Source organism: Theropithecus gelada, chromosome 14 (assembly GCF_003255815.1).
Source record: "Theropithecus gelada isolate Dixy chromosome 14, Tgel_1.0, whole genome shotgun sequence".
Classification (NCBI taxonomy): domain Eukaryota; kingdom Metazoa; phylum Chordata; class Mammalia; order Primates; family Cercopithecidae; genus Theropithecus; species Theropithecus gelada.
Window position 1 is genome coordinate 66630008 of NC_037682.1, and position 70444 is coordinate 66700451.

At 48.9% G+C, this 70444-nt stretch overlaps 2 protein-coding genes and 1 non-coding gene across 9 annotated transcripts in view; 1 reads left to right on the plus strand and 2 right to left on the minus strand.

The window, feature by feature from the left end:
* Positions 1-11883: 11883 nt before the first annotated feature.
* On the minus strand, positions 11884-46830 carry CHRDL2 (chordin like 2). 6 transcript variants are annotated; one of them, XM_025357232.1, is made up of 12 exons: positions 46245-46830; positions 33857-33969; positions 28497-28590; positions 25935-26077; positions 23721-23814; positions 21904-21959; positions 19904-20072; positions 18730-18924; positions 18265-18438; positions 17051-17105; positions 12652-12744; positions 11884-12042 (listed from the first exon to the last, which is right to left on the minus strand). In XM_025357232.1, exons 1-12 carry the CDS (start codon positions 46324-46326, stop codon positions 11952-11954), a joined length of 1359 nt encoding a protein of 452 aa, XP_025213017.1. In that variant the 5' UTR covers positions 46327-46830; the 3' UTR covers positions 11884-11951. The 6 variants fall into 6 exon arrangements, with proteins under 6 accessions (XP_025213017.1, XP_025213018.1, XP_025213020.1 ...); XM_025357233.1 differs by lacking the exon at positions 17051-17105; XM_025357235.1 differs by lacking the exons at positions 18730-18924; positions 46245-46830 and having other exon boundaries at positions 33857-34437.
* On the minus strand, positions 31827-31889 carry LOC112607476. Its single transcript, XR_003115817.1, has one exon. It is a non-coding gene; the product is annotated as a small nucleolar RNA SNORD43 (small nucleolar RNA).
* A 16492-nt stretch (positions 46831-63322) lies between the features above and the next one.
* RNF169 (ring finger protein 169) overlaps positions 63323-70444 on the plus strand; it is a 90808-nt gene continuing 83686 nt past the window's right edge. Inside the window, exon 1 of one of the 2 annotated variants that reach the window (XM_025357371.1) lies at positions 63323-63831. In XM_025357371.1, coding sequence (XP_025213156.1) covers positions 63330-63831 — 502 coding nt within the window. In that variant the 5' untranslated portion in view covers positions 63323-63329. The remainder of the gene's footprint in view (positions 63832-70444) is intronic. The other variant, XM_025357372.1, reaches the window with a different exon arrangement.

Here is a 70444-nt window from a genome sequence, read left to right on the forward strand (position 1 = left end):
GGGGTCACTGGAGTGTGGCTCCCCACTGTCTTCAGAATAAAACTCTGACCCCTCAGCCTGGTGTTCCAAACTGCGACCTGGCTACATTTCCAGTGTTTTTTCTCAGTGCCCCCAAAACTACCCCCTACCCCTGTTCAGTCCGAAACACCTGTGCTTTCCTGCTGCTTTGCCTTTGCCTGACCTGTCCCCTCCTTGGAAATATACTTTCTCCTTTCCCTCTGCCCCATTTTCAAATAGCCATATGTTGTTATTTCTTAATGCTGTGCCCCACCCTGCCCCAGAAGGGGTGCTCTTTGTCTCCTGTGAACTCCTTCTGTACTCACTATTCCTCTGTTAAAGCACTGACTGCCTTCTACACTGGTTAAGATCTTGAGTTTTTGATGTGAGGGCAATCTGGCTGTGACATCTGTCACCTCAATGATCGCAGGGTTGATTTGGCTGGTCTGGCTGACTAGGCAGGTGTCCCCTTCCTCCCTTACCACTCCAGTGCATCCCTCCTGAAGCTGCATGCTTGGTCAAAGAGGATGACCTTCCTGATAGAGGAGGACCATCCCTCTGTCAGGGGTATATGAGGAGCTATGCTCCCCTACTAAACTTCCGAACAAGCTCTAAAGATCTTGGGTTTGGAAGATTTATAAACCTAGTTTGTGGCCCTGACTCCAGTACTGTGTGACCTTGGAAAAGTTCCTCAACCTCTTTGAGCTTCCATTTCCTCCTTGTATTTTCAAGGAAATTTGGGGACATAAGGAAGGAAAAGCATTTGGAGCAGTGTCTGGGCAGTGCAGAGTAACAGACAAGAGTGCAGGCTCTTTCTTGAAAGGAGAAATGGGTGGGAAAAAAAAGGAGATTAGGCTCTGAACTGCAGTGCATGGGTTTAAAACCACACCCCACCCTCACTCACTGGCAGTATGAGCTTGGATAGAATTACTAAACTCTTCTTTGCCTCAGTTTCCTCAACTGTACAATTTGGATAATAGTGTGGTAGACAGACCCTAGTGTGGCACCCATAATGTTCACACCCTGTATCATCCTCAGTTTTTGAGTGTGAGCAAGACCTGTGATTTGCTTCTGACCACTGGAACATGGCATAGGCGAAGGGATTTTGCAGATGTAATTAAGGTTCCAAATTATTAGATTCTGAGTTACTCCAAAGGGAGATTATGCTGAGTGGGCCTGAGTTAGTCAGGTAAAATTCCTTAAAAGAGGAACTGTACCCTCCCTGGAGTCAGAGACTGTGAGTTCTGATTTGGAAGAAGTAAGCTGTTGTGCTGCAAGAAGGCCTATGAGAAAGGCCACGTGGCAAGACTGTGGGTCACCTCTAAGAACTGAAAGTGGACCCTGGCTGACAGCCAGCAAGAATACCAGGGTTTCAATCCTGCAACTGCAAGGAGGTGAATTTTTCCAACTTAAGGGAGCATGGGAGTGGATCTTTTGCCAGTCAAGCTTCTGATGAGACCACAGCCCCAACTGATGCCTGGATTGTAGGCTGGTGAGACCCTAAAGCAGAGAACTGTCTGTTTCCAGGCTTCTGACCTACAGAAGCTATGAGACAATAAATATGCTAAATTTGCGGTAATTTGTTACTCAGCATACAAAATTAATACAAACAGTATCCACATTATAGGGGTCTAATGAAGATTAAATGAGGTCACAGAGGTAAATAAAGCCTTGGTCTGGTGCCTGGCTCACGGGAGATGCTCAGTAATTGGTAGTAACTAGCTGCCAATGCTATTATGTTTAGGATTAGCACTTTACAAAGGTATGTTTTTAATCATCAGCTTATTAGCACGTTTAAAAAAATGATAGGTTTTGCAGGCAGGAAACCTACATCTGAAACATAGCAAAGTTGCTGTTAGACCTTTACTTTGCTGGGCCTGTATCTGTTAGAATGCATTGGGCTGCAAGTATAGAAAACCTGACTAACAGTGGCTGTCTTAGGTTGGGATTCTTAGAAACAGAAGTTGAGATGAGGAGTCATGTGAAAGTGATGTATCGGGCAGTGTTCCCAAGACAAACCAGTAGTAGGGGAGTGGAGAAGTGGGAAGGGAAGAAGGCAAGGCAAGGGCGTGATTCAGGCCAAGTCCCACAAAGGGGAGCTTGACTCAGACTTGCAGAGGAGCGCCAGAGATCGTGCAGTCACTCCTGAGTCATCCACATCAGCATAAGGGAGCTGGAGGATTGGCACCTCAATACTCATCTGTCTGGGCTAAGGGCCACCTGGGGTGGAGTGGGGGTGGACATTCTCAGGCTCTTCTGGTTTTCCATGCTCACTGGCAAAGTGGGCTCTGGCAGCCTGAGGGCAGTCCTCTGACAAAGAGAAGCAGGTGCTGGCTGTTGGGAATGAAAGCTCACTGGTGCGAGCTGGTATGTATGACAATGGTAAAGGTATAAGAGGCATTGTGTTTGGGTCAATGGCAGTGCCGCTACAGTGGCGTAAACTGCAAGGACATCTGTTGTTTTCTTAACAAGAAATGTGGAGGTAGGTGGTCCCCAGACTGGTTCAGTGTGGGCCATCAAGGTCATTGAGGACTCAGCTCAGGACAGCCTTCCTCAGCATCCTGGCTTTTATCATTCTCAGCCTCATGGCCACAAGATGGCTGCTGCAGCACCAGGGCTCATGTCCTTAACTGACAGCATCTGAGGCCGGAAGAAAAGGGAGGGCTGCAGCAAAAAACCTTTCTCCTCACATGACCCTCCCCTACAGAAGGAAAATCTTCCCTGCTCACTCCACCAGCCCTGGGTCATGTCACCAGTGCGTGTGAAAGGGCTTTATAACCTGCGAAGCACAACAATGCTGATTTTAATTGCTATTGAAATCCATGCTTTTCCTTCCCCTTTGTACTGTGAGGGGCTGTTTGCGACTCACTCACCGTGGCTTCTGTTGATTCTACCCTCTAAATGGCTGGCAATCCCACCCACTTCTCTCCCTCTCTGTTGCCATGCCCTAGTCCAGACTGCCACCATCTCTGTCACTGGTAGCTGCAATAACTTATTAATACTAACCGATTGCCCTGCTTCCATTCTTGACTCCTTCCAAGTCTTTCTCCCACAGAAGCCTCAGGGATCTTTGTAAAACACAAATCTGTTTGAGTCACTCCCCTGCTGGAAATCGTTCCAGGCTCAAAAATAGGGGAGATATTCAAAGTAACTACTGGTTTGGAAAGGCCCTGGGCAATCAGGATAGGCCCCAGTGTTGACAGCCCTGCCAGCCCATCTTTCCTGAATATCAGCCCTGTTCTCGTGGCCCTGGGGAAACTGACCTCTGCTGCCTCTCCAGGCTTCCCTCTAGAGCCCGTTCCCCTCACCCCCACTTCCTGCACCACCCACCTCCACTGCCCGATACTACTCTCTTGCCAGGCCGAACTTTTTGCTGCTTCCCAGATGTCTGACATACAGTAGGTGCTCAATCAGTGGTTGTTGAGCTCTGGAATGATCACTGCTACCATTGTTACTTCCATTACCACTGCCACCACCACCATTACTGCCTCCACCACCACCAGTACCACCGCTCCTATTTGTAGCACCCGGGCAAGAATGCAAATGGAGAGTATGTATCATAATATGTAATAGATCATATGTGATATGACATGGAATCTCTATTTGTATCCTTGCCCGTCACCACTTTTGCCTGTTTCCAGGCCTCTGACCTCACTGTTTCCTAGGACTGAAAACACAACTTCTGCACTTCCCTGCATAATTCCTTAAGGTCTCTATTTGGATGTCCCTCATCCAGGAAGCTTCCTCTGACACCCCTTTCCCTGCCCCTGGCCATGGGTTCTCACAGCCCCCCTGTGCCTTCTTCTGTGTTTGTCACTCTGTTGTCATTGTTTGCGTCTCTCTTTCCCTCTCTAGACTGGAGACTTTTGAGGATGCAGTTGGACACAGAGGACAATTACATCCCCTTTGCTGGTAGTAGCAGGTAGCAATGGTGGTGAAGGAGGGCAGGACCACCTTTAAGCCCAGGAAAGAGGGACCCCCAGCCCAGACCATGCCCTCTGGAGGGCCCCAGTCTGACCTATTTTCAGCTGCACTCCTACCCACAGCCCAAGGGGTCCATAGGATCGAGGGCATGTGTACCCCACTTCCCTTCTAGACCCCAGTGGGGACCTAGGATCCTGGAATTCTCTGCCCAAGCAGCCCTGAGTCTGCTTCTTGGACTGCACCTCTTCCCTAGGTCTGTTCTCTAAACCTGAGGGATAGTTTGCTGGGGCTCTGGATGAAATTTGAAAAAGTTCCATTTGCTTTTGCTGCATAACGAAGTACCCCAGAATTTGGTGGCTCAAACAACTTTTCTTTTTTCTTTTCTTTTTTTTTTTTTTGAGACAGGGTCTTGCTCTGTTGTCCAGGTTGGAGTACAGTGGCATGATCATAGCTCACTGCAGCCTTGACCTCCTGGGTTCAAGCAATCCTCCTACCTCAGCTTCCTGAATAGATGGGACTACAGACGTGTGCTACCATGCCCAGGTAATTTGTTATTTGTTATTTATTTATTTATTTTTGAGGCAGAGTCTTGCTCTGTCGCCCAGGCTGGAGTGCAGGGGTGCAATCTCAGTTCACTGCAACCTCCACCTTCTGGGTTCACACCATTCTCTTGCCTTAGCTTCCTGAGTCGCTGGGACTACAGGTGCCTGCCACCATGCCTGGCTAATTTGTGTGTGTGTGTGTGTGTGTGTGTTTTTAGTAGAGATGGGGTTTCACCGTGTTAGCCAGGATGGTCTCGATCTCCTGACCTCGTGATCTGCCCACCTTTGCCTCCCAAAGTGCTGGGATTACAGGCGTGAGCCACCGCACCCAGCTGTTATTTTTTATAGAGACAGGGTCTCGCTATGTTGCCCAGGCTAGCCTTAAACTCCTGGGCTCAAATGATCCTCCCAACTCAGCCTCCCGAAGTGCTGGGTTTATAGGTGTGAGTCACCATGCCCAGTAACAACTGTTTTTCAATCCTCATGAATTCTGTGGGGCAGCAACTTGGGCATGGCACAGTGGGAATGGTTTGTCTCTGTTCCACAATGCCTGGGGTCTCAGCTGGGGAAACTCTAAGCTGGGGGCTGGATCCCCCTGGAGGAGTCTTTATGTTCATATCTGCTTGGTGTTTCCGATAGTTGGTCCAGAGCTCGGCTGGGTCTGTTGAGTGGAGCATATGTGTGTGTCACCTATGTCGTTTTGGCTTCCTCACAGCATGGTGGCCTCATAGCAGCTGGACTTTGTGCAAATGGCTCAGGGCTCCAAAAGCAGTTATCTCTGTAAGCAAAGCAGTAGCTGCATTGCCTTTTCTGACCTAGCCTTGGAAATCACCCCTTATAATTTCTGTTTCATTCTGTTGGTACAAATGAGTCACAGCCTACTCAGATTTAAGGGGTGGGGACATGGGCCACACATGGGCTACCTCTCAATGGGAGGAGTATAAAAGCATTTGTGGACATGTTTTAAAACCACCATAGACATGCAGATTGGGGTGTCCATACGTGTGTGTATGGGACCCCTCACAGTAGAGGATGGAGATGAAATGAGGAGAGAGGTGGGCCAACAGCTGGAAGCCAGGGGTTAAGGGTTGGCTCTCCCTGGGTTTACATATTCTGGCCAAGAATTCAGAGAAGTCAGAAAATTTTAAATTTGAATTTGGCCTTCCAGGCCGTGAAGAAGTTATAATTGTCAAGGTAGGAACACAAAACATATTCATGTAATAGTTTTGTTTGATTTATAACTTTTAAATATTCAAGATGTGATATGTAGTCTTCACATGCATTCTTGCTTGGGCCCTGCAAGTGTAAGGGGTGGTCCTAGTGGTGGAAGTGGCAGTAACGGTGGTGGTAATGGCAGTGACAATGGTAGTGGTGATCATTCAAGGATTGAACAACCATTTATTGAGTACTTACTATATGTCAGCAGTCAATCACATCTTACCACTGTTGCCTTTACCATCATTGTAATTCTTCCTTCCTTCAATTAGCATATATTGAATGCCTCTTGTGGGCTAGGAACCATGCTAGGGGCTGGAAGTGCAGAGATGAATAACATGTGGTCTCTGATTCCAGACACTAACTGTCCTGTGGGAGGACCAGATCACTGCAGTACAAAAGGATGAGTTCCACTACTGAGGAGCAGACAATGCTGGGGCAGCCAAGGACTAGAGAGGGATTTTCTAGGAGATCTTGAAAGATAAAATGAAATAGTACAGGCATAAAATAGGGAAAGGCATTCCAGAAAGAGGAAACAGCTTGTAAAAGGCATGGAAGAGAGGACACAGGTTCAAGAAAGTTGTAGCAGTGGCAGCCTGGGAACAGGGATCCCTTTGGTAACCACTCTCTGTGTTTGCCACCTACTCCCTTATTTTGGGGCACTGCTCTTCCCCTACTCCAATCATGTGATGCTAATACCTCATCCCTGACCACCCAAGACTGGCTGTATGTCACCCAATATGGACCAGTCAGAGTTCCTCCCCAAAGTATTTCTATTGGAATGGGAAGGGAAGTTCCTTTGTACCCGATCTGGTTGGGAGCTCTTAGGATGTTCAACAGTGTGTAGTGTGTTGTCTTCTTCTTGAAAGAGTTGGTTGGAAAGAAGGTATGGCTATTCAGGATCTACAGAGTTGAGAATGGAGAAGGAATGTTCTGATGGTGTCAGAGTCCATGATTCAGGTCTTGCTGGAGCCCAGATCCATCCCAACTCGGTCAGATGGTGCAGCAGGACACTTGGGTATTTCTGGGGGATAAACCCAAGGGTTGGACTGAAAAGGCAGCAGGAGTCAAATCATGAAGGGGTTGGGGGGGAGCTTTGGTGTCATCCTGAGGACAAAGGAAAGTCATTTAGGGAGCAGCTTAATAAGGGAGAGGCATGGTCAGATTTGTGTTTTTGAAAGACCATTCTGATAGGTAAGACTTACTGGGAAGGGGCAGCGGTGGGAGAGGAAAGGCTGGTGGCAGGGGAGCTGGTGAGAAGGCTGATCTCATCCTTGGCCCAGTTGTAACCCGGCAGGAGAGGCTCGAACTTTGGAGTGAGACCCTGTGAGTTCCAATCACAGCCCCACGTCCCAGTTGCTGTTTGACTTTGGGCAAGTATGTGAGCTCTGATGTGTGCTAGAGGAAGAAAAAGGTGGGATTGGTGAGAGAAATCAAATTTCATGTGGTCATTAAATCAGTCTTGAGCTGGGTACCAGAGATCCAGGTTCTAATTCTAGAAAGTCTGAGAAAACACCGTATACATAGAAACCCATGCCAACCCACCCCCTTTCCAACCTCAGCCAGCTTCCTACAGCGGTTCCTGCTCATCTTCCATGAACTGACTCTGATGGAGGATGTGGCAGGCAGGGGGTGTCTTCCAGGGACCAGGGTGAGGGGAAGCAGGGTGGCTGAGCCAGCCCTAGAGAGAGATGCCATTGTGCCCAGCGGGGCCCCAGGCCATCCCTCACCCCCAGGCTAGCCCTAAACCACAGGCCACGTCCTGTTTCTCAGAAATACTGCCATTTCCCAGAGCCCAGCATTTGTGGGGGGACAAAGGGAGGTGACATGACAGCTGCCAGAGGAGGAGGAAACATCCCCAGGAAACCTGGAGGCCAGGCCTGGCATTGTGAAGGATGATCACATTTCAGGGCCAGAAAGCTACCTGGGAAGGTTGAGTGGAATGAGGGCTCTGAGCCCAGGTCTGTGGTGCCTGCCCCTGCCCAGGACCCGGCCCCCTCCTGTGCTCTGGGACCCATGAGGATACAGAATCCTATCACATAAAGGTAGAGAGTGGAAAGGTAGATGACAGAGACTGGGAAGGGTGCAGGGAGCGGGAGGATGAAGAATACTGGGCTGAAGGTACAGACATGCAGTAAGACAGAAGGATTCCATTCAGTGATTGATAGCACGGTAAGGTGACTGTACTTAACAATAATATATTCAGGTGATGGACACCCTAAATACCTTGACTTGATCACTGCACGTTATATACACATTATATACATGCAGCAAAATTTCTCATGTACCCCGTAAAGTTGCCCCCAAAAAATTAAAAAAAATAAAATTAAGACTTTAGGATATAGAATCGTAGACCTCAGTTGGAATCCAATTGTCCATTTGTTATTGTGACCTTGGTGAGTGACCTTCTCTCCCTGGAGGCTTAGTTCCCTTGTCTGATATGGTTAACAAGCCCCACCTCACTGGGCTGTGCTAGGGATCAGATGGGACAGTGGATTTGAATGTGCTTTGTTAACCAATGGCCAGGAGGGATATCACTACCTCAGCGGGAGCTCTGGCTATGCCCAGCCGGGCCACCGATGGGACAGTGGATCCCATGGGACTCCCTGCTGGAGCCTTGGGGAGCCCCATGGTGGGGCATGGCTGGTCAGATCTGGGAGCCCTCCACTCCCCTTTCATCACACTCACAAGGAGATGAGTAGGGTTATACAGCAGGTTAGAGGCCAATGAAGAATGGATTTTAACCCATCCCTAAATCTTGCCTTCATCCATCCTCACTCCTATTTCTCCTAATCTTCCCTCTCCTGGGGCATCTCCTCATCACAGACTTGCTCCCAGCCAGAAAGCTGTCTTCTTCAAGCCCATGTGCACAGTCAGCCATGGGCCTGCCTCTCTTCTTTATTGCCAGCTTTCTTAAAATGCTTGTTTCCTCACTTCCCGGAAACCGTCTCAGCACCTAAAACCCAGCTCCCACCTCTCAGCTCTCCTGACTTTGCTCCCTGCTGTGGCCATTGGAGTCTCCTTGTCTCCATGAAGGTCTCTTTGCCGGCCTTACTCCTGGTCCTCTCAGCACCCTGCTCCCCCACCTGTTCCGTCTGCCATGCTGACCCTTTGCTGATGCTCTGGGGTCTGTCATGCTCCCACTCTGTTTACTCCATCATCTCTCCCAGACCAGTGTCACCCCCTCTCCCAGCTTTAGTTACCACCTACAGGCCAATAGCTCCCAACTCCCCACCTCTAGCCCGGTTTTCTCTCCAGACCTATTAAACCCAGAGGGCTGTGGATACCTCCTGAGACTCAGCGTGTACTCAGCTGAAACTTCTGGCTTCTCCTCCCAGAAGGTATCACCAAGTGAGACACCAGGTACACACTTGCTCCTCGCTCTCCCTCAATCCCGAATCTCGCCAGTCATCCACTGTGCCTTGCCCATGACTTCTCTCCTACCCAGGCCAGAGTCATCCTCACATGGATCCCACAGCAGCCACCTCCTACCTGGCCTCAGCCTCACTCTGCCAGGCCCTTCTTTACCTGGCCAGTAGAACCAGTGTTCTCAACCACAAATCTGACCAAAGTATTGAAACTCTCCTGGGCCTACCTGCTAGCCTTCAGGATGCAGTCAGAGCTCTTCAGCTAGCTGTGCAGCCTCACCTCCCTTTGCACGTTGCCTCAAATTATCTCCAGTGACAGTGAGCTATTTGTGGTTCTGCTGTAACTTGCTATTTTTCACCTTCTACCAAGTTTTCTCTTCCTGTGCCATCACCCACCCTCCTCTCTCTCTCTCCTTTTTTTCTATCTCCTGCTCACCTTCCGAGCCTGCTTGAGTGTCCTCAGTCTGGGTTGGGGCTGTGCCCCTTTGGTCCCTGCCCTTAGCACTCGCAACACTCAGGGGCTCGGATGCCACTCCCTCCTCTATCTCCTCCTCCATCTCCTCCCCCAGACTTGAGGCTCCAAAACACAGGAAGGGCAATTAGCTCCCTACACTGTGTTGGTGCTCTAGCATAAAGCCCACCCAAGAGCAGCGCAGAAGATGTTTTATGAATGAATCCATGAAAGAGAAGACAACATGGCAGAGCTGCCCAAAGACTCACATGGCGAGCCCGTGTTTACACACTCAGAAAGGTCTGGACCAAAGTCAGGAGAGGGCAATGTGCTGAATGTGTTCCCCCGGTGGAAAGGCGAACCTCATAGGCATCCCATAAGCCCGTCAGAGAAACCAGGAAGGCAGTTTGGTCTGTAGCATCAGGAAAAGTGTACAGCGAAGTCCACTCCTGTCTAGAGACCCTAGAACTGCCTTTGATGACAGAGCCCTGCCTCCAAACCCCATTTTCCAGGAAAGGAGGAGCGGGTTCAGGGCACAGATGTGTCAGGGAAGGTATCACTGAAGACATCTGAGCTAGGCTGAAGGATGACCAGAGTTTATCCTGTGAATGGTTAAGCTTTCAGATTCCTGTACTTTAAATGAGGCAAGCTCAGAACCCATCTCCAAAGCTCCAAGTGAACCCTCTGTGTGAGCAAGCCAGGCCAAAATTGTGAGTCGTCGAGGAGGGACAGGTAGAGGCTGTGAGGGGAGAAGGTGAATGTCTTCTGACTCAGGGGATGTTGGGAGGTTCCAGCCTGAAACCCCAAACTTTCAAACCCAGACCCTGGGAGCTGGCAGAGGAGTTAGGGGAGGGAGACACTCATTCCTGCTCAATAAGACTTCCCAAACCTTAGCCGACTTCCCAAACCTTAGTAAACCTAGATTCAAGATTAGGGCTATGGAGGCCAGCTTAGTGGCTCGTGCCTGTAATCTCAGTACTGTAATCTCGGGAGGCTGAGGCAGAAGGATTGCTTGAGCCCATTAGTTCTAAACCAGCCTGGGCAACATAGCAAGACCCCATCTCTTAAAAAAAAAAAAAAAGACCAAGGCTATGGAGACAATGACACCAAGCCCTCTCAGTGGCTGCACAAGTCCAGTCAACAGACTACTCTCCACCATTGCTCTGGAGCTTTGATCAGGCTTGGGTGGGGAGGGGATGGAGAAGCCATGGTTGTGAGAGGGTTGAGACCAGCTATCCTGAGGAGAGAACCCTGCCTGGGGCCGGAAGACCTGAGTTCTAGCCCTGGCTTCAGTACAGCACTGTGAGGCTTTGGGGAAGACATGCGGTGGTCCCAAGCCCGTCTCCTCCTCTCTAAAATGTGGGTAGTGCCTACACCATTCACCTTTAGTGAAATCATGGGCATTAAAACATCTTTGAAATTATAAGGATTTGTACATGTCGGCAGGATAAATAATTGATGGTGTCTTTATTTTATTATTAATATTTTTAGAGATGGAGTCTTGCTCTGTTGCCCAGGCTGGAATACAGTGGCATGATCTCAGCTCACTGCAACCTCTGCCTCCTGGGTTCAAGCAATCCTCGTGCCTCAACTTCCCAAGTAGCAGGGATTACAGGCGTGCACCACCACGCCTGGCTAATTTTTGTATTTTTAGTAGAAATGGGGTTTCACCATGTTGGCCAGGCTGTTCTCGAACTCCTGGCCTCAGATGATCCACCTGCCTCGGCCTCCCAAAGTGCTGGGATTGTAGGCATGAGCCACCGCGCCTGGCCCTAATGGTGTCTTTAATTGTAACTGTTGGGCCTTCTCAGAGCATGGTGCCAGTTGGCAATCTGACCGCTCAGTCTTGGAAATCCTCTGAGGTGAGGCTATCTGGGCTTGTGACACTGGCCACACTGTGGAACTGGGGAAGGAGTGCTAGCCTGGAGCGAGAGATCTGGCTTCCAACTCCAGATCTGCTACTAAGCAGCTCTGCGGCTTCGGGCAAATGACTGCCCGCTGCTCCTCCCTAAATGGGTTTCCTCGTTGTAGGGTGTGAAGAGAGTAGTGAGGATCCCAGGAATATTTGCTGGGAAAGTGCTTTAAGGCTCAATTAGCGCCCTCCCCTGGCTAATTAGAGTCATTCCTCTTTCTGAGGCTCAGTGTCAAAGAGCTGTGGGAGGGGGGCTGCCCAGAAAAGCAGGAGGCGCTGCAGGTGGGGGGCCTGGGTGAGGAGGCTGGGGAAGCTAGCCCTGGCTCCGGTGACAACTCACTGTGAGGACCGGGACCATTCTCTGTCCCTTCTGGATCTCGGTTTCCATCCCTGTAAAATGGGGATAACCAGGCCTGCCTTGCGGAGTTGCTGGGAGAGCATGCAGGAGACTGGATATGAACCCAGAAGGCAGGGTTGAGGGTAATGCAACTTCTTATTTATTAATATATAATAACAATTATAAAACTCATATCTGCAACTGTTTAGGTCTTTGTTATAATGTCTTGGTCACTTTGTCTGGACTGGCCGTGACCTTCAGCTCCGGGGTCTGGGCTAGGAAGACGTTCCAGTGACCTGCATGGAGGAGGGCAGAAAAGAGAAGGGCGCGTATGCTGCACATGCACAACAGAGGCAGGGGCTGGGGGCTGGAAAAGCCTTGGGCCAGGAGGAACTGCAAGGGCCAGGGTTTGGAGCCCACAGGGAGCCTGGAGGTAAGTGTCCCATCACACGGCTGGGGCACATGACTCAGCTTTCAAACAACCTTGGGGGACAGAGCTGGTTTCCTGACACCTGTTGGTAATACTCCCTTCTGTGACCTCCCCTCCCCGACCCGAAGCCCCACCTGGGTCCATCTTCCTAAGAGTAAAGTATAGAAGGAAAGTGGGAAATGTTCCAGTAGAGAGGGAGTGGGCAGCACACAGGTTTGGGGGCTCAGACCTCCCCACCCCACAGCCCTGTCTCTCTCCACTCCCAAGATCAAATCCAGCCAGCTCTGCTTCACCTTCCCGCTCTGGAGTTGGGAAATCTCTGGCGCAGACACCCACTGGATTCCTGTGCTGGGAATTGACGTCTGTGGCTGACAGCCCCTCCTCCCAGCACCAGCAGCCTGGGAACTCCCCGAGAGGCTCTGGCCTGTGTCCTTGCCTTCTTCTCCAGGCCCCATTCCTCAGCCCAAGCTCCTACCTTCGTGGGGGCCAGCGAGCAGCCGGAAGTGCTGTGCCTCTTTCTGGAAGTCTTGCTTCCTGACTTTCTTGATCTGAGTCAAGTGGAAGATCCCTGAGGGCAGAGACAAGGACGTGAGCAGGAAAGGCAAAAACTTACAGTCAGTGAAAAGTGAAACAGGGTGACTTAGCACAGAACGGACTCAGTCACTCCCTCCCCCACCCCTATTCTGATCAGACACAAAATCCTGCTGATGACATTTCCTCAATATTTTGAATCCATTCTCCTACCTCGCTGCCACTATCCTCACTCAGGCCCCTGTTGTCTTGTCTGGTTCACTACACTAGAGTCCTAACCCCTTTCACTCCCCCTCTAATCTGCAGTCCTAGCTGTGGTCATTAGAACATGTATACATCACCCTGTCATTCCCATTCCCTGACGTCCTGTCGCCTCCACGGCGAAGCCTGTGTTCTTCCATCTGTTCTCTCTGCCGACCCTGCTCCTGTCACCTGCACCATCCTGCTCTCACAACACCCACCTGTCCCCAGTGCAGGGAGGGAGGGAGGCAGAAGGCAGGAAGGAGAGAAGGAAGAAAGGAAAGAGAAGGAAGGAAAAAGGAAAGGAGGGCAGGAAGGGAGGAAGGAAGGTTGGCTGGCTCATGTGGACTGGTCACACTTTTCTCAGGGCATAGAACATATGATAAAAATCAATAGGTGTGGTTATTCAGATACCAAAGAATGAGCAAGTGGCAGAGTAATAGTGGCTTGCCTGTGCCCTAGCCCTAACCAAATACTTGACGTCCCCTGAGGAGGCAAGCCTTTCCAAATGCCATTCCCTCTCCTGGAATACCTTCTACTATTGCCTTGTATTTCTACTTCTTTTTTTTTTTTTTTTTTTAGATGGAGTTTTGGTCTTGTTGCCCAGGCTGGAGTACAATGGCGTGATCTCGGCTCACTGCAACCTCTGCCTCCTGGGTTCAAGTGATCCTCCTGCCTCAGCCTCCTGAGTAGCTTGGATTACAGGTGCCCGCCACCACGCCTGGCTAACTCTGTGTGTGTGTGTGTGTGTGTGTGTGTGTGTGTGTGTGTGTGTGTGTCTGTATTTTTAGTAGAGACTGGGTTTTCACATGTTAGCCAGGCTGGTCTCGAACTCTGACCTCAAATGATCCACCCGCCTTGGCCTCCCAAAGCACAAGCTGGGATTACAGGCGTGAGCCACTGTACCTGGCCACTACTTCTACTATTGGCACCAAATGAACTCCTACCTGTGCTACAAGCCTTACCTGGGAAGGCTTCCCTAATCCACCCGAGATAATTCCTCCTTGGGGCACCCACAGCACCTGGCTTCCATCTGTGATTGTGCCTGTTTCTAATGTGCTCTCACTGTGCCTACTCCTGCTTCCTTTACCAGACTGGGGACTCCCAGAGGGCTCTCCTCTCTGGGTCTCTTGAGCCTGGCCCACATTAGGCATGTAGAATGAATGAATCCCTGGATGGATGGATGGATGGATGGATGGATGGATGGATGGATGGATGGTTGGACAGATGAACAAGTACACACACATACACACACACACACCCCCCACACCCAGTCTAGGCCAGGCCTCAAGGGGGAATGAGGTATTAGCTGGATCCCCTGATGTTTGCATCTCATGGGGAGCTGGCCACTGGCACCACACATGGCTCTGAGGCCCTGAGCACATGGGCTGTGAGGCTGCACCAGCTGTTACCCACCAAGGTCTCTGGCCAGAAAGAACAGATGCAACCAGCAAGGCCTCTGCTAGGCCAACACCGCCTTTAAGAAGACCAAGAACTGGCCCTGCTTTATGGGAATCAGCGTGGGATTCCTGCCACGGGGAACAGAAAACCCTGATCCTGGGACTGAGTTCCAGGAATCAGGAAATGTCCAGCACTGTCCATGGACCCCCCAGCCCAGATGCCAAGGACCAGGATATGGAAGAAACTCCAAAGGCCCAGGGACTATATCATAGTGGCAGGCAACAAGCATGAGATGAGATGGGGAGAGATGAGATAGGGCTGGGTCCTTTGGCACAAGCCTGCCACTGCATGCTCCCAAGTTACAGAAAAATTGGAGAGAAGGTGGCAGGGATGAGGGCGGGTTCCCACACTGTGGTCTGTAAAACATAATTGAAAGGACTGGGTCTCTGGCCTGGAATCAAGAGCTAGCCTGAGGGTCATGGTTGTGCCTCTTGCCCTTTGAAGGGCTGTGGCAGGTCTGAGGGCAGGTGGGCTCTGTGGATCCTCAATGCAGAGCAGGGACCAATGGGCGGGTCCAGGGACACAGGATAGGCTCAGCTCAGGGTGAAGTCAGATGCCCTTTGGGCTGAGCAATTCACAGTGTTGGAAGTGAGTCACATATCTGGTGTGGGAGTGGGGGTATGTACAGTCAGGCACCAGACACCATCAGGCCATCAGGAGGCTGCAGGGGGGGCTTCCTCCCTAGGCAGGGCTTGGAATTGAGACCCCTGACATCCTTTCTACTGTGAAACTTTAAAAGGCCCTTAACCCTAAGCCAACTATCTGGTTAGATTCTGGTGTCTGGGGCTGGCCCCTCGTGGTGTGGCCTCACCTAGCATCTGCCTGCTCACTTTGTTTCCGTTCCTTGGATTGGGGAGACAGTGAGTGGTTCCCACTGACAATCAACCCTGGGGAGTGTTTGTTTTAACTCCCACGGTCTGGGACGGGGAGGGAACAGGGAGGTTGATGGGGCATTTAGGCAACCCACAGGGTGAGGAGATGGGGTGTGGTTTGCTAGTGACAGGATGGCAGGGCCTGGCATTGTGAAGTTGTTTTTCCTTTTCTGCTGGGCCGGTGGCAATGAGATTGGCCATGAGCTATGTCCCCACTGTGCCATCCTGGCACACCTTGGCCATCCTCCCTAAAAGCACAAAGTCACCTCTATGGAGGTGGCACCGGGGACAGTCAGATCTGGATTTGAATCTTTGCTTTACTGCTTAAACTGCGTGACTTTGTGTAAGTCATTTGACTTCTCAGACTCAGTTTTCTTACCTGCAAAATGGGGGCATTAATACATGTCCCTTAGGTTTCTTAAGAGGATTAAATGAGATACATTATATATAGTGCCTGCTACACACCAATCACAGAGCACAGGGCATACGGGTGTGAGCTCTGGAACCAGCGTTTGAGACTTTCGCTGTCATCCTGGATGCAGTGTACCCTTCTTGCCTCTTTATTTACTTATTTATTTTAATTTTTAGGTACACTATCTATTCATTGGCTCTTTACATCATTGAGGCCCATTCTCCACGAAGCCTTCCGTGACCAGCTCAGCTCCCAATAAGCTCCGCTGCACCCAGGTCACTAAGCCATGACCTCCTAAAGACAGAGGCTGGGGCCTATTATGCTCCATGTCCCGGCACTTAGTTGCAGGCAGCAGAGGGAGAGAGGCCCAGAGTAAATATGTGGCCAAAACCTGCCCAGGGACTGATGGACTCTTTTTATTGTATATATTTTTTGAGACGGAGTCTCACTCTGTTACCCAGGCTGGAGTGCAGTGGCACGATCTTAGCTCACTGCAACCTCCTCCTGGGCTCAAGTGATTCTCCTGCCTCAGCCTCCCCAGTAGCTGGGATTACAGGCGCCCACCACGCCTGGCTAATTTTTGTATTTTTAGTAGAGATGGGGTTTCACCATGTTGGCCAAACTCCTGGGCTCAAGCGATCCGCCCACCTTGGCCTCCCAAAGTGCTGAGATTACAGGTGTGAGCCACCAGGCCCAGCCGGGACTGATGGAATCTTAAGGCTCAAAAAATGTTAAGGGTTACTGAATCTAACTCCCCAGCTGCAGACAGAATCCCCACCAGCCCCTGCTTGCACGCTTCTCATAACTGGAGCTTGCTCCCTCCCTTCCACCGGCAGAAGCCTCTAAGCGTGAGAAAGTTCTCCTCTCTTGGAGCTGAAAGCTGCCTCTCTGCATTTCTCACCATCCCAATGTGGTGGAATGAGAAGACCGACATTTTTAGTGCCTGCTGTATGTCAGGGGCTGCACTGATGTCATGTCATTTAATCCTCCAAAAACCCTCTTCCCTACTTTACAGAAGAGAAACCTGAGGCCCAGAGAGATCACATGACTGCCCAAGGCCACACAGCTAAGGTATAGCACAGTCTGGATTCAAACTGGCAGAGTTGGGATTCGAACCCAAAGCCCCTGCTTGTTGTTTGACCCTTGTGGTCACTCAGAACACGGCTGCTCCCTCTGCCTGGGACAGCCCTTCAGAGCCACGAAGCCAGCAGTCCTGTCCCCCTGAGTCTTCTCTTCTCCAGGCTGAACAGCTCCACTTTCTTCGTCCATTCCTCCTACGCCAGGGGGCAGAGTAGAGCAGGGAAAGAGCCGCATCTGACGCCACAAGACATGGGCTCTAGCTCCCGTCCTCCACTTACTGGCTGTGTGGCCTTGGGCCAGGTACTTCACCTCTCTGAGCCTCAGTTTCCTCATCTGTAAAATGGGGATAATAATACCTAACTCTCAGGATCGTTGAGGATCAAATGAGATAGTGAATGTGAAAGCACTTTGTAAACTCCAAAGTGCTACACACATTGGTTATTATTATCATTGTCATTTTTCTTATCATTCCCTCTTCCACCCCCACCCCGCCAGCCAAAACCATCAGTAGAGGAAAGGAACTTTAGAGATAATTCACAGTTAAAAGAGTTTAGTTTGGATCATGGCTTAACAGTTCACTCTACCCAGAGGACTTATGTTTTACAAGAAAGGGCACAAAACTGAACTTTCAGCAATTTCTTCATCAATGAAAACCTGCTGGGTGTGGTGGCTCACGCCTGTAATCCCAGCACTTTGGGAGGCTGATGCTGGAGGATCACTTGAGTCCAGGAGTTCGAGACTAGCCTGGGCAACATGGCAAAACCCCATCTCTACAAAAAAGAAAAAAAATACAAAAATTAGCTGGGAGTGGTGGCCCCAGCTACTCAGGAGGCTGAGATGGGAGGAGCGCTTGAGCCCAGGAGGATGAGGTTGCAGTAAGCCAAGATCATGCCACTGCACTCCAGCCTGGGTGACTGAGACCCTGTCTCAAAAAAAAAAAAAAAAGTAGAAAAAACTCCTCTTGACCTTAAGTTGGTGATAGCAACAGACTGTTGAAGAGGCTGGGTTTCTCACCGAATGAGAACTATAGTTCTGATGTCCACTTACCTGGGAGTGATAAGATCCACCACTTTAAAAAGACTGAACACAGCCAGCCTCCAGGCCCTCCTACTTTGAGGATGCTGTGAGGGCCCTCCTGCCTGAGAAGACCGCCCCCACACCCCCACCCCCAGTGCTAAAATCCTGCCTTAGACATCTATTTCTCCAGGGCAGGCATCACCCTGCCTGGCTCCTCACAAGGTGTAACAGCGCCTTCCTCCCAGGAGAGGGAGCACTATCGAGCCTTGGCATCAGCAGGAGGAGCTTATCAGAACTGTAGAGAACCAGTCAGGCTCACTGTCTCCCTGCATCTTGGAATCAGGGGCTCTTAAACCTGGTGGGGCAGCCAGAGGCACTTGATCAGCAAAGTGTCCCTAAGGCTCCTGTGGGGTCTGGGGCACGGGAAGGGGGACTGGCCAGAGGTACATCCCACTGGGAGTGGGCAAACACTCACCTTTTACCAGCTTCCAGAGGTAGATCTCCACCAGGTCTGAGGCCTCGTGTTCCAGGGCAAAGCGACGCAGGTTGTCTGGGCTTGGGGATACCGACGTGTGAACGAGAACCCGGCCCGGTGCCTTGGGACACCTGGTAGAACTGATCTCACTGTGGCCAGGGTCCGCCTTGTCCTCTGGAGAGACAAGAAGCTCATGAAGTTGTTCAATAAACAGTGGCTGTACCTCTTCAAAGCTCTAACATTCTAAAATGTTGTGACTTCATGGAATCTGGAACATTATTTGATTTCTAACTTCTGAATCTATTATCCTGACACCACATGGTTCTATCCATTTGATATTTTCATCTGACGTTTTCCACTCCTGTGGCACTGATGCATGCCCTTCCATGTGTGAGATGTTCCAAGTGTCTGTGTCCCTGGGGAGAGAGACCCAGGGCTCACTCTGGCCAGCACCCGCCTGTGTACCTGGGCAAATCTTGCAGCATTTCCCAGCCACTTTCTCGGGGTGACGACAGGGGTACTCGGTGGGACAGGTCACACGCTGGCAGTCCTGGCGGCCATCCTCACAGGTGCATAGGATGCAGGGCAGGGGGCCGAAGGCACGAAAGGCCGGGTGCCACACCTCCCCGTGGGAGTACGTCTTCCCGCCATGCACGCAGGCTGAATGAGGGTGAGAAAGGAGGAGGATCAGGGCCTCAGACGTGGCCAGGGCCTCTGGTCCAGCAGCGGGTGGGTTGGGCCCTTGGAGAGCCCTCATTGTACCAGTCCAGCCTAGCCACACTGCCTGCAAAGCATAGGCCAGGGTATAAAACCTGTCCCCTCTCCCGGACACCGCCCACTGTAGCACTCAGAACTGAGATGGGCCCTGAAGGAACTTGCTGAAGATGGAGAGTCCTCCCTCGCCCTTCAGGGCACTTCTGTGGGAGCAAGGAGAGTGCTGATCTTGTGGTAGAACTGAGATCAACTTTTGTCACCACCTGGTCATGTGAGCTCTGGCAGGTCCCTTCCCCCCTCTGCCTTGGTGTCCCATCTGAACGAGGCAGGGCAAGGACTCAGTAGTGCCACAGCTCTTCCTTCTCCAGCAGTCGGGGCACTCTGCGGGGAGGACTCTTCTCCTCTTCTGTGGCCATGGCTGCCCATCTGGCCACCTTCCCTACTTCATCCCCACTGTCCTCCTGCAACCTCGCTCTGCTCCCTCCTTCTGTTGTCAAAAACTGTCCCTCAGCACACTTCCTTATATTAAAGTCATTTATTTACTTGTCTGTCTCCCCAACTAGTCTATGAGCCCCTCAAGGGCAGAGACCATTTTCCATTTCCCATCTGTCTGTTCTGTCTGCCCCTCTTCCCAGCAAAGATGCGGTAGATGCTAAAAAAAAAATCTTATACTGTTCCAGGACTAGTTGTCTCTAACTCAGTACTCTGAACCTCAGTGTCCTCATCTGTCAAATGGGGGCTTGAACCTGATGATCTTTAAGAGCACCTTCATTCAGTTTTGGCATTCTCCGAGTCTACAAGCTCATGGCCAAGTTGGAATTGGGGAACTGCTGAGTGGGGAGTACAGGGGGTTGGGGGTGGGAGGTGGGAGCAGTCAGGGCCCTCCTTCCCTGCCTCACAGATTGGAGGAGGGTTCAGTCCCCACCTTTCTTATGTTTCTCCTTCAGGACAATCTGGACGGTGGTGCTGCCTGCCCCCTTGGGTCGGAAGTGGCGAGGGATGAAGCTCAGAGGGGCGCTGAGGCCAGTGGGGGCTGGGGTGCCCGGGCCTCTCTTTCTCCCAGCATCACTGGAACACGGATCCTGAGGATGTCTCTGCAAATAGCAGGAAGGATGAAGGTCACTGACTGAGCGTAGCAGGCCCCAGCTGGGGCAGGAACAGCAAGATAAGCTACAGCAAGAGGCTGCGGGGAGACCCCAGCATGACTTCCCAGAGAAGAGAGGGCAGAGGCCAGAGATAGAAAGATCTGGATGAGGTCTAAGATGTCTTCAGACAGTTCGATCTTTGAAAACTCTCAGAGGATAGTGATTTGGAAATCTGGCCTCCAGGAAGCCTTTCTTGGGCCTTGTCAGACAGAGCCAAGGCCTTGGGGCTGGGGTGGGCAGAGGGTGTTGAGGTCTTGATCTGGCAGACATAATTGATCAGGGAGAACTTCATATTTGAGAAACAGAAGGTGAGCATGCGGTGAGGATGCACGGCAGGCAGTTCTCCTTTGCGGAGATTTAGTTGGTGGCTAGACAAGAGGATGGCCCTCTGAAGACTGCATCAGGCCCCAGAATCCCATGGGGCGTGAAGACCAAGAGCAGGCCCCATCCAGACCCAGACAAAGGGTCTCTGAAGCTTAGGCCCCCTTTCCTGAACCCCTGGGATCCAAAACCCCCAGACCCTGTCCCTCCAGACCAGGTCTTGAGAGGGCTGTCAGTGACAGCAACAGGGGTGTGACGAGGACAGCTCAGTTTAGGGAGTGGGCAGCTCCCGGCCACAGGAGAGAAGCAAGTGGGCTTGGGACAGGGACCAGAGCCTATTATCTCCCTAGCTGGAGCCACACACATTCCTTCCAGAGCCCATTCCTGCCTGGTACAGTCCCTGCATCAGTTCTCTGATGGCCCAGAGCCTGAGCTCACAAGAGCTCGCAGAGTGGAAACTGTCCCAGGCCCCAGCACGGGCTCAGGCACATAGGATACTCCCAGGAGATGTGTGTTGAGTGGAATAAAGGCAAGAAGGAATCAAACAGCTCGGTCTCCTAATGCTTGCTCCAGTCACCCAACCCATCAGTAAGTAGCTGATCGGAGCCTGGAACTCAACCTGGGTGGGTTTCACTTACACACGGCCTCCTAGGAAGAGGACAGGAAGGAAAGTGGAGGGAATGGTGGCTCAGGTGCTGTAGTACCCCAATTCTCAGGTCTCAGGTCCCTACCTGAGAAGGCCTAGCCTAGGTGGGGAGGGCAGCAGGATGAGCTGGCAGAGGAGAAGGGTGTGGTTATGAGCTCAGGCTCCTGGGGAATCTCTGGGAAGGGGAGGCAGCCTCTAGTCTCCCAAAGACCAGGAGACCCAGGCTGAAAGAGCAGGTGGAGTTGTTCATGTGGCAGACATAGCAGAGAGGACCCGTCAGGGACTTGAATCAATGTGTGAGCCCATTCTCTATCTCCTTCCTCTCAGACCAGAGACAGCTGGCCAGCTAAGCCCATCTTAACCTGGAGCAAGCTTGAGAGGGGCCAAGATACAGGCGGGTACAGACAGGCAGGCTCTAAAGAACCAGTACCTCAGGAATTGGGTGGGGAAGGCTGGCCCAAGTTAGAGGCCATTCCCTGGGAGGAAGGTGCCTGAACTAAGGGGAGGCACAGGCTGTAGATGGAACAGTGTCAAGGTGTTTCTCTAGAGGAAAATGAGGAAGTTTGGGGCCTGCTGCTGCCCTGCATGGTGACCTGTTCCCTCAGGGCACTCCTTGCCCATCAACCATGATGGGACCCACGATGGGAGGCTAGAGAGAGGGGCTGGAATATAGTGGGGGGTTCATGTAGCTGACCCAGGGGACAAACAAGAAATGAAGACAATAACTGGTATTGCTTGCCCCAGAGTCATGAGATTTAGGCCCTGGATCCCAGCCCCCTGCCCCGCACCCCATCAGTAAGGCTGTGCACTCACCACCCCGTGGAGCGACTGCACACTGTCCTCTTCAGCCGATTGCTCACTTGCCTCATCTGAAAACTCAAAGGGAAGCTGGGTCAGCCTCAGGCTTCCCAGCTTTGCTGGCTAGATAGAGCCCTGAGGCCTCCACCTATAGGCTCTGCCCATTCCCAAGGCCTGCTGTCACATCTGCAGCCCCAGCCCACTAGCTGGCTCCTTTGCCCCAGTGGGGGCTTCTTCCACTTCCCATTACAGCCTCTCTTCATCCTGGTTGGGTTGATGAAGCCCCCTACAACTGGGTTGCTGCCTCAGTTTCCCTGTACTGACCTCCTGGTCACCATTAGGACCGAACTCCTTGAAACAGAGCATCTTGTTTGGTCCTTACTGAAACTCACCTCTCTGGGACACTGGGCCATACCCTTCAGTATTTACCATGGATGGCCCAAAGGCCCAGAGTCCCATCCCTGCAGCCTGCATAGATGCAGTTTCCTGGACAGCCACACTTGAAGTCACCAGGCCTTGGTTTACACTCCCAGGACCCCACACTCCAGCCCCTTGGACCCTCCAGCCTGAGGACCCTGCCAGTCCCTATTCCCCTGGGAAACCAGCACATAAAGCCGTTTGGAGCCCTGCAGCTTCCTAAACCCGAGTGGATCTCTCTCTCCTTAGCCTTTGCCTCACTCCACAGTCTGGTTCCCACCAGTCATTCTCGCTTCAAAGACCCAGAACATTAGAATTAGACCGTGTTAGAAATCACAGGGCACAACTGAGGCCCAGAGAAGGAAAGCAATTTGTGGAGTTAGTTGGAAGAACCAGGACTAAACTGGAGTCACCTGATCCCTAGTCCAGTGCTCCTTCCAAAACGCCAACATCTGGGGATGCATCCACTGTGGAGCACTCCCCTACCTGAGTGCCACCTCCTCCAGGAGGCTTTCCTTGACCACCCCAGCCTGCAGGGAACAGTCCAACCACTTCATTCTGCTCAAGCCTAGCCCACCCTTCACTAGCTGATGTGTTGCCTCCCTGTTTTATAAGAGGTTCTACCTGGGTTCTATATGAAAAACATGTTCTGATCCCTGGTGAGCCCAATACTGTGACCAGCTCTGCAGTGAGGAAGGCAGGATGAGACGTAGTCCTTACCTGTACTAGACCCCTCTCACATGCCACTTATGGTCCTCTCAGCTCATCTGATTGCAGGGACTTTGTCCCACCATGGCAGGCACTGCAGCGGCAGCCCCCCTGCACAGGCTCCCCAACACTTCCTCAGGCTCTGCCTCACAGTGTCCCTCCCTCAAGTCCGCAGCTCCAGTCCACATCCCCTGCCCCCACTCCTTACCCCAGCCCACTCCTGCCTGTGCTCCCAGGGCTACTTAGCACCCACCCATGCATGCACAGCAAGGAAGTCCCACGCATGGATGAGTCTTTGGGCTCAGTGGAGAGATAGCTGGTGGCTGGTGGACATATTCTTACTGCTTCCTCTACCACCCCAGACTTTTCTGAGAAGCAGAGACTACTTAGAGCAATAGGTCACTTTTGCTTGGTTAGCAAGCAAAGGCCAGCCCCTGGACATATTCCTGCATTGCTTCTCTCTCCTTACCTGCTTCACTCCGCCTTTCCCTCTTTCCTCCCCCAAGGACTGCAATAAAAATAAGTAGCACATCAGCTTCTGCCAGGCTCTGCTTTCTGGGGGGTGCATTAAGCTACCACCCTGGAGGAAAGAGCCGTCTGCTACATGCTGGGTGTCCCCTGCAGTTCCTCATGGCTCTAACAGTCTACGGCTAGGCCCATGGCGTGGAGGGGCGGGTGAGCGCTGCCAGATGGAGGGACAGACTCACCTTTGCAGGCTTGGCAGCAGGAGTCTGGCAGTGGGAGGGGTGCGGGGCAGCCTGGTTCAGGGCAGGTCATGAGGCCGCAGTAGATCTGGCCCTCCTGACAGATAGAGCAAGCCAGCTGGGAAATGAGCTCTGACGAGGGCTAGCCTTGGGGACTAGGGACACCCTCTTCCCTGGGAGCAAATGGCCTTGAGGTCTCTCCTATGGTGGGGAGGGGAAGCAGCAGCATCTCCTGGGCAAGGCCCAGCCAGCTCAGAGGAGGGGTCCCCCATGCCCTCCCAGCCCCACTTCCAGGCCCTGCAGGTAACATCCAGCCTTCAGCTTCCGACTCACTCACAGCCAGTTTGTCCCTAGGTGCTACCTGGTGAGGCGGGAATCTCCCTATCCTACAGATGAGGAGCTGGAGCGGGGCCTGAGCCATCTCAAGTTAGAAAGACAGTTGGGGCCCAGTCTTCAAGCTTTTCCCACTGAAATCAACGTCCTGGGAGGGGGACGGGTAGGTGATACCTGGGCTCGTCTTGCTCTTTACTGAAAGCCCTTGGTCTCCAACTTTGGGATCCAGCCTTGAAAGGCAAGACTGCAGGGGAAGGGGCCTGCTGGGGGTCTGGGGCCAGGTGACCTTTGGTGGTCACTTCTTTCCTCCGGGCCTGAGATCCCTCCTCTGTGAAGTGGGGTCACACCCATCTGGGGTGTGAAGATCCAGCGAGGGAATGGTTGTGAAAAGCACAAGGCACAACGTGCCTGGGGGGAAGCGCTGTTGCCTTGAGATCTTTCCCTGTTCCCTTTCCAGAGGGTCTGAGGAGTGAGTGTTCTGGTCCCTCGGGCGAGGCCAGAAGTCACGCCAGTCTCCTATAGTCAGGGATGAGAAGAAAGAAGGGAAGGCCCAAGTATCCAGGGAGAATGAACAGAGGAATCCTGGGAATGCTGTCACCACCCACCACCCAGCATTTCTGTCTCCTGCCACAGCCCCTCCTCATCCAGGCCTCATCCTTTCAGGGGAGGCACAGGGAAAGGAACATTGGCTTTGGAGCCAGGTGGCCTTGGGTCTGAATTCTGGTTCTGTCACTTACTAGCTGTGTGATCTCAGGCAAGTCACTTAACTGTTCTGAGCCCCAGTTTCCTCATCTGAAAAACAGAAATAGTGATATCCTTCCCCTAGGGTCATTCGGATACTGTCTATAAACCAGGCATTTCTATGAACCTGGTGACACAATAGACCACTGCAAAAGGCTCACACCCTGCAAAAGGTAGTCGCTTACTAGGTTGATTTATAAGTAATCACTCATTATTTGCAGGCTGTTTGCTCTGCAGCACAGAAACTTGAAGATTCAGAGACTCAGACTGATGGGACCCTGTCACTGAAAAGATGGGGAGGCAGGCCCAAAAGAAGTGACTTGTTCGAGGTTACACAGGGAACTGGGACAGTGCTGGAATTCAAACACAGGTTTCTGATACCTCGTCTGGAGAGAACATTAATGATCATTTGGTCAGACTCCCTTACGCACTCAGAGGCCCGAGTGTGGTGATCAGGTAGTAAGGAAATCGGGAGGGCAGGGGCTTCTCCTGCCAATTCATGGATGAGTTGCCAAGCCAAGGGTTAAAAATGACATGCTGAAAGTCACCTGCAAACCTATAGGAAGGCCATGCCTAGACCGCAGTTCCCTTACAAGGAGGAGGCTGAAGACTTTCTAGAGGAGGCCCTGCGTAGCTTCAGTCTCTGTCCCAGGATAACACTGCGAGTCAGCCCTGCCTGCCCCGAGGTCCAGCTCTAACAATAGGCAGGAGGAGTTTAAGTAGCTTCAGATTAATTTCCATTTACTACAGATAATCTGGCCCTGTCTCTGTCCCCCAGGACTGATAACTGATCATTTGCGTATTCATTCTCTCATTCAACAATCATTACAGATGTCTCCTGTGCTTTAGGTCCTGGACTGACAGCAGAGGATAAAGAAATGAAACACATATGTTTCCTCCCCTCAAGGAATGCAGCATCTGCTGGGGGAAACAGAAGGCTCAGGAAGGTGTGGAAGCTCACCGAATGGTCACCTGACCCAGCTAGGGACAGGACATTCCAAACCCCAGATGTTCCCTTTCCCCTGAGCCCATTCATTTTGCTTTGGCCAGGAGGGACAATCCCCCAGTCCGCAGTCCAGGCTACTGTGTTCTTTGCAGGCCCAGAGTGCTGGCCTGTGCTGAAGGGAAGGCAGGAGTTCTTACGGTGCAGCTGCAGAGGACACACTGGTTGGGCAGGCGGGAGGGGAACAGCTCATGGGCACTGAAGATCTCTCCGTGTTGGTACATGGTCCCATTGTGCTGGCAGGACTTTGGTGGGGCGCGGAGCCCAGAAGGAGTGTGAGGTTCTGTAGTTGGGGAGGGGCAGGAGGAAGATTAAAATGAGGTTTCATGTGAATCTAAAAACCTTTGCTGAAATTAACGAGGCCACTTTTCTGAAGACTTTGCATTTGACCCCAACTTGAAATTTAAACCAAGCTCTGGCCTGGGCCTTGCCAGCCATTCCCCATATCAGCTAAGAGGTCCCTCTGATACCTACATCTGACTGTGTCCCTCCCTCCCATGACCCCTACCACAGCCCTCTAGCCCCCTCAGTGTCTGAGCCAGCCCCAGTGAGAGCAAGAAGGTAAAGCCGGCAGTCTCAGCTTCCGCTCAGTGGTGCCAAGTTAGTGGGGCTCCATGAGCTCCATGAGGGCTCATGGAGCACTTCTCAGTGCCAGGCACTGTTCTAGGTGCTGGGGATATAGCAGTGAGCAAAAGAGTCCCTGCCCTCACAGGGTTACATTCTAGTGGCGCCAGCTGGGATGATTGTCCCTGTGCTTGTGTAAATTCCTGTCATTCACTGGCCCCCAGAGTCCCCCTCCCCATCACCTGCCCATCAGTCCATCCTTATCCTGCCAGGTGGAGGGGTAAGCCTCTGGTCCCGAGAGAACCCACTCATTCATTCAAGACCCCTTTACTAAGCACTCCTCTATTCCAGGCACCATGCTAGGTATTGGGAATGGAGCAATGAGTAAGATTCAGCCCTTGCCATCAAGAAACTGAAACTCAAAAATTAGGGGTATGGTGGCTCACACCTGTAATCCTAGCACTTTGGGAGGCCGAGGTGAGAGGATCACTTGACTCTAGGAGTTCGAGACTGGCCTGGGCAACATGGTGAGACCCTATCTCTACAAAAAAAAAAAAAAGATTTTTAATTCTTTTTTCTTTTTTTCTTTCTTTCTTTGAGACAAGGTCTCTCTCTGTCACCAGGCTGGAGTGCAGTGGCATGATCTTGGCTCACTGCAATCTCTGCCTCCCAGGTTGAAGCGATTCTCCTGCCTCAGCCTCCCAAGTAGCTGGGACTACAGTCGCCCGCCACCACACCCAGCTAATTTTTTTGTATTTTTAGTAGAGATGGGGTTTCACCATGTTGGCCAGGATGGTCTCAATCTCTTGACCTTGTGATCCACCCACCTCAGTCTCCCAAAGTGCTGGGATTACAGGCGCGAGCCATCGCACCCGGCCAAAAATTTTTTTTAATTTAAAAAAAAGAAGTTTGAAATCTAATTAGGCAGAAAGACAAGCCACAAGCAATGATGCTGTAGCAGGTAAGGGCTAGGGTGGGTAGAAGCACAGAAGTTGTGACAGCAGAGAAGAGGAGCCTCTAACTCAGCCAGGGAAGAGTGGCCAGGGAAGACTTCCTGAAGGGCCAATGGCAAGCAGAGTCTTGAACTGTGGAGCCAAGCAGGCAGAGGAGCAGGGGATGGAAAGAGAGAGAGGGAGTGAAGAGCATTTCAGCAACAAGAGGCCTGGGCCAAGCACAAGGGGAAACCCAAAGTCAGCAAGGAGAGCTGAGGCCCCCTGGAGTCAGCATCAGACATGAGGACACTCCTTCACTGTGCAGGATGAAGCTGAGAGCCACTGTTCCCCTCGGGAACCCGCAGCCAGGAATCTCTATGACCCGTATCAGGGCCACGAGTCAGATCCCTACTGGGCTCCCCGCTGGAAAATGAGCCCCACTCCATACCAGCTCACCAGGAAAGCCCTGATTCCAGAGCCCGGACCCGAGACCAGAATCTGAAGCCTCTTCTTCACCACTTTCTTGATGCTTCTAAACATCAGTTTTCCTCTCAACCTCCCCTCCCACCTCCAAGTTGGCCTCCCCTCTAACTGCCCCTCACTGGACACTTGCTTTTGCCAGTTTCTTCCCAGACCACCTCTCCTTTCTCTGACCTCTTCTTCCTGGAATCTCATTCTCAGAGGCTTAGAATCTTAAAATCATGGAATCATAGACATTGAGCATCAGGACACACAGAGTCCCTGAATCTCAGCAGTGCGAGGAATCTCAGAGAACAGGGCCTGACTCCTTTAGTCCTTCTCAGCCCCCCAGTGGTAATTCTAGGGTCTCCCCATAGGACCTTCAATCCCAAGATCACTCACCTTCACTTCCCAGACTGCGCCCATACCCTCCAGCTCTGGCAGGCCCGAGAGAGACAAGAGCCCAAGTGTGCCAGTCAGCAGGCCAAGCAAGGCCCTGTTTCCTGCAGCTACTTTCTGCATGTCCTCCCTCCCCTGCCAGGCACACCTACTTAAGGACACGAAGTCTCTGCTACCCCAGCACTGCCTGCGGATCTGGGATATTTCCTCCCTTGAGCACCTTTGTGTGTCTACACCTCTGATGGGTAGAGACTGCCCCTCTCCTTGCAGAGTTCTCCCTCAGCTAGAGGGCTACACTGGGAGTAGGAGAAAGGTCAGTGGACGATGGGGAGGAGCATGGCTACTTACCCACACACCTGGGACAGCACTGCTGTGGCTCTGTCACAGGCTGGGGGCAGTGGACAGGCGGACAGTGGAGGCGGTAACAACTCACATGGGCGCTCTGAAGGGGACACAAGGGTCAGCCCTGGTTCAAAGAACCATCATCTTCCACCTGTACCTGTCCTTTCCCAAAACTCCCACCCCAACTGCAGAAGTCTGTACTTGTAGTAAGCCTGTGATTGGACTGAAAACAATGAACTCAAGTGTGCCCAGTCCTTCCCCGTTCCTGCCCACCAAGGGGATCTCACTTGGCCCACACATCCATGTGCCTCCTCTACCCTGGAGGAGGTCAGACCTGTTCATGGACTTGCTCAAACACTGTGTCCCCTTCACAGAGAAAGACAAGGAAAAGCCTAGAGTTGTTTGACATTGATCTTGATGCTTTGACTGCACTATTTTAACTCTGGGGCTTGGTCCTTTTAACCCTGGGCCTGAGCCTTGTGGTCAAGAAAGGAACGAAACATGAGGACATGTGACCGGGAGGGGGTGTGAGACAAAACACCTGATGTAGAGAAGATGGATGGCTTTATAATCCAGCCCCTAAATCTCTGGGAGGTTTGGGTAATCCTGCACAAAGCCTTTGAAGTTGGCATCACCGAAGGAGAGGCCTGAAGTTCCTTCTCTTTTTCAAGTATAGCAAGTGAGAGAAGTGGGCAGGGGAATGTACGCAGAAAGAGACAAGCAGAAACTGATGGATAGTGGCCACCACCCCTTTTGGGGGTCTTCCCAGCTCTCCAGGCAGTTTTTCTTTGGCCCCTCAGCCTTCCCGCACCTTGTTCTTCACTCTGTTACAAGGGTCACTCTGCTGTATTGTGATGAACCATTTACACCTGTGTCACCAATTCAACCACGAATTCCAAAGAATAGTAGGCATAGGGCCTTGCTCCAAGTTAGTGGCTGCTGGAGTCTGAATGAATACATGAGTGAGTGAATAAATGAGAGTAAGGAAAGGAGGGGTCGATGGTCCTCTCCTAGATGAATGGAGCCTGCTTTGTTCACGATTCTGAGGTTGGCAAAGTTTGTTTCTAGCCCCGCTTCTCCCCTTCTCCCCCTGGTTCCTTCCCCCTGCCCTCTCCCTGGACCTGAGTTCCCTGATAGCACTTCAGAGGCAGCCTCTTGCCCCATGGAAGGCCCTTGAATGGCCCTATACCTTCTGGGGTCACTGCTTCCCAAGATGGCCAGAGGTAATTGCAAGGACTAGTCAGTGCTAAGGGGCATCCCAGAGTCCACAGAATTGGGCTAAGCTCTAATAGGGGCCTTTTAGAGTCCCAACACACATGGGGGATTAATAAATGTCTAGAGGATAAACTAGACGCTAGACATCTGAGGCTCCCAGATGAGAAACTAGGATGGAGTGCAAGGGACTGTGTGGCCTGAAGAGTTAGAATCGGTCTCTTGATTCTGGCCTTGGAGGAGCCAAGGATGGTGATTATTATTAGCACCACGAAGCAGGAAATAGGATGGAGACAGGTTAGTGGTGAAAGGGCAGGTAAGGCACTTCCACCGTGGAAAAGCCCTTTGCAGTCACAGGGAACCTCTCAGGAAGTCATAGCCTCCATTTATTGAGTAGCTACTGAGGTAGGGCCTTTATATTATATAAAAATCATCCCACTTTATATTCTCAACACCCCTAGAGGTAGGTACCATAGTATTAGTCACACTTTTTAAATGAGAAAAGAGCCTTGAAAGGTTAAGTTGCCTAAGATCACACAGCAGGTAAAAACTGTCACCAGGGCCCGTGCACTTTCCACAATGCTGAGCTGCCTCTGGTGGGTAGGTGTGGACTCATTCATACTCAATATTTGCTGCAGGTCTACTGGGTGCCAGGCCCTCTTCTGAGCACTAGGGATGTAGCAGTGAGTGGGACCAACAAGGTTTCTGCCCTCCCGGAGCTCACATCCTAGCAGTGAAAGATAGACTATTAAAGAAGTAAGCAAGGGCCGGGCACAGTGGCTCACGCCTGTAATCCCAGCACTTTGGGAGGCTGAGGTGGGAGGATCACTTAAGGTCAGGAGTTCGAGACCATCCTGGCCAACAGGGCAAAACCCTGTCTCTACTAAAAATACAAAAATTAGCCAGGCAGTAGTAGCCCACCTGTAATCCCAGCTACTTGGGAGGCTGAGGCAGAAGTATTGCTTAAACCCGGGAGTGGAGGTTACAGTGAGCTGAGATTATGCCATGGCACTCTAGCCTGGGTGACAGAGTGAGACTCCATCTCAAAAAAAAAAAAAAAAAGAAAGAAAAAAAGTAAACAAGTAGGAACAAGAAGATTTCAGATGTTAAATTTATGATATATAATAAACTAGAGGACCTGGTATGGTAGCTCTCACCTGTAATCCCAGCACTTTGGGATGCCAAGGTGGGCAGATAGCTTGAGGTCAGGTGTTTGAGACCAGCTAGACAACATGGTAAAACCCCGTCTCTACTAAAAATATGAAAATTAGCCTGGCGTGGTGGTACGTGCCTATAATCCCAGCTACTCAGAAGGTTGAGGCATGGGAATCACTTGAACTTGGGAGGCAGAGTTTGTAGTGAGCCGAGATCGTGCCACTGTACTAGCCTGGGTGACAGAGTGAGACTCTGTCTCAAAATCAATCAATCAATCAATAATAAATAAATAAATAGAGGAATATTATTTAATTAATAGGGGTAGACTCTGTTAGAAACAGCTGTCAGGGAAGGCCTTATAAGGAGGTAACATTTGTGTTATGAACTGGGAGATCAGAAGGAACTGTTCGTGAGAAGATCTGAGGGAAGAACATTCCAAGTGGAGGAAATAAGTTGGAATGAAGCTCAAGTGTTGGAAAAACTGACAGAGGTCAGTGTGGCTGCAGCAGAGGGAGCAGGTATGAAATGAAATTGGAGAATAAGGCCAGGCGCGGTGGCTCATGCCTGTAATCCCAGCACTTTGGGAGGCCGAGGCGGGCAGATCATGAGGTCAAGAGATGGCGATCATCCTGGCCAAGGTGGTGAAACTCTGTCTGTACTAAAAATACAAAAATTTGCTGGGCGTGGCAGCGGGTGCTTGTAGTCCCAGCTACTCAGGAGGCTGAGGCAGGAGAATCACTTGAACCTGGGAGGCGGAGGTTGCAGTGAGCCGAGATTGCTCCACTGCACTCCAGCCTGGTAGCCTGGTGACAGAGCATGACTCCATCTCAAAAAAAGAAAAGAAAAGAAAAGAAAATAAATTGGAGAATAAGACAGAAGCAGAGCCCTCAGCAGGGAATTTGAATTTTACTTTAAGTCCAACGAAAAGCTACTGGAGGTTTTTTTTTTCTTTTCTCTCCTTTTTTCCCTAAATCAGAACATGACAATCAGCACACAGTCTCTGCATGCCTGTCAATGAGTTCATCATCTGTTACTGGAGGGTTTTAAGAGCGGAATGACATGATCAGTTTCATGCTGAGAAAAGACCATTCTCACAGGGCACGGTGGCTCACTCCTGTAATCCCAGCACTTTGGGAGGCTGAGTGAGGCGGATGGATTTCTTGAGCTGAGGAGTTTGAGACCAGCCTGGGCAACCTGGTGAAATCCTGTCTCTACAAAAAATACAAAAATTAGCTGGGCATGGTGGCATGCACCTGTGGTCCTAGCTACTCAGGTGGCTGAGGTGGGAGCATTGCCTCAGCCTGGGAAGTCAAGGCTGCAGTGAGCTGAGATCGCACCACTGCACTCCAGCCTGGGTACCAGAGTGAGACCCTGTCTCAAAAAAAAAAAAAAAAAAAAAAAAAAAGACCATTCTCCCTGCCACATGGAGGATGGATTTAGAGGGGGAAACAGGAAGACCCATTAGGAGACTTGTGTGGCAGCCCAGGAAAGAGATGACAGATGATGGTGGCTTGGATTACGGGGAGCAGTGATGGTGGAGAGAAGTGGAGGGATTGAGGGTATATTTTGCAGATAACAGCACAAGTCCTCTGGGTTGAGGAAACTGTGTGTGAACTCTGGGAAAGGAGAAATGAATTAACTCCAATGGCTCAAAAAACTTGGACTTTGTCAACTGGACCACATGATATGTCTGGAATTTTCTGTTATGATTTCCTTTCTGTTCTCTGGCTATATTTCATCAAGTCCTTCTTGAAAAGGCTGATTGGCCTCAGATGTGCCAAGGCAAATCGAGGGGAGGCAGTGATGATGGGGGTTGTGTCCCCATTTCTACTTGGGGCCAACACGGTAGAAGCAGTGGTGAGTCGGGGGAAAGACCCTAGGAGGAGTGGGACCCCAGTGTCAAAGTCAGGAGGGGGCTAAGCCACCCCTCCGCCACCCCACAGGATCGCTTCCCGAGCTCTGTCTGCTCCCACCCCAGAGGGCTCTGTTTTAACAAGGGAGACTCTTAGAGGCCTTCCGCATTCCTCTCTTGGCTCTGTGCAGGGAAAGAGAGGGGCTGGGAGGCTGGCTCGGGCTAGGAGCTAGCTACCCCTCCCTCCAAGCACCAACACCCAGACAAAGAAAGCTGGGGACATCCACACTGGGTTCCAGGCAGCTGAGCTAAAACCAAGGGTTTTTCAAGCCTTCTAAGCCACTTCCTCCTCTTCTACCCCTCCAATCTCATATCTTGCTTGTGAATTCTGGACCACATGGGGTCTCATTCATTCTACACAGTTGATTTTGCAAGGCCCTGTGGAGGTGCTGGATTGTTATGGGGTACGGTGGGGTGGGAGGAGATGGAAAACAAAGACATGGTCTCTACCTCAGGTGGTTCAGCCTTTGGCAGGGAATCATGCCAGGCATGAGTGAGGGCCCAGCAAGTCCTAGTCTCAGAGGTTCAGTCTAGGAGGGGCAGTAACTATGCTGCCTGGTCAATAGTGATAGGAGAAAGGGGCAGAGAAACTTCTGTGGGATCCCAGAAGAAGCAAATTCTTCCAGGTGGAGGTCATTTTCCCATTTGGGCAAATCCCTGAGGAATAAGTAATTGGGCTAGTGGAGGTGGGGACACATCCTAAGGCAGGGCCGAAGTGGCTGGAGGAAATAGTACATGAGAAGGAGGGAATGGCAGATAAGGTAAAAAAGGCTCTGTCTTGGGCTGCATGGGAGGCAGGGAGACTGGCACCACTATGAGGTGGAAAGAAAGCTGGAATGTGAGATGGGAGACCCGGGTCCTCATCCCAACCCAGCCACTAATGTTTGTGTGACTTATCTTTGGGAGGTACACAGTAGCCATCTAATCCTATATATTGAGTACTCAGTAGTGAAATGGCTTTTCCCAAGTCCCTCAGCTGCTGCTGACAGCACAGTTCTAGAAGGCCTGGTCCTCCCTCTGGAGTGACTTCTCTGGAGGGTTCTCAGATATCCCCGACACAGGTGGCAAGGTGACCAGAGGAACCTACCTCCGAGCAGGTACAGCGCAGGCAGTACATCAGGCCTTGTGGCTCCAAGTAGGGGTGCCAGCTCTCGCCAGGGGAGTATCTCTTTCCATGGAAAAGGCAGAACATGTCTGGGCCTGGCAAACCGACCAGTGCCATGTTAGTCCCAGGACACTCCAGCCCAAAGACCCTGTCTCATTTCTCCTTCTTTCTAGCTCTAGAAGAGATGTCATCTGGGCCACTCAGGCAAAAGAGAATCTGCTGGACAACTGGACGTGCTCTCCTAGGCAGGGGGCCAGAAGGTCTGAGTTTGAATCTCAGCTTGACCACACACTTACTGTGTGACACTGGGCATGCCACTGTCTCTGAACCTTAATGCTTATCTCACAGGGCAGTTAGGGAATCAAGCAATGAAATGCTGTACAGATTTATATCATGGTAACATTAATTATTATGATTAGATGAATGAGGCCCAGAGAGGGTAAGTTACACCTGAGGGCCACACAGCAAGTCAGTCACCGGGCAGGGATGACAGCATCAGTCTCCTGACTCAGTCCCACGTTCCTCTGCCCTCACAGTCACGCTTGTTTCCTTTTTATTTGTCCCATTTGGCTTATTTAGTACATCACCACACCTTTCCCTCCCTTCCCACCCCTCTTTCCTCTCTCATCCCGCTCCCCTATACACACACACACACACACACACACACACACACGTGTACACATATTCTCTGGGTCCTGTAGCCTACCTTTTGAACAAAGCCCTCCTGGTGTGACGATCACCAGGCACCTGTGTAGAGGAGGGTTGGCAGGGATGGGCCCCAAGGCCATGGTGCTGGGAGCTTTCTTGCTTTCACACTTTTCTATGTCCTTATATTTTGGTGAGCCATGATGGAAAGGTTGCAGGAAACTGACTTTCAAGTATCTTTAAAAATGGTCGTTGCTACTACTGTGATTTGTGATTGGCACATCAATGGACTTTTTTGCAATCGTACGTCAGTTGTCAATATCTGGATGAATGCTTCTAAGAATTACTAAAATCATTTGTTCCATGGGTTGGCTATCTCTCCTACAATCCTGCATTCCTGAAACCTCTGCCTCTCTCACCTCTCGTAACCTATTGATCCAGTCCTGCTCCCACATCCTACCCACTTATCCCCAGCCCTGGGTTAGACCTCCCAGCCCAGCACTGCAGCCTTGTGCCCCGCCCCTCTGCCTCCCACCCTATCCTCGCCAACCCTCCTCTACACAGGTACCTGGTGATCTTCACGCCAGCAGGGAAAAACATTCCATTGCCTGAGCTCTTTTCAGGAGGAACTGGGAGGCCCAGCACAAGCTAAGTGCCAGCAAAGGTTTGTTGAATTAAACGAGACTGAAATATGGAGAAGGGAACCAACATTTATTGACTATCTTCTCTTTGCCGAACTCCTTACAGAAGTTAGTTATCTCATTAACATGGTTGTTTTGACCATTAAATTAGATAACGCTTGTAAAGTGCTTACCCAGTCCGGTTTCTGACCCTTAGTTGAATGCTATTATTATGATAATTGTGGTAACAATCACAAAGCCACTGCAAAATGGACATTGTCATCTTCCGGAATAGATGACAGTATCCGTCTTGCAGTGGCTTTGTGACTGTTACCACAATTATGAGAAGGCTCACAGATGCTATGCCACTTGCCTAAAGTCCTCCGCTAGGATTTCAACCCAGGACTCCTAACTCCAAAGCAGAGCTCCTTTCTCTTCAACTCATCTCCTATGGCTTTTTACCCAATTCCAGGGCCTAAAGGCTCAACTGCCTTCTCTCTCTGCCCCACCGGCCACCATCCCCAACTCCCTAGCTTATTCTTTTAGTCCCCTGTTGGTCTAAAATGGAGAAGTTGCCTCTCATGCCTCCTCCTCATTTTCCAGAGTCAAGCATCTTGGAAACATGGGTTCTCACACTTCCTAAATCACATTCTCTTAGACTTTGAAACAGAATTGCAGAGCATTGAAAGCAGTAATGAGTTCGGTGGGGTGAGCGGAGAGCTCACATTCAGTGCAGGAATTCCCTCTCAGCACTGGGGGCTGGGCTGGCGTGCAGCCCCTGCCTGACACACGCCTTCAGGGAACAGGAGCTCATGGGCCATTCCTAACCATTAGAAGGTTTTCTTTGTAAGGAGCTGGAGTTGGCCTCTCTCTGGTTCCTCACATTGCTCCTACTCTGCCCTCTTGGGCCTCCTAGAACAAAGATTTGAGACTGCTGTCATGATGCCTTCAGTCTGTGCTTTGAGGGTCGCTGAGAGTAGGAACACATGACTTAGTTCCCTCGCCATTCCCTTCCCAGCTCCCCAAAGTGGAGCTCACATTCCCAGCAAGCCAGCAAGGCCCGGCTGGCCCGTATCAAATGAGCTGTGTTTATCTCTCAGCCTCCACTGGCAGAGAGGGTGGGACACGGGCCCAGCTGGGGTGCTGGTCAGAGCCAGCCCAACTCTCCAAGGAGTGAATAATGTCTTTCTTCCTCAGTCCCCTCCTCCCACCAGGGAGGGGGCGATTGCAACACTGCCACCACCTTAGGTCTCAGCCTGTTGCTGAAGAAACCCTGTCTTACCTTCCTTGGGGCGGCCCTGGAGCCCAGGCCTCTGTGCCAGTTGGCACCCCCTTCACCTCACCGCCTGCTCAGAGCATGAAGACAGAAAGAGTGTCTCAGCTAATGCCCAGGCAGAAGGCCCCTTCCCCCCACCGATAGACCTGGCAGAGGCTGAGAATGTGGGGGGCCTGGCAGGAGGCCTCCAGTGGCCACAATCCCCACCCCACCATACCCTAGAAGGTGACAGGCACAAGGAAGGGTGGCATGGCCTGGAGCTCTCTCAAGTGAGATGAGTGCCCACGGCCATGCCAAAACCAAGCAGGAGGAAGAACTGCCAGGCGGCGACAGGCCGCCTCAGTTTCTGCAGTGCTGGCACTAGCCCCAGCCCTTGAACATGGCCGGTGGAAACAGTTTTAGTTCTTTAAGCCACAACTTCACTGTGTGACATTCAGAGACTCATCCTCCTTTCTCTGAGCCTCAGTTTCCCATCTGCAAAATAAGAGAAGGGGGTAAGCTATGATCTTGAAAGATTTTCTGCATAGTTTATGAATCCATGATTTCAACATTTGAAGACTCCAAAATTCTAGGATTCTAAGATTCAGGATTTTGAGAATTCCATGTTTCTAAGAACCTATATTTCCTTAGAATACAAAGCTTCTAGAATTGTCCAATGCTGTGGTTCTAAGATTTGATCATTGCAAGATTCTATGATTCTTGGATGTGTTGATGGTCTCATACATCCTAGGCTCTCAGAACCTCCAAAGTCGGTTAGGATGAAGTTCAGGGAACCAGTAGGGCCAGTCCTGAGTGACACAGGAGTGTCACCTGAGTGTGAAGGAGGTAAAGTTTGTCTCACATCTCACTCCTTTCCCATACACTCCCTTTGGTCCTCTGTGGCGTTCCCACCCCTACCCTGGCCTTGGACCTGCCCTGATTCCTCTCCCTCCCCACCACCACGTCTCATCCCACCTGTCCCCATGCATCCCTCCCCATCTCAGAGACCAAGCATGCCTTTTCTCAGGGACCTTTTGGAGTCAGATTGGCAGGGGTTCAAATTGTGGATTTGGCTTTTATTTGCAGCCTGAATTTAGACAAGTTACCTAACCATTGGGGGCCTCTGTTTCCACATCTATTAAATGGAACTAGTAACAATCTTTACCTCTCAGAATTACTGTAGAATTAAGTTAGATAATATATGTAATACACCTAGTGCTGACATGTATTATGTGCTCAACTAAATAGGTTTTTAAAAAAACCAGATCTGGGCACTGACCCCAGACTTTCTTAATCCCTTAATAGTTTGTTTCCTGTGGTGTTTCTTTGACTCCCAGAACTCTCTGTGGTCATCGCCAGGCACCTATTAGGGGACGAACATCATAGCACACACTAAGGCCAAATCTCCCTGGTCTCATTTACAATTGCACCAACCCTGATTCTGGTGGCCTCCTACATTCTTCTAGCCCCACCCACAAGCCAGATCAGTCTGCCTCAACTCGCCTCATGCCCACAGACCTTGGGCGGGGATACAGAGATGAAAGTGGCTCAGAAGTTGGAGAGAATGGGAAGGCAGACGTGAGAGGCAAGAGACCAGTCTGGAAAGAGAAGCAGAGGCTTATGGAGGGCTTTGAGAGCCCAGGAGGCAAAGGAAAGCCATGGAAAAGCTTTAAACTGGGCAGTCCCATGATCAGATTTGCATTTTAGAATCACCACTGTGCTCACAGGAATGGAGAACTAATTGGAGGGCAAGACTGGAGGCAGAGAGACCACGGAGGGGCTGTTGCAGTCATCCTGCTTTGAGATCATGCTGGACCTGTACGAAGATGGAAGTTGTGCTGATGGGCAAAAGTACAGATTTGAGAAACACCTAGGAGGTACAATGGGCAGGCTTTGGGACAGACTGGATAGGATATGGGTGGAGAGGGCAAAGGAGCCGTCAAGGACAGGATTGAGGTTTCGGGACTGAACACATATGTGAGTGTGGGGCACTTGGCATAACAGGCAGTAAACATTATTATCATTAGTAATACAGTAGTCCCCCCTTATCCTTGGTGATACATTCCAAGACCCCCAGTGGATGCCTGAAACCACAGTTTGTACTGAACCCTAGATAGACCATGCATAGATTTCTTTTGCCTTCTTTACAATTTCACAGATAGAAGATTCACCCTTACTGTAGATCTTAGCAAACTCACTATATCATTTTTTTCCTTTCCTTATTAATTGAGAACTTCTACCTTTTTACTTAAAGAAAGCACTTTATGGCTTCTCTTTGGCATATCCAAATTGCTGGCATTGCTACTCATGCTTTGGCGCCATTATGAAGTAAAATAAGGATTCCTTGAACACAAGCCCTGCAATGCTTCAACAGTTGATCTGATCACTGAGACAGCTACTAAGTGATTAACAGGTGGGGAGCATCTACAGTGTGGACACACGGGAAAAGGGATGATTTACGTTCTGGATGGGACACAGAGCAATGGCAACAGAATTCACTATGCCACTCAGAATGATGTGCAACTTAAAACGTATGAATTCTTTATTTCTGGAATTTCCAATGTAATATTTTGGACCAAGGTTAATCATAGGTAACTGAGACCTCAGAAATTGAAACCATGAATACAGGGGGACTGCTACAGTAATATTACTTCCCATTATCATTTATTTATTGAACTTTTTGTATGTCAAATATTATACACATCCATGGGCCTGGTACATGACTTAAATAAAACAAAGTCACCTCCTGAAGGAGCTCACAGCCTAGTGAAGAAGACATATAGATACAATACATTCAGTCTGACAAACGCTATGATGGTATGAGCACAGGGTCTTCAGGCGAGGCTTTTCTAGGAACATGCCTGAGTTGGATCTTGGAGAAATTAACAAGATGCAGGAGGGGAAGGACTTCTTAGGCAGTAGGTACTAGATGCAAAGGCACAGAGGTGGGAGTGGATGTGGTTCATGAAGGACATGGAGGCTTCTCTTTGGCATATACAAAGTGCTAGACACTAGCTCCCTTTCCCACAGGAAGTGTCCACTTGGATAGGCCACAGCTAAAGCTCTTTACCCGTCTCAACAGACTTAAAGTGACTGGACTTAGTTGATCTAATCTGAATTCTGGACAGCAATGTTTACCAGACAGATTCTAAATGTCACTGTGTCATCCCAAGCCTATCATGAGCTGGCTCCTGCCTGCTTTTCCAGCAAAACTTTCTGTGGTGGCCCTGTCTTCAGCCTCATCTCCTCTTGCTAAATTCCTCACTCTTCCACCAGCCCCCAGGCCTCCTCCTACTGTGCCTTCAAACATGCTGTTTCCTCTACCTGGAATGGGATTCTCCATCTCCAATGTTTGACCAACTCCTTCCCATTCTTCAAAAGCCAGCTTAGATGCTACCCTTTTTGTGAAGCGGCCCCAAACTTCCAGCCACTGGCCTTTCCTGCAGAACTGAGTTCAGCCCTCATTACAATGCTCATCACAAATGGATTAGAGGTACTTCTTAAGTAAGCTTTGCTTCCTAACTAAACTGTGACCTTCTTGAGAGCCAGGACCAGATCTCATTAAGTTTTGTGCTCAATGCAGAGCCTACATAGATAGATTTGGTGCCTGATGAACAAAATCAATGATGAAAGAACAGAGTTAACAAAGAGGGAGAGATTCTGGAAGAGGAGCCAATTGATGGTCCTTAATCCTGGAAGCCTCTTTCATTCTTTTTTTTTTTTTCTTTTTTTTTTTGCTCTGTCACCAGGCTGGAGTACAGTGGCACAATCTCGCCTCACTGCAATCTCCGCCTCCCAGGTTCAAGCTATTCTACTGCCTCAGCCTCCCAAGTAGCTGAGACTACAGGTGCGAGCCACCACGCCCAGCTAATTTTTGTATTTTTAGTAGAGACAAGAGTTTCACCATGTTGGCCAGGATGATCTCAATCTCTTGACCTCATGATCCACCCCCCACAGCCTCTCAAAGTGCTGGGATTACATGCTTGAGCCACCGCGCCTGGCCCTGGAAGCCTCTTTCTTTAACAAAAGGAAGGCCGGGCGCGGTGGCTCAAGCCTGTAATCCCAGCACTTTGGGAGGCCGAGACGGGCGGATCACGAGGTCAGGAGATCGAGATCATCCTGGCTAACACGGTGAAACTCCGTCTCTACTAAAAAATACAAAAAACTAGCTGGGCGAGGTGGCGGGCGCCTGTAGTCCCAGCTACTCGGGAGGCTGAGGCAGGAGAATGGCGGGAACCCGGGAGGCGGAGCTTGCAGTGAGCTGAGATCCGGCCACAGCACTCTAGCCTGGGCGACAGAGCAAGACTCCGTCTCAAAAAAAAAAAAAACAAAAAAACAAAAGGAGTAGTTCATTATATGGGAAGAGGGCCAATTCCCTTTCAGCACTTTTACCTTGCCACCCAACAGAAATTAGCTTCTGACAACCCCCACTTTCCAGCCCCCTGCCATCTGAATGCTCAAACCACTGGCCAAACCAAATGACAACATGTACAAAAAGGTCAGGAGCCCAGAGCAGCTAAGGGGATGAGTGATTCCATGATCTTCACACATAAGTCAAAATTTCCAAACTGTCTCCATCCAAGTTCCAAGTTCATCCCACAGTCTGGCTTGAAACTCTCATGCTGTGATAAAAGGTCTTTTATGGGGTCAGTTAGGAGGGGTTAGTGCGGTTGAGAATTCTTCCCCAATAGGAAGCAGAAAAGACAACTAGAAAGAAGCTTCTGGGCTGGAGAGGAGGCTGGACAAGACCATGGAAAGGGCATCAGGAGGGGCCGGGGTGAGAGGAGAGAGGTCTGGAATTGTGGCTGGCCTGTCCCCAGCCTGCAAGAACTCAGGAAACCTGAGTGAGCCAGCCTGCCCAGGAATGTAGAACGTTTACATCTCTTCCCTCACACCCACACAGCCATACTTTCTCTATTTATTTATAATCCCCTCTTCACACAAACAAACTTGCTCCCCTCTGAGACATAAGCCCTGCTCTGGGCTCTGGCACCCGATGGGAGAGGCCTCTTAAGGAAACCAGAAGAAAAGCCTCAGCTCCTCAGGGGCTGAGCTGTGCAACCCGGGGAAAGGAACTGCATTTCTCTGAATCTGACTTTTTCCTCTGGCACATGACAGACATACAGGAGCATAGAAGGGCCTCTAGGGAGAGAACTGTCAAACCAGGAAAGGCAGCTCTGTTACCTCTTAAAGGACAGGAAGCAGGGTGGGGACTGTTCACATTCTCTTTTGCCTTGGACATATATGCTTAGATTCACAGAATCGTAGAAAGCTAGGGACTCAGAGACGTCTAGTCCTCTGTTTCCTTTCTGGGAAATTGAGTCCCAGAGAGAGATCGGGCCTTACCTAAGCTTGATTCACTCCAGCACAAACTTCAATGCCAGTCGTCAGATGTGGAGAGAATGCTTACAGAGACACCCATCCCCTACTAGGACTAGAAGAAATGGCTTTAACTTGTAAACAGAAGGCTTCTGACGAGATACAAAAAAGAACTCCTGAGTACAAGAATGAAGATGGGGTCCTGGACAGAGGTAGGGGGACGCCTGAAATGATCTCTGTACTATACTTTCCAGGGGCACCACTGTCACGCCAGTCCTTTTCTTTGAGAATATGAAGGATTCAAGGTCCCTCTCCCAGAGCCGGGCGCCATGGTTGGCGGCCGGGGGAACTTGAGAGGCCAGTCCTGGAACAGGTGCAACAGCTGGAGCAACTGCGCAGCTGTTGCCGGGCTCAGGCTCAGCAGCCTGCACGCCAGTGAGTGAGGCAGAGACCTCTGCTGGTGGGAGAGGAGAGGTGCAGAACGGCCCAGTCAGATCCAGGGAGGTCAGCCTGGAGCTGGACTTCAGGCCTTCACTTAGGTGCTCCCCACTGCCTCATGCAGACCTGAACAGGTAGATGGGGATGCAGCTAAGCTGAACAGAAAAGCAGAGTCCCCTCTGGTCGGTCTCCCACTACCTCCACTGCCACAGGCCATCCAGGCACTTTTTTTCTGGTGTTTGAGGGTCTGCCTGTCCACTCCTCCCTGGCAGGGCAGGAGTACTACCCTCCCACATCCCTATTCGAAAGGCCAGAGTGGACTCGGGATCAAGGCAACCATATCTTAGGATTTTGGAGACTTAGAATCACTAGGTGTTAAAACTAGAATTGTCCTCAATAATCATTCACTAGAGTCCAACCATCTTACTTTACAGGGGGGAAAACTGAGAGGCAGAGAAACGCAACCTGTCCAGGGTCACAGTTGGAATTGATGGCACAGCCAGGGCTGGATCCCTGACTTTCTGATTCCAGGTTTGCCCTCTGCATCACATCCTACCATGGGAGCTCCCTTCCTGTCCCATGCCTGCATCTAGTCTAGGGCCTGGAATCCATCACCTGGGAATGAAAGCTTGGATTCCCATAATACACAAAACCCTTGAAGAAAAAAGATGTTTTTTTTTTTTTTTTTTTTTTTCTGAGCAGGGTCTCACTGTGACACCCAGGTTGGAGTGTAGTGGTACAATCACCGCTCACTGCAGCCCCGATCTTCTGGGCTCAAGCAATGCTTCCACCTCAGTCTCCCAAATAGCTGGGACCACAGATATGTGCCACCATGCCAGGATAATTTCTTTATTTTTTCTAGAGAGAGGGTCTTGATATGTTTCTCAGGCTGGTCTCAAACTCCTGGGCTCAAGTAATCCATCCACCTCGGCCTTAAGTGCTGAGATTATAGGTGTGAGCCACTGCGCCCAGCCCCATGTTTTTACTTGGTAACTGACTCTCTCCTTAAAGCAGGATTGGATGGAGGGAGGGAAGAGAAAGCAGAACATACTAGACACCTACAAGGGACAACTAGGGAAGTGAAACAAAGAGAGGAGCTGAGAGGAGTAGGGCAGAAAGCACTGCAGAGGGAGGTAAGAAGATAGTAGACCTCTGGTGGACACTCATCCACAAAGGGCTGATTGTCTAGAGTGACCAGCATCACCCATGTCTGTGGCTCAGCCTAGGGCTGGGACCAGTACTGGTCAGTAACCACGTCAGGGACCCAGCCTGGGTAAGGGGTCTTGTATAGGGGTGGAATTGGTGTTCAACCTGTGGCCAAAGTTGGAGGATTAGGGCTTGGCTTGTGGCTGGAATTGAAACAGTCTGTATTGGGATTAGGGCTCAATCTATGGCTGGAAATAGAACCAAAGAGAGAATAAATTTTGTTTGAATAGCCTGAGGAGCAAATTGTTACCTGTGTTCACAGGCCCTTGGCATTCTTCAGGGCTCCGGCACCTCAGGAGCCTGATACCATACAGACTTGAAAATTTTCATCTGTTAGCACTGTTTCTGAAAGCACCTAAGACATCACCAGATTTCTGACCCACAACAGGCTTGAGATCTCACTGAAACTAAGATGAGGACCTTTGTAAGAGACCTTCAAATAGCCTCGTGGCAAATGACTATAGGATCCTTTCTAGATTCATAGGTTGTCAGCACTAAACAAAATGAGGCTCAGATAAAGAAGTGGTATGTCCCAACTCACACAGCCAATAAGTGACAAATCAGGGTCCAGGATCCAGGTCTGTTCTGTTTTTTTTTTTATTCTATTTTTAAGAGATGAGGTCTCACTGTGTTCCCCAGACTGGCCTTGAACTCCTGAGCTCAAGGATTCCTCTCCCTCTCAGTCTGCCAAGTAGCTGGTGACTGGAACTACAGGTGTGTACCACTGTGCCTGGCTTTTGTTCTTTTCTTTAATAAATTTGCTGTATGACCTTGGGCAAGTCATTCTTCCTTTCTGGGCTTTAATTTAACTCTAAGTATAGGTACATCGATGGGTAGAAGCAGATGGTTTTTGATAGTTTCACCAGTTCTAACATCCAGTAATCTTAACATTCCCCAATGAGTGCCAGTCCACCTCACCCTAATGAGTTGGCTCCAAGTCTTTTTCTCACATGTCTGGAGCTCTGTATTTACAAAGCTGTAGGGAGATGGAATACTGGCAGGACCTGCTGAGAGGTACAGAGCTGAAGGCCAGGGAGGCACAGAGGAGGGAGATCAGACTGGATCAAGTCACCACGGAGAGTTTGCTTGAAGAGGTATGACCTAGGCAAGGCCATGAAAAGCTGACAAGATATAGGAAGCAAAGAAGCAGGGTGTGGGTAGGGTAAGAGTCTGGTTCTAGGACATCTTTCTAAGATGCATCAAGGGCAATGATATCTGGAGAAAAAATCGCATGGACTAAGGACAAGGTGTGAAGTGGATGGGAGGCAGGCATGGAGGGTATCCTGTGCAAAGTCTCTTTTAAGAAATAGAAGGCAGGTGTTAGGAGGAAACACTCAGGGTTCGAGGAAGAGATATTTATTGACTACACAGCATTGTGCTGGGCACTTTATTACCTCCTTTAATCCTTCCGAGAACCTTTCAAGTTCTGGATTAGTATCTCTCTTAGACAGATGAGGAAATTGAGGCTCAGAGAAGTTATGACTTACCAAAAGTCACACAGCTATAAGGGGCACAGCCAGGACTTGAATCCAACACTGAGCTAATTCCATTACTTGTTCTATGTAATGGAAAGACTTCTATGAGTCTTATGCTGCTGGCAGGCCAGAGACACTCAGCCTGCTCTCATGAGTAGAAACAAGACTGTAACAAAGTCCAGCACTACCAGCTCCAGAATGTCACGTGCAAAAGAAAGGCATAGATGGAGGAGCTGAGCTGGGGAGAGGAAAGAACACCAGACTAGGAGTTGGGAACGCGGGTTCTTAATCGCAGGCTGTGCCATGTATGACCTGAAGAAACCCACTGCCCCTCGTTGGCCTCAGATTCCCTATGGGTATTTCAGGGTTTGAATGAAGCTCCTTTCTTCTGATTAAGAGAATGTGGTTTGGTTTCCCATCCTCACAATATTCTAAGAGATTGGCCAGGCATGGGTAGGGGGCCCACCAGCCTATTGTGGGGGCAGTGAGGAAACTGAGGCTCAGATTGATGATGTAACCTGTTTGATGTTACACTGTATCTACGTTGGAAAAGCATAATTGGGAACTGATTTTTTTTGGAAGCTATCAAGCGCCAGTCTTGTGCTAGCCGCTTTACCTGTTTTCTCTAATTTAATCCTATCAACTCTCCTAGGATTTTTACTTCCGCTTTATAGATTAGGAAACCCAGGATCAGAGAGGTGCTCTCCATGACGGCCTCTCAGCAGCTGGCATTCAGCGGGGCTGGGATGGTGAAGACGCTGGTCTATCTCACTGTGCCCTGCCTCCTCCCAGTCTCACACTGCAAATTCAGGGTTCCTTCTAGACACTGTGAGGCGGGGAATAAAGCATGGGATCTGGAACTAGAGTTCTGGCTTTGGATGGCTTACTGGCTCTGTAAGTTTTAGCAAGTTCCTCCTCCTTACTCAGCCTAAGTTTTCTCACCTGTAAAGTGCGAATGATAATACCCACCTCACTGGTGAGTTGCGAGGATCAAAAGAGAGAAAGGAATGGGAAGGTTATCCTAATTACCTCTCATTTCTGTCGAATGACTCTTTCCAAAGGCAAAAGGCCTTTTCTTCTCCATCACACTCCTTACCCTTAGCCAGACATGCCCACTCCCTCCTAGGAACAGTAAGTCCTCCCCCAACCCAAAGCACAGTGCCCTGCCCTCTCCCCCGCTGCCCTCGGTGCCCCTCCTCAGGTCCCTGGCAGCAGCTCTCTCTCAGTTCGGAGTCGTGCCGAGTTCCTCCGGTCCCCCAGCCCATACTGGTCCTCACGGAGTCTCCACCCCTCCGGCACAGGTGCTGCCTGGACGATTGTCAGAAGAGCTTGGGGTCCGGGTCCTGGCGCTGTCCCGCACATTCCAGGGGCCGCATCCCTCCTCTGCCCACTCAGTCTCCCGGTCTACTTACGGGCTCGAGCGTGGGAGTCCAGAGGAAACCAGAGCAGCGCGAGTCCCAGCAAGGAGGAGAGGACCCTCACCTCGGGAACCATCCTTCCTTTCCCCAGGGTCAGGCCGCTGGTCCGGGAGCGGAGTCGGGAGGAAGGGAGACGAAAAGGACACTGAGGCACAGGGGCCACAGATCAACCCACAGATCTCGGGAGGGCTGCTGCTAGAGCGGGGTCGGAGAAGGGTCAGGAAGCAGCGGTGGGCAGGAAAGGAGGGCAGAAAGAGAGGACTAAGGTAGGAAGAAGAGAAAAGTGGAAAGAGAACGCGGGGAAAGGCGGGAGAGATGGAGAGACGGAGGAAGGTCCAGCAGGAGGGAGAAGCGATCAAAGAAAGGGGGAAGGTGAGAGGGAGAGGAGGAGAAAGCAGGGAGAGGACCGGCGTCTGCCGAGCGCGCAGCGCCGGGCGAGGCGCGCGGGACCAGCGGGTGTTCCGGGCGCGCGGGCTAGAGGCGGCCGGCGCCCCCTGCTCGGTGGGCTCGGGGTCGGGCCGCCTGGTCCTGGGGCCCGGCGGGGCGGCGGTCCCGGCGGCGGCGGCGGCGGCGAGGCGGCCGCGGAGGGAGGCTGAGCGCGGGCCGGCTGTGTTCGCCAAGGGCTCCAGGCGCCGCGCTCGGGCGCATTTGTACTTTGCCGCGGGAAGCAGGCAGCCCGGCCTGGCGCTGGCCTAGCGCTGGCGCCTCCTCTGGGACACCGCGGGCTCGGTGGATTGGCCACCCGAGAAACAGGCCCACTTTTTCCCCTCCTCTCTCGTGCGGGTCTCCCGGACAGACGCTCCAGGCGCGGCGCCGAGTGGAGGCGAGGGGGCTGCGGAGGGGGAAGGGGCCACCCGGGCCACAGGGTTTAACCCCTGACTCTCCGCGACGCCCAGAATGCAGGAGGGCAGAGTGGAGGAAGACCTCAGGTGGAACTTTCAGGTGGGGAATGCTGAGCTGTCGGGGCTGCGGGTACCGGGAAGGCTCAGAGTAAGGCGCTCAGCGGTGCGTGCCCGGAACTCGGCAGATGGATGGAATGAGAACACTGGCGTTCTTAATTCAGTTTGTGGTCTTCAGCACGCCACCTAAGAGTCTGTTTCCCCAGCTTTAAAATGGGCATTTTAAGATTTAAAAATATCTACTATCTTCCTACGATTGTTGCTAAGATGAAATAAGGTAATGAACATCGAAGCACCCACCCCACAAAGGGTCCTAATTCCAGGTGCCTACAATACCAGTTGCCCCTGTTCCCACTCCGTCTGCCCATGCGCCATTCTCAGGTTGAAAGCCGGCCCATAGGGATCCTGTGCCTTCCCCTGGAGATCTTCCTCTGCTCCCCACTCCCACTCCCGAATCAAGGCAAGATCTCTTCTTTGCCTTTGCAGGTGAGGGCTGTACCTCTCTGGGAGTGATGGTCACCTTCAGTCATCTTTAGGGAGAGCTGGTTGTCAAAGAGTTTTCTTTCCCACCAGAAGGGGAGTTCCCTGAGGACAGGGCCCTGACACCCCCCAGCCCACAACTGGTGCTCCATCTCTTGTGTTGAATGAATACATGCTCTAATAGGACCCTAAGAAGAGAATAACCAACTCTGGCCAGACCAGAAACACGCAGACTCTGAAATCAAAAGGGCAGAGTCGTTGTCCTGGCTCCATCCCTAACTTGTTGGGCCACTTTGAGTAAATACATCTATCCTTGCTTTGGACCTCATCTTTCTGCCCAGCTTCTCTTGAAGAGCTACTGGAGACTCCAAAGAGTGCCAGAGGAGTATGAGGTGGGAAGGGATGCTGAGCCATATCCCACTCTGGTAGGGAATCATATTTCCGGCTTTAAACACTTGGCTGGCTGGCAGTAAAGTTATCTTTCTGGGCCAAGGCTGGGCTCCCCATTGCACTGTGCTTTCAGGGTATTACCCCAAACATCTCCACCCCACAAAAGAGAGCAGTAGGAGGAACCAGTGATCCCCAAACTGGCCCTTCCTAGGGCTCTCAGGATCAGGGACAAACGTGATCTGTCCAGCGCCCTTCAGGCTTAACTTCTATCTAATCTGGCCAGTCTCTTCCTTTCCCTTGAGTATTCTTTATTTTAATAGATAATGCAAACTTATGCATGTCACCATGCTTCCCTTTTTGCCTTTGCTTCCAGGGAGCTCAGAGTTAAATCCCGTGCTGCTTAATTGCATAAACAATCTCATCCCAAGGGTCTGGGACAGTGATCTTTTCTTTTCTCCATCTTTGTTTAAAATGTGCTGTGCACATATATTGGTGTCTTAGATGTAATAAGTGGATTAAGATGAGGTTCCCCTACATCCTGCCCATCATACTTCAAAATAGGCCTCCACCATCTCAGCCCTCCTGTCCATCCTCATTATCCTCAGAGTTGAGGCCATCTTCATTCTTTTTTTTTTTTTTTTCCTTTGAGATGGAGTTTTGCTCTTGTCACCCAGGCTGGAGTGTAATGGCATGATCTTGGCTCACTGCAACTTCTGCCTCCAGGTTCAAGTGATTCTTCTGCCTCAGCCTCACGAATAGCTGGGATTACAGGCATGCACCACCATGCCCGGCTAATTTTTGTATTTTTAGTAGAGATGGGGTTTCACCACATTGGCCAGGCTGGTCTTGAACTCCTGACCTCAGGTGATCCACTTGCCTCAGCCTCTCAAAGTGCTGGGGTTACAGGCATGAGCCACCATGCCTGGCCATCTTCATTCCTTACTTGAACTTTCCCAACAGCCTCTTAATAGGTCTCCTCCCGCTAATCTGGATCCCTCCTATCTATTTTCCTCACACCTGCCGTGAGAACTATGCTGATCATTTCTACTGACAAATCTGATCACATCACTTTCCCACAAAAAACCTATTATTCACTTCCTATCATTTATAGATTAAAATCTAAAATTGTCAGCACTGAATTGAATACCACGCATATTTTAGTTCCGATCTACCATTGTCACCTACCCTACACTTTGGCCAACTGCTTACCTCCCCAAACTGACCATGCGTCGTCGCACCTCCATATCTCCTCACATGTTTTCCTTCTGCCTGGACTCTTTGTCTTCCTCCATCTAGTGAATCCCATTTAACTTTCCAAAGGTCACCTCCACTCTGAGGTCTTCCCTGAGTCCCCCAGGCAAAGTCAATGTTTGGTCTTTGTGTTTCCCATTGCACTTTGAATTGTAGCTTTTGGAGTGTAAGTATTTATTTGCATTTTTACCCTGCACTGTGAGTGCAGGTGCCTTTTAAAATTTATACCTGTAATTTGAGCATTTAGCAAAGTCCTTGACACACAAAGATACTGAAAAAATAATTGCTACATGAGTGAGTGAAGACCTCAGTGATTGGAAAAGCCTTCAGCCCACTATTGGCCTCAGCTTTAGTCAATGATTGACATAAGAAACAAACACTTGAAAGTTTCTGTGTCAGGCCGGTCGCAGTGGCTCACACCTGTAATCCCAGCACTTTGGGAGGCTGAGGTGGGAGGATTGCTTGAGCCTAGGAGTTTAAGACAAGCCTGGGCAACAAAGTGAGACCCCCCAACTTCGTCTGCACAAAAAGTAAAAAAAATTAGGCCAATATCGTGAGATCTCATTTCTACAAAAAATTTAAAAATTAGCCAAGCGTAATGGCATGCACCTGTAGTCATAGCTACTCTGAAGGCTGAGGCAGGAGGATTGCTTGAGCCCAGGAGGTTGAGGCAGCAGTGAGCCATGTTCGCACCACTGCGCTCCAGAGCAAGACTCTGTCTCAAAAAGATAAAAAAGAAAGAAAGTCTCTGTGTCTTCTGTAGAATTGCTATTGAAGAGAGTTGTCCATATATTATTTAATATCCTTTTAAAAAGGAGACCAAATAAATTCTTCCAAAATCTAGACAGAAAAAAAAATGCATCTCCCCACAGCAATTTGTTGCACCAAGAGTTTATCTGGCATCTGCTTGCTTCCTTCATAGCGAGCTTGCTCATTGCCTGCCAAGGCAGCCCATTCCACTGTTGGACAGCTCTGTTAGAAAGTTCTTTATATTAAACTGAAATCTGATTCTCTGTGACTGCCTGCGTTGCCCCTCGCTCTGTCCCCAGGGCTATGCAGAACAAGCCAAGTCCTTTTGTCTTTTGAGAGCTCTCTAGAGATTTGGGGCAGAGAACCCCTCTTCCATACCTTCACCTTTACCAGTCTGGGTCCCGGGACCCCTCATGCCACATTAAACATTTTCTTCAAATGTGCCAAGCTCTTGGCCCTCCATGCCTCTGCAAACACTGTTTCTTTGCCCTGGAATGCCCTCTCTGTACCCACTTTGATTTGTCTGGCAAGCTTACTTATTTTTCAAGGGTTAAGATAATTGCTAACTCCTTCACTCATGCAACAATTATTGAGTGCAAATTCTGGGCCAGACATAGTGCTAGGTGCTAGGGACACAGTGGAGAACAAGACAGACACCGAAGCTTATATTCTAGGGGCTCTGAATCCTATTTGCTGGTCTCTGAGTTAGCTCCATTCCCCTCTATACTTCTTTGTTATAGCACTTATTACATTGTATTTTCAATAGGTTTTGTGTCACCTCCTCTATAGTGAGTTCTTTGAGAACATAGACTACTATTTAATATCTTCCCTAGCCTTCAACACACAGCTTTGCACATATTTGCTGCTAAATAAAGGTTTGTTGAATAATATCCTAGTTCCTTCAAACAGTCCTCTTGTGACATGCTATTTGTGACTAAAAGGCCACTTCCTCCGCTGCAGGTTGCTTAATTACGTAAAATTACCATAGCGATAAGGATCATAGGGATCAGTGTCAAGGAGAGACTTAGCCTAGTCCGTTTAATTCTGTCCATAAGATTCTAAAAGAAGATTCACCACAAGAAGATTACATAATAGAGACTCTACACCAGTGGTGTGCTGGTAAGTGTTTAACAACAGGTTCTCCAGGGGATAAAAAGTTTTGTTTTTTACAGTTGCCAACGTCTGTGGTGTAAATACTCCCACTGTGGCCAATTCACGCTACCAATGTGACATCACTGAAAGCGCAGTGGAGAAGAGAGGCACAGTGAGATAACGTTATACAGTATTTCCTCCCTATCGACATAGTAGATGTAAATAACCTCAAGAACATTGAGAGTAGTAATTAGGAAGTGATGACTCAGTTTTTATTACCTCTGTTTTAAGTGTAACTTATTTAATTATAGGTTATGTTAATTTTTAGGAATGATTGTGTTCAATAACTAGCTTGCAACATTTCTAAAAATTTAACCCCTGGCTCTTCTTAGCTGGTAAAAGCCACCTCTAGTACTCTGCTTTTACATGATTAGGTGCTGAAAAGCAATGAACAAATAGACTCTTTAAAGCTGGGTTCAGCCAGTGGTGGTGGCATGTCTGTAGTCCCAGCTTCTCTGGAGGCTGATGTGGGAGGATCACTTTGAGACCAGCCTGGGCAACATTATGAAACCCTGTATCATTTAAATAAATAAATATGCTGGGCACAGTGGCTCACGCCTGTAATCCCAGCACTTTGGGAGGCCGAGGCTGGCGGATCACGAGGTCAGAAGATTGAGACCATCCTGGCTAACACAATGAAACCCCGTCTCTACTAAAAATACAAAATATTAGCCGGGCGAGGTGGCGGGCGCCTGTAGTCCCAGCTACTCGGGAGGCTGAGGCAGGAGAATGGCGTGAATCTGGGAGGCGGAGTTTGCAGTGAGCCGAGATCGTGCCACTGCACTCCAGCCTGGGCAACAGAGCAAGACTCCATCTCAAATAAATAAATAAATAAAGCTGGGTCCAATTTATTTACATTAGGAGGAAAGTCTTATTTAAAGGACCTTCAAAGTTTATTTATTTGTGAACAATTCCTACCCTACTCCCACCCCTCAACTGAGTCAGTTACTCACCTATATAACAAATATTTATTTAGAACCTACTATCATTTTTGTATTTATTTGGCTCTCCAGATATTGTGCATATAGTTGGCCTAAATAAAAATGTCTGTAGAATGGATGAATGAATCCTCAACACCTGAAATAGTGCCTGGTGCATTGTGGGTGCTCGATCAGTATCTATGTGAGTGAGTGAATGGATCTTCTTAAAGTGAGGCTCATCCGTATGTACATGGGTTTCCATATGGCTATGTGAATATTCTCAAGTCTTTTTTCTCCCTCATTGAGCCCTCTGTTCCCAGGACAATCTGTACACAGCAAGAGGAGGAAGTATCAGGAAACCAGAATGGAGAACACATAGCCCTTAATGTCAGAGAGCCCTCATGAGGAAAACTGAGTGGGGACATTGTGTCTTCAGCAGAAGACATGGAGTGGGATCATCATTCTTCTAGAGTCGTAAGCTCTGCCACTGGCCAGAGGCCTCCTCTACTGGGACATCCTCACTTACCAAGTACCAAAGAGAGAGGACCTTGCTCTCTTACCTCCTCCACATTCAGTGGACTTTTGAAAAGCAGTTTGTTCTCAGACACTTCTTTCAATAGGTCTGTGAGGATGCAGTTAGAGCACCAGAAAACAGTGGCATACAACTTGGGTCACGTAGTCGGAAGGTGGCAGGCACTGTATCCACTCAAAGGTGGGAATGAAGAGCCCCCAGAATTATCTTTTAAAAATGCAAATCAGGCCAGGTGCCATATCTCATGCCTGTAATCCCAACACTTTGGGAGGCTGAGGTGGGAGGATTGCTTGAGCCCAGGAGTTTGAGACCAGCCTGGGCAACAAAATGAGACCCTGTCCCTACAAAAAACTTAAAAATTAGCTGGCCATGATGGTGTGTACCTGTAGTCCTCCTGAGGCAGGAGAATTGCTTGAGCCTGGGAGGTCAAGGCTGCAGTGAGCCATGATTGCACCACTGCACTCCAGCCTGGACGACAGGGTGAGACCCCATCTCTGGAAAAAAAAAAAAAAAAAAAAAAGTAAAGTAAATTAGTGAAGTCACTTCCTTGCTTAAAACCTTTCCATTGCACTTAGAATAAAATCCAAAGGCTGGGTGCAGTGGTTCACGCCTATAATCCCAGCACTTTGGGAGGCCAAGGTGGGAGGATCATTTGAGTCCAGGAGTTTGTGACCAGCCTGGCCAACATCGTGAGATCTCATTTCTACAAAAAATTTAAAAATTAGCCAAGCGTAGTGGCACAAGCCTGTAGTCCTAGCTACTCTGGAGGCTGAGGTGGGAGGATTGATTGAGCCTGGGAGGTGGAGGCTGCAGTGAGCCAACATCGCACAACTACATTCCAGCCCGGACAACAGAGCAAGGCCCTGTCTCTAAATAAATAAATAAATAAATAAATAAGAATGAAATCCAAATCATTTGCCAAATATGTCAATCCTTCCATGCTCTGGCCCTGTCTACACTCTGACTTCAGAACACTCTCCCTGTGCTCACTACGCTCTAGTACACGGGCCTTTTTTCTGTCCCTGGGGTACATCAAGCTGCCCAGTTCCTCCTCAGCGATTTTGCCCTTGCTAGTTCTCCTGCTTGGAATGCTTTTCCCTCAACCTTTTCTACAGATAACACTTCATTCAGCTCAAATGTCACTTCTTTAGTGATGTTTCCCTGGTCCAACCTATGTAATGATGCCTGCTTTTGAGTACTTTTCTATCTTATTGCCTTGTTTTCTTTCCTTATCTTATAATTCTCGGAAACATATTTTTTCACTTGTATATTATCTGTCTCCTCCATGAGCACGAAAGCTCTGCGACAGCCTAGACTTTAATTTTCTTTTTTTTTCTTTCTTTCTTTTTTTTTTTTTAAGATAGCATCTCACTATGTTGCTCAGTCTGGTCTCAAACTCCTGGGCTCAAGCCATCCTTCTGTCTTGACATCCAAAAGTACCGGGACCACAGGTTTGAGACGCTGTGTCTGGCCATGGACTTTAATTTTTGATCACTGCTATATCCCTAGCTCCTGAAACAATGCCTAATACATAACAGATTTTTGTATGTGTGTGTGAACCTAACTTCAAGATTTTATTGTCTTCACAATAAAAAAAAGATGAAGCTTTGAACTAGGTCACTTGGCCCTTTTCTTCCTATCTCCCCCCAGTTTAAAATGCTTGCTTCTCTTAATAGTCAGCCTTCTCTTAGCTCTGCAGCTGGGCTCATTGCACTCAAGGCTCAGCACAGTCTTTTTTGTGGTTTTAACCTTTTTCTGGAAAATTGGCTTAGTCTGCCCACCCTCGCCACTCTGCTTCTTGTTATAATGCTGCTTTCCCTGGACATACAGTGGATCCTTACCCTTCTTGTACTGTGTTGGTTTGTGGGGTTGGTGCTTGCCTCACTTCTTATGGAAAGTCTGGCAAGTTTTAGGAATGTTCACCATGTTTGCAGGAGTGCTATTGACATAGAAAGTGAATTTTAAAAAGAAATGGAGGATGGAATATTTATCTGTATTATCTGATTCATGTGAGGAGTGAACCCTAGATTCAAGACCCCAAACCCTTGGAATTCACCCACATTAGCATTTTCATCATCACTATTATTATCCTTACTTTTATTATCATCCCACCACCATCATTCTCAATAACAGCGCTGCATGGCACGTGGGAGTATTTAATGTTTGTTGAATGACTGAATAAATGAATAGCAACTTTACAGCTGACCTTGGACTTCCTTTTTAGTCTTCGTTACTCCTCCTCCTCTGCCCCAGTCCAACTTCTTATCTACACTGTGTGTAGCTACTCAGAGTCATTTTCACTGAACACATGCCTCCATGCCTCCATGTGTTGGCTTACTCTGCTATTCCTTCTATTTGTAATTCCCATTTCCCTTCTCTGATGAGTTCGCATTCTTCCTTTAGGACCCAATTCTGTATCCCATTCAGGTATGTAGTCACTTCCTCTCCTGTGCTTCCATATTGCCTTTTCTACGCCACTGTTAAATGCTCATGTCTTAAATTATAGGTGTTTGTTGGTGTATCTGTTTCCCTCCCTAGATAGGGAGCATCGTGAGGAGGGCAGAGGTGGTATATTTCATCTCTGTGTTATCAGGAACCATTATTGGACTTGCCACGTAGCAGTTTAACAACATTTGTTGAAATCTTCATTTTTGTATTGGGCATACAGGTTGCCTTGCAGAACAGTGTGCTACAGGAGAAGATGTACAGTGTTGGTCAGAACATGGTCCCTTGCCCCAAGTCCTTACAATCTAATTGGGAGAGAATCTTTTCATAGAGATACAGCATTAAAACTCGATGTATTCTAGAATTAAATATGAGACTGGAGAAAGCTTGGTGTGGAACATGTGTAGAACTGGAGTAGTGAGTCAAAACACTTGTTTTCTAGTTTCTACTTTACCAGTCACTCACTATGTGGCTTTGGCAAATTATTTCCCCTCTTTAGACCTTGGTTTTCTTCTCTTGAAACAAAAAGGTTTGATTGGAAGCCTTGGATGATTTCTAAATCCAGTTACAGCTCTGACATTCTGATTCTGGAGTTTGGAAACTGGGTGGAGGAGACTGCGTAGGCTCAGTTTGCCCCCTGGTGGTCAAACTGAGGAACATCACAGACCCAGGAGACTCCTGCAGGCATTTCCCAGGGATGGGATTGCAGAGCACAGAGCCAAGTAAACAACGAACTCTGGGACGATGACCATTCTAGAACAGAACCCATCAGGTTTCTCGTTGATCACTAGTAGATTGGTATAGAAGCCTGTCTTCCTTCAGGACAAAGGAACTTGGGAGATCATGCTTTCTGTTCTCAGCCTCCGGCTGAACCCATCTCTCCCCTGTTTCTTTCCAAAGTAGACAAAGTCAATCTCTGAGTGGCTATTTTGTAGCTCCCCTGACTTTTTCTTCTGCTCCCATCACAGCGCTCTCTTCTGAGGCAAATCTTCCATTCTGCTCAATGTAACTATTCATCTATTTATTTATGACAAGAAGAGGTTTTCACTCTTCTCATCCTTTTCCTGGGGCAGGTCCATGACCCACTCCTTATTGGAGACTTGGACCAAAGTGAAGGTAGTAGGATTTCTTTGATGAGAATGGGAAAATACAGACTCTCTGCGAGAATAAGAAATGTGATTTACAGTGTAAAAGGTGAGCAATACTAGCACAGAAAGGTTTGTCTTTTAGATATTTCACTCTGAGTGCAGCTGGGTAAGGCCATTTGCCAATTTCTTTCCTCTCTTATTTTCTATATCTTGAACCTAAAGGATTTCTTAAAGCCACCTCTATCCTCTTGTAAAACAAAAAGAACAACTCTACACTATAAATATATACAATTTCTATTTGTCAATTAAAATTTAAAAAACAGCCAGGCACTGTGGCTCATGCCTGTAATCCCAGCACTTTGAGAGGCCAAGGCGGGCAGATCACAAGGTCAGGAGTTCAAGACCAGCCTGGTCAATGTGGTGAAACCCTGTGTCTACTAAAAATACAAAAAATTAGCTGGGCTTGGTGGTGCGTGCCTGTAGTTCCAGCTACTCAGGAGGCTGAGGCAGAAGAATCGCTTGAATCCAGGAGGTGGAGGTTGCAGTGATCCAAGATCACGCCACTACACTCCAGCCTGGGTGACAGAGCTAGACTTCGTCTTAAATAAATAAATAAATACAACTAAATCAAAGAGGAAACTAATTGGTTGCTTGGAACTTGGGGTCAGAGTCTAGAGGAAGAAGAATAGGGGCCCTGAGTGCAGGGAAAAGAGGAAGAAAGACTGAGGTGAGGAGAGGGAGGTGCAGAGAGGAGTTAGACTAGTTGCCAATTCTAAGTGGATTTATAGGCATCTGGAGGGAAAATGTAAAGAAATTAAAGAACTATTTTGCCCCATCGATGTGCTTGTTTGTTAATTAGAATTTTTTTTCTGACAATGAGTACTTTGAAACTCACTAAACATGAAAGTGTAACTAAGGCGATAACATTGATTCATTCCACAGCAGCTGGAATGTGTCAAACACTGTACCTAATGCTGTTCCTGCTCAAACTGGCCAGCATCCAGACTTTGTCTTCCATGTTCACTGCTGAATTCTTAGCACTTACATAATCCTGCCACATAGTAGGTACTCAATAGATACTTGTTGAATGAACAAATGAATGAATGAACATTAGCTGCACCATATTTTCTCCAGTAATATCTCAACTCTGGGGGTGGGATGAAGCCTGCTTAGATTCTTTTTATTATTCATTGATAATTATAGAATCGATATTTATCCTTACAGAACACAAATCCAGGCTAGGCATGGATTACAGATCACACACCTGTAATTACAGATTACACACCTGTAATCCCAGCACTTGGGAGGCCAAGGAGAGTGGATCACTTGAGGTCAGGAGTTTGAGACCAGGCTGGCTAACATGGTAAAACCCCGTCTCTACAAAAATACAAAAAAAAAAAAAAAAAAAAAAAAAAAATTTAGCCAGGCGTGGTGGTGCATGCCTGTAGTCCCAGCTACTCAGGAGGCTGAGGCAGGAGAACTGTTTGAGCCTGGGAGGTGGAAGTTGCAGTGAACCAAGATTGTGCCATTGCATTCTAGCCTGGGTAACAGAGCAAGACTCCATCTCAAAACAAAAACAAAAACAAAAACAAAAAACAAAAAACCAAGAAACAAAAACACAAATCCGTATGTACCAATCCCTTGGGCCAAATATTAAATCTTTCAATCACTTGAGGTTTAAATGAGAGAGGTATATGGTTGCTTAGCATGGCACTTGGCACATGGTAGTTGCTCAATAAATTCTAGTTTCTTTTCTTCTCTGATTTTCTAGCCTCATCTCTAACCTGATGTTCTAGCCACATCAAATTCTTTATCAGTCCCACACAGGTCCCAAACTTTTATGCCTTTGTGCCTTGGCTCTTATTTTCTCTCTGTTTTCCCTTGTATCCATGTTGTGAACTCCCTTCCCTCAGTCTTCAAAAAGGAGCTCAAATGTCCCCTCTTCTGTGAAATCTCCCCAATTTCTGCTCACCTTTGCCCTCTGCTTCCATGGCACTCTGTTTATGTCTGTCGTAGCCCTTGCAATTCTTCTATAACTCTTCTGTTTTCTGCTGTATTTTTTTCGACTTTTGCCTCTCTGTTAGGTTTTGACTTTGAGGGGGCAAGGACCAAGTCTTATTTGTATTTGTAGAGTGTTTGGAAAGAGTCTGGAGGAGACTGGGCAGATGACATGACAAACACAGATGGAGGGATTAGATTTGCAAAAAGAATTACCTCTTCCTCTGAAACAAAAGGGAAGGAACTGAAGATGAATAAAAGTAAGAAGGTAGCAAGAATCTTTAAAGCAAAATGGAAGGGGCCAAATCTCAGGGGAGATCTGACTTGAGGGAGGAAGAGTACAGGAAGAAGATGCCATCCAAAGAGATGAGGAGGCTAAAGGAGAGATGGCACTGGTGTGGTCTGAGGGGCTGAGCCTTCTCCTTCTTAGATGTGTGAGGTCTCAGGATGGACCCAGCAGCACTTAAGCTGGAGGAAGGGGTCTTGGGCTGCAGGAAGAAACAGCTTTGTCTCCACCTGGAACTAGGCTGAATGGTCTTGCTCATATCTGAGTCTTTCAGTCCAGCAAGGAGAAGCTGGAGCCATCAGCTGGAGGGAAGAGGGAAGGTTTGTAGTGATGTTAATGAGGAGTGAGAAAGGGTTAGTGGTGGTGGTGGAACCATGCAGAGCTATCTGGGTAGAGGTGCTATGAGAAGGATGGTAGGGAATTCTGACAGCAATACAATCCTCAGAAAGCAGCTGGAGGGGAAGCATTGGTACCTGTGGCTGCACTGCCATTTGTTCCAGTTGGCATCGTACATTAAAGAGAGTCTATGAGTCCTTCTTCCCATGGTGGTCTGTGGTGCAGGTGGGGCCTTAGAGAAAAGCTATTTGGGCTCGTTCTATTCTAGGCTGTTGGCTTAAGCTTCTTGTATCATTTTATAATCTACCAAGCACCCTTGACAACCATTTTTAGGTGACACTTCAAAAACAACAAGCTAATGTCTCAGTTAGAGTACTTTGATGTAAACAACAGAGATTGTGAGTCATTTAAGAAAAAATGAAATTTACTGAAAGGATACAAAGAGTTGACAGAAAAACTGCAGTGTCAGATATGGAAAATGGGCTGTAACCTAGGCAGGCTCGGCAACGGGAACCACAGCCAAGTCCGTGCCTCAGGTACAGCCTGGCATGGCCACCCTCACCATTGCAGGGCCACCCCCCTCAGCCCCCACCAGGGCCCCACTGCTGTTGGATACCTACCGTCTCTGTTGCTATGAATAATTCTAAAATTGTCTGTATGTTTTCATGTCACTTGCTGAAGATGCCAACCTCAGAGAAGAGTGGCCAGGTGGCTGAGCCTGGGTCACGTGTCACGTGTCATGTTCTAGCTGTTAGGGGGCAGGGAGAAGAATATCCCTTCAGCTTCAGCTTCCCTAGCCTCATCAATACTATACAGAATGGGGAATTCCCCAAATAGAAAGGAGGTTTGGGCCAGGCATGGTGGCTCATGCCTGTAATCCCAGCACTTTGAGAGGCCGAGGCAGGCAGATTGCTTGGGGTTAGGAGTTCGAGACCAGCCTGAGCAACATGGTGAAATTCCGTCTCTATAAAAAATATGGAAGTTGCCAGGGTGTGGTGGCATGTGCCTGTAGTCCCAGCTACTCAGGAGGCTGAGGTGGGAGGATTGCTTGAGCCTGGGAGGCAGAGGTTGCAGTGAGTCGTGATTGCAGATTGCATCACTGCCCTCCAGCCTGGGCAAAAGAGTGAGACCCTGTCTCAAAAACAAACAAACGAAAAAAAAAAAAAAAAAAAAAAACAAGAAAAAAAAAAAAAGAAAAGAAAAGAAAAGGAGGTTTGGATACGTTTTTGTCAGTTGTCAATTTTCATCACAATCCCAGGCTGCTAGGCTTGAAACCTTAGAATCATCCTCATTGCCATTAGCTTCTCACATAGTGAGTGACTCTCCAGATTTCTTAGGTGTGCCTTGCTCTGTGTCACCACTATTGCTTTTACTAAGATTACTCAGCAACTGCATAGAGGAGAGAAGAGGCTGGAAATCGGAAGTCGGACTTCTACAATGTTAGTGCTGGAACGGTCCTTTGAATTTATCTACTGTAGTGGTCTTACCTAGGAGTATTCATTACAATTCCTATGGCACTAAAAAAAAAAAAAAATTCACATCCTGGTATCCCCCACCTGGGTTTCTGGGTTCACTAGATCTAAGGTGGGACTTTGATATAGACAGGTTTCTGAGGTGCGTCCCAGGTTGAGAACTGATGAATTTCAATACTCTTGTTTTTTTTTTTTTTTTTTCCTTTTTTGAGACGGCGTCTCGCTCTGTCGCCCAGGCTGGAGTGCAGTGGCGCGATCTCAGCTCACTGCACGCTCCGCCTCCCGGGTTCACGCCATTCTCTTGCCTCAGCCTCCCGAGTAGCTGGGACTACAGACACCTGCCACCGTGCCCGGCTAATTTTTTGTATTTTTAGTAGAGACGGGGTTTCTTTTTTTTTTTTTTTTTTTTTTTTTTGAGACGGAGTCTCGCTGTGTCTCCCAGGCTGGAGTGCAGTGGCGTGATCTCGGCTCACTGCAAGCTCCGCCTCCTGGGTTCACGCCATAGAGACGGGGTTTCACCGTGTTAACCAGGATGGTCTTTGATCTCCTGACCTCGTGATCCGCCCACCTCAAGCCTCCCAAACTGCTGGGATTACAGGCGTGACCCACCGCGCCTGGCCTTCAACACTCTTGTTTAAAAGATTGAGGCCCAGAGGGAAGTTAGCTGTTTGAAATACAGCTTTGCCGGGTGCGGCCACTCGCTGTGCAGAGGCTGCGCTCAACTCCCGCTGACGCAGCGGGCAAGGGTTGGGCTGAGCCCGCCGTCAGGCCCGTGACGACTGCCAGGCCAATGCAGAGATGCTGGGCGAGCTCGCCCAGATCTCCTGGCTTCTGGTCCAGTTTTACTCAGACCTCTTGCTTTTTCCCTCTGCTAAGGGAAATTTTCTATATTTATTTGTATCCAAGAAAGCATGCTATGTTTCTGTGGCTCAGTTCCTCCAACAGTAAACAGATTAAAAGATCCAAGCCATCGAGAGTGAACAGCCTGCACAAACAGCCCCATTTCTAATGATGGTTGGCTTGATCTCTGGATCACAGATCTCCTTTGTCAGAATCCGGGAAAAATGTCTTCAAGAACCTCAAGTTGGGATGGAAGTCGGGAGGGCCCATGGATAAAGGATAGCCCAGCCAAGGCCATACATCTGTGTCTGGCAGGATTCTGTCTGGGCCTCTGTGCAAACAGGTCTTTGTTTCAATCACTCATTGGCCTTTCTTCAACTCTTGACTGTGGTTTGGCCATCTGATTCTTATCTTGGGAATACATCTCTCTCTCTCTCTTTTTTTTTCCCCCCCTGCTCTCTGAGTTAACCAATCATTCAGCACTGGATTGGTTTACCACTAGCTCTGTACAATCTCATCAAAACCCAGGGCTTCTGATGCCTTCTGTTATACTTATATTATGTTGATTTTTTTTTTTTTTTTTTTTGAGACAATGTCTTGTTCTGTCGTCCAGGCTGGAATGCAGTGGTGCCATCATGGTTCACTGCAGCCTTAACCTCACAGATTCCAGTGATCCTCCTGCCTCAGCCTCCCGAGTACAGGTGAGTGCCACCATGCCCAGCTAATTTCTGTATTTTTTGTAGAGATGAAGTTTCATCATGTTGCCCAGGCTGGTCTTTAACTCCTGAGCTCAAGCAATCTGCCTGCCTCATCCTCCCAAAGTGCAGGCATGAGCCGCCGCCCCCAGCCTATGTTGCTTTTTTACTTTTCTCTCTTTACAAAACTCGTGTTATCCTATAAAGATTTCCACCAGGATATGTCATTTATTTAATGCTTTCCTGCTCCAAATCTATCCTAGGGCAAAGAAAGCAAAGAATGGGAGAACTACTGCAGCAGAACCACCTTTCCATTAGAGAGGGGTCATTCTTTCTCCTGTAACCTCTGCATCCAGAAAGGGCACTAGCATCAAAGTCCAAGCACCTCTTCCTAGCTCAAGCAGGAGTAACATAGTCAGAGTTGGCCTTTAGGAAGCAACTCGAAGAGTGTGGAGGATGGATTAGAAGAGAGGTTGAGAGAGGGGAGATAATCAATGTTTGGCAGCTACTGCAGTAATCTAGGTGAGAGATGATTAGACCTGAATTGGGCAGTGGGAATGGGATGAAGAGGTAGGGAAACAGTCATTTTGATAGTGGAATTGACAGGACTAAATAACTGATGGTTTGTGGAGATAAGGGAGAAGTTCAAGATGGCTAGGTTTGGAGCTTGAGTACCTGGGAGGATGGGACCTTTAACAGAATGAAGGAAATAAGAAGAGCAGTTTTGAAGAGAGGAGGGGAGACAGTGACATTAGTTTTGTACATGAGGGATGTAGGGATCTAAGAGGATGTTTCCATCAGGCAGTTGAATATGGAGGGCTGGACTCAGGAGGCCTGGGCTGCAGACAGCAATCTGGGAGCTCCTGAGGGAAGAAAATGTGGACCAGGGCAGCACGCAGACTGAGAAGGGGACTGAGGCCTGAGCCTCACCCCCATGAGGTACACCCACATGGAAGCCCCAAACACTGGAGACTGAGAAGGAGCCAAGGGGCTCGGAAAAAAACAAGAAAGTGTGGTTTTACCAGCCAAGGGGCACAGTTTCAGGAAGGGACATGGAGAGAGAGGATGAGGAGGTAGCACTGACAAGAGGCTGCTCCTTTTGGCAGCTACCACGGTGGCCCTGGTTTCAGTCGCAAAGCTACCTCCATCCTTAGGAGAGAGCTCAGGCCCTCACATCAAATGAACACTAAGGCAGGTTTCTGAGTAACTCACATTCTCCTCAGTTATCAAGGCATTACAGGATAAGTAAACCAAAGTTTAACATCGTTCAGAATAGCCAATAAAGCCCCTCAGTTCCCACCTCTTTCAGTTCAGTAAAAGGAAACTGCAAGGACTTTTTGAGAGTGCGGCTGATGACCGGATATATAAAGAATAATAAATATTAATGAAGTATCCCCTGTGGCCAATCAGGTCTGGGGAGAACTCTCTTTGGGCTCACGGAAGCCTCGCCCCTCATGAATATGTAGATAGCGCTGCCCACCGCGCAATGCCCCGCCCGCCACTCTTCTCCCTCGCAACCGACTCTCCCTTCAAACGGGAAACAAGATGGCGGCTGCAGGTCCCAGTACTCGGGCCTCTTCCGCGGCGGCAGCGGCCGCTTTGAGTCGGCGGGGCCGGCGGGGCCGCTGTGACGAGATGGCGGCAGCTAAGACTGGAGCCCCAGGCCCAGCTTCTGGACCTTCGCTGTTGGTGTTGTCGCCGCCGTTGCTGCAGCCGCCGCTGCCGCCGCGGCCGGAGGAATCGGGCTGCGCCGGGTGCCTAGAGCCCCCGGGGGAAGCGGCGGCCCTGCAGTGCGGCGATTCGCTGTGCCGAGGCTGCTCCCAACGCGCCGCTGACGCGGCGGACCTGGGTTGCCCTCGCTGCCGCGCCCGCGGCCCAGGCTGGGCCCGCCGTCGGGCCCGCGACGACGGCCAGGCCGACGCAGAGGCGCTGGGCGAGCGCGCCCGCCGCAGCCAACCCGAGCGCTGCCGCCCGCGCCGGGACGGGGGCGCGGCTGCCGTGGGGCCCAGGCCAGACCAAGAGCCGCGTGCCGCGCCTGCGGAGCCAGGTGGAGCTTCCCCACTTCCCCTTGGGGTCTGGAGCGAGGCCGAGCGCGCCCCGGCCCGGCCTGGTTAGCGGGTGGAGAGTCCCGGGCCCTACTCGGGCGGGTGTGGAGAGTTCTCATGGGATTGGAACCCGGGCTCTGCCCAGGTGCAGTGTGTTTGTGAATTTTGAACTTCAGAGTTAAGGACGGGCACGTTGCATGCGGAGGGGCGGTGAGGGCTCCCGGCACCTTACGTAAGTCCGAAGTTTGGAGGGAAACAGAATTGTTGGAACAAGTTAGGGGCAGGTTGGAATTGGTGTGTGGGAGTGGGAGGGGCCTTGGATCAGAGAAGTGCTTCGTTTAATGTTACATGAAGAGTTTGGGGGTCATATTGCTTGGAGAGATGTGGCTCCTGGCCTTGAATGGGTCAGTGAAGGGTGTGGAGAATCCGGAGTTTAGGGGACAGGTTGAATTTGAGGATGTGAAGGGAGCTTTTCAGACTCGAGAGCAGAGGGGGTTGGGAGCACACATGTGCAGTTGTTTTCATACATCTTGGAAAATGCATGCTTAGCACACAACTTGGCACATAGTGAGGAGGAGTAAGTGACTGCCGTTTATATTGGTAATACTACTAGTACTAAGTCCAGTAGTGCCCAACAAAACTGGCTTGGGTTTAAAAGTTTTGGAAACAAAGATTGGGTTGGCAGGGGCTGCTTGGATCTCCTTGGCAGTGTGGGTTTCCTACTGGCTTGCTGGCAATTAAAAGTCTGTTGTAGGACTCTTGCCTTGAACTTCTTTCCATTAACACCAGCAGCTCGGTTCTGAGCTTTTAGATAGAAAAGTGCCCTGTATAAAATAAAACAAGACTGTGTTATAACTTAGGATCCTTTTGGGGACACACCCAGTCAACATCTACAGCTCTGTTTGATAAAAAATGCTTATCTAGAATGAGATTTTCAAGAAACATAAACCAGGAGAGGCCAGATATTTGCACCTTCTGTTTTTGGAATTATTTTCGGCAGGGAAAGAGAGGCATTGCTTGTGTATACAAGTGCAGCGTCTAGAAACCACAGGTTCTAGAATGCACTCTGCTTTGATTTAAGCCTCCAGAGACACCTGTCACTATCCTAGGATATCGGGCTATTTTATTCCTGGGATTGAGGGGGACCTGCATCTTACTTTCTATGTTCCTTGTCACTCCTTTTTTTTTTTTTTTTTTTTTTGAGACGGAGTCTCGCACTGTCGCCCGGGTTGGAGTGCAGTGGTGCCATCTCAGCTCACTGCAGCCCCTGCCCCCTCCCCCACCCCGAGTTCAAGTGATTCTTCTGCCTCAGCCTCCCGAGTAGCTGGGATTACAGGTGCCTACCACCACGCCGGGCTATTTTTTTTTTTTTTTTTGTATTTTTAGTAGAGATGAAGTTTCACTATGTTGGCCAGGCTGGTCTCGAACTCCTGACCTTGTGATCTGCCCACCTTGGCCTCCCAATTTTTTTTTTTTTTTTTTTTTTTGAGACCAAGTCTCACTCTGTCGCCCAGGCTGGCGTGCAGTGGCGCAATCTCTCAGCTCACTGCCACCTCTGCCTCCCAGGTTCAAGCGATTCTCCTACCTACGCCGTGTAGCTGGGACCACAGGCACGCACCACCACGCCCTGCTAATTTTTGTAATTTTAGTAGAGACGGGGTTTTGCCATGTTGGCTAGACTGGTCTCGAACCCCTGGCCTCAGGTGATCTGCTCACCTCTGCCTCCCAAAGTGTTGGGATTACAGGCGTGAGCCACCGTGCTCAGCCCTCATTATTCCTTTTAAGCTTCACAACATTCCTATGAGGTAAGTACTTTTATTTCCATTTTATAGGTGAAACTGAGGTCCAGAGAGGTTGAATAACTTGCGTAAGGATGAAAACCCAATTCTATCCTATTCCTGCTCAAATCAGGGATAAAACTTTCCCCAGATGTCCTTATTTTTGTGGATGTGGTGTGATGGTTTCATATGCTACTTAATTTGCTTTAAATTCTGAGGTTATGGTCACAAGATAAGATAGTATTTCTCTGGTCTCCCTGTTAGTACCAGTGATTATATGTCCATGTAGGATAGAATTTTTCTTTTCTTTTCTTTTTTGTTTTTTTTCGAGACAGAGCCTCGCTCTGTCGCCCAGGCTGGAGTGCAGTGGCACGATCTCTGCTCACTGCAAGCTCCGCCTTCCCGGTTCATGCCATTCTCCTGCCTCAGCCTCCCGAGTAGCTGGGACGACAGGCGCCTGCCATCATGCTCAGCTCATTTTTTGTATTTTTAGTAGAGACGGGGTTTCACCGTGTTGGCCGGGATGGTCTCCATCTCCTGACCTTGTGATCCGCCCGTCTCAGCCTCCCAAAGTGGTGGAATTACAGGTGTGAGCCACCACGGCCGGCCCAGAAATTTTCATTTTGATTTCTAAGCTTGGAGACCGTTGTGAAATACCAGTTCTGAATTTGAACCATGAGAGGGAGTTTGGCTTGATGATTTGTGCAAACTTTTTCCCTTGAAAAAGTTTTTGTCATAAAATTTATCAGTGATTAAGGGAAATTATCTAAAATGAGATTTCAAATTAGAATCTATTGAGTCACTTAGTATTCATCAATTACTTTATATGTTTATTGAGGACCAAAATGAAAAATGTTTTTCTTAAATGTTCTTCTTCTTGGATTGTTTCGTGTATACAGTTATATGCTTATTCAGTGGAAGAATTTTAGAATACAAAAATATAGCCAAAAGGCTTAGGAAGTATCTTTTAGCTTCAGTGTGTTGTCTGATCCTCTTGAAGTTATATACAGTATTTTTAAATTAAAAATTTTAATAGGCAGTGCATTCACAGGATTCAAACAAAAATGTAACAAAGTATACAATGAAAAGATTCCCTTTGGCCGGGTGCGGTGGCTCAGGCCTGTAATCCCAGCCCTTTTGGAGGCTGAGGTGGGTGGATCACAAGGTCAAGAGATCGAGACCAGTCTGGCCAACATGGTGAAACCCCGTCTCTACTAAAAATACAAAAATTAGCTGGGCATGGTGGCGCGTGCCTGTAGTCCCAGCTACTTCGGAGGCTGTGGCAGGAGAATCTCTTGAACCCGAGAGGCGGAGGTTGTAGTGAGCTGAGATCGCCCCACTGCACTCCAGCCTGGGGACAGAGGGATACTCCGTCTAAAAAAAAAAAAAAAAAAAGTTCTGTCTTACGCCCTTATTTCTCACTCCCATCAAAGATTCTTCGGCTGGGCATGGTGGCTCATGCCTGTAAATCTAGCACTTTGGGAGGCTAAGGCGGGCGGATCAGTTGAGGTCAGGAGTTCAAGACCAGTCTGGCTAACATGGTGAAACCCTCTCTCTACTAAAAATACAAACATTAGCCAGTTGCGGTGGTGCACGCCTGTACTTCCAGCTACTGGGGAGGCTGAGGTAGGAGAATCGCTTGAACCTGGGAGGCAGAGACTGCAATGAGCTGACATCAAGCCACTGCACTCCAGCCTGGTGGCAGAGCAAGGCTCTGTCTCAGGAAAAAAAAAAAGATTCTTGTTTGTTCTTCCACAGTTTATGGATCTACATGAAAATTCAAGTACACTTATTTTTTGCCATTTTTATACAAAAGGTTGTATATTATACACACTGTTGTGTTAACTTTTTTTTTTTTTTTTGGTTTAACAGTACATCATCAAAGTCCATAGCAGTAGGTTGTATGGAATTTTACTGAATGGATATAGCATAATTTACTTAACCACCTATTGGTGGACATTTTGGTTGTTTCCTGTCTTTTGCTATTATAAATAATGGTTTATAAATAATTATGTAAATGCATATGTGCATTTTTATGGAGAAGTCACCAGTAGCTTTCACCAGAATCTGAACCATTGTTTTAATCTACATCTCTCATTCTACAGAAGAGAAAACTGAGGCCCAGAACAGATAAGAGAGTAAGGGTTTACATGAGTTAGTAGTAGATTAAAAAAAGGGTCAACAGAAACAGCCTAGTTCACAGTGAAATGTTCATAATAGCTTTAATAAAGAAAACTAATAATACCAGTTTTATAAATATTTACAATGTACTTTTATGAGTGGAAACAGCAACAGAATTACTAGGTTGGCACAAAACTAATTATGGTTTTTGCCATGACTTTCAATGGCAAAAACCAAAATTACTTTTGTACCAGCCTAATAGCAATTTTAGTAATATTCGGAGATAATATTGCTTAGTTGTACTCTCATCACATAGTTGGATCAATTGATAAAGGAAATGTCAGGCCTGCTGGAAATGAAATTTTGTAGTAAATGCACTGGTATTTAAGTGAAGTTCTTAATTTTTTTTTTTTTCTTTTGTTGAAGTCCAGTGCCTTTTAGGAATTGCTTTGTCTGGAAAAAGTGTAAAGAGTTTGTGCTTTGTTGAAAATTTTGGTTGCGCTTGTGACATTTTTGTTCTTTGCCAGCCTTTTTGGCAAACTTTAAGGTTCAGAACCTTAATGACCCCTGTGTATGTGTTTTATTTAATTCTTCTATGCATTGACAGTTTGCTTTTGGATATAGTATCAGTTCTTTGTGAAACTGTGTGTGTAAGGGCTACATCAATGATCATTTCAAAATGAACTCAGACTTCAACTTCATATTATTTGAGGATCTACAACTCATTGTATATATTGACATATTAAATATTTGGACCATTTTGAGCAATATTCAGGAATTGTGTAATAAGTGCCTACTCTGTGCCAGGTCTTTGGGAAACATTAGTGAATGAAATATTAAACATCTCTCTCTCTCATGGAGCTTATATTCTAAATTTAGAGACATTTCTTATCTGTTGATTTAAAAAACATACCATACAGGCTTACATAGGTAGATTTTGAACTGTACATCGCAGCCACACTTAAGTTTCATTTAAAAATGATTAATGGATTTTAAGAATTCATTTAGTCTGTTTAAAATCAAGTATGATTATTCCAAATCATACTGCTTTTGAATTTGAAACCAAGACCTTTTTACTTTTTTGGATTCTTTTTCTTCTGCTGTGGGTAATGACTGAAGAAAAGCTAGACAAAGGCTGGTGAATCTTTTAAATTGGCAGTTTAAATTTTTTTCTCTTCGTGGTGTTGAAAGTGCTTTTCAGAAATTGAATAGATAGGCCAGGCGCGGTGGCTCACATCTGTAATCCCAGCGCTTTGGGAGGCAGAGGTGGGCGGGTCACTTGTGGCCAGGGGTTTGAGACCAGCCTGGCCAACATGGGGAAACCCCGTCTATGCTAAAAATACAAAAATTAGCCAGGCGTGGTGGTGCATGCTTATAGTCCCAGCTACTGGGGAGGCTGAGGCAGGGATGCGGAGGTTGCAGTGAGCTGAGATTGCGCCACTGCACTCCAGCCTGGGCGACAGAGCGAGACTCTCTCTGAAAAACAAACAAAACATGAAAATTGAATAGATAAAAAACAATTGGATAGTGCCTCACTTATCCCTTCTCATCCCATGTCAACTTCCCTGTTCACTTAGGGTTAACATTTCTGCATTTAAAAAATGTCCCCTTTCTGTGAAAAGCAAGTAGTTCTGGTTTATTACTCAGTTGACAGACAGTTTGCTATGTGTGCGGCCTAAATTACATTTAGGACTAATGAATAATGAAACCATGTGATTGTAGTGCAAGAGGACAGGAATTCCCTAATCTGTAAGGATTTGTTTAAAATATGTAAAATGACTCATTTCTTTATCCTTAATGACACATATCTGAGAATTTGAGAGTATCCTTATGTGTTATACCAGTGCAGGAAACATTTGCCCTGTGCTAAGATGTTTTTTAAAGCTCTTGAGATTACATGCAACTTTACCAACTAAACATTATTACTATTGAAGAATAGCTCCAACTTACAGAATTCAGGATTGAACAGCAGGAATTTAGGAGGTATTTGTTATTCACCAGATGAGAAAGGAGGGGATGTCCGTTCCAGGTAGAAGAGCCTGCATGTAGAAAGGCTTGAAGGTGCTTGGGATGTTCAGGGATTGGCAAAAAGCTAAATATAGGTGGAGTGTGGACTGGAGTGGGGAAGTAGAGAAGAGACTGAAAAAGTTAGATCATGAAGGCCATTGTGTATTAGGGTAAAATAATTTTGGACTTTATCCTATAAAACTCTTCAAGATTTTTAAGTGGTGGAATGACATCATAATGTGCTTTAGAAAGACAATATATATTGGTTGGAAGAGGAAAGATGTGAGTAGAAACTGGAGGCCGGAAGTCGTTAAGGGACTGTTTTAGTAGTTTAGGCAAGTGATGAAGAGGGCCTGGACTAAAGCATTGGCTGTGGCATTAACTTCAGTCATTCATTCATTTAGTAACCATTTCAGGGTCTTCTGTGTGCTAGGCCTAGGCACTGGAGCTGCAAATAGAGGAGGTAAAGCATGGTTCTGTCCCAAAGTGTAGTTGGGAAGATTGGGATGTAAATATGCAACTGAAATGTGGTATGGTAAGTATTATAATAGCTGTTATGCAAGATATAATTGTAGAAGGCAATATAGTATATATTAATAGAGCAGGCTAATAAAGGAAAATCTGGAGACAGACTACCTGGGTGCAAATTCTAGCTTTGCTATTTATAGCTGTATGTTATTGAACAATCTCTGTCTTAGTTTCTTCATTT

Coding starts and splice junctions, on each gene's coding strand:
- CHRDL2 (XM_025357232.1), bottom strand. CDS start 46,326: ATGGTTCCCGAGGTGAGGGTCCTCTCCTCCTTGCTGGGACTCGCGCTG. Junction 28,591..33,856: donor TGCGCTGTACCTGCTCGGAG/GTAGGTTCCTCT, acceptor TGTCCCCTTCAG/AGCGCCCATGTGAGTTGTTA. Junction 12,745..17,050: donor GGCCCAAGGCCACACAGCCA/GTAAGTGGAGGA, acceptor CTCTGCCCTCAG/GGATCTTCCACTTGACTCAG.